General features: G+C 34.4%; 1 protein-coding gene across 1 annotated transcript; it reads right to left on the bottom strand.

The window, feature by feature from the left end:
* Window positions 1-3,829: 3,829 nt before the first annotated feature.
* On the bottom strand, window positions 3,830-19,437 carry LOC123529712 (hemagglutinin/amebocyte aggregation factor-like). The gene is made up of 5 exons (XM_045310213.2): window positions 19,245-19,437; window positions 15,929-16,163; window positions 15,491-15,622; window positions 9,278-9,401; window positions 3,830-5,556 (listed from the first exon to the last, which is right to left on the bottom strand). Exons 1-5 carry the CDS (start codon window positions 19,257-19,259, stop codon window positions 5,502-5,504), a joined length of 561 nt encoding a protein of 186 aa, XP_045166148.2. The 5' UTR covers window positions 19,260-19,437; the 3' UTR covers window positions 3,830-5,501.
* Between the last annotated feature and the right edge of the window lie 45,139 nt (window positions 19,438-64,576).

Here is a 64,576-nt window from a genome sequence, read left to right as displayed (position 1 = left end):
ATGTTTTCTATATGTTGCATTATGGATAAAATATTTGGTACCGGGTGATTACCTTGAGCTTTCACAAAACTTATCCTTATAGGGCTCAACGTAAATAATGACCTCACACTATAATAAAAGACTTAGTCATTCATGCCACTGCGACCTAAGATTGCGATCTACCATTTTAGGGGTTACATTGCCGATTTGGTGCATAGGTTAGGGCAGGGTGACGGTATCAATCCGGAGTAAATTTATATATTTACAGAGCAAATGTTTTCTATACGTTGCATATGGATAAAATATTTGGCACCGGGTGATTACTTTGAGCTTTCACAAAACTTATCCGTTTAGGGCTCAATATAAATGAGGACCTGACATGATATTAAAAGGCTTAGTCACTCATGCTACTGCGCCGTAAGATATATGTGACTAGTCTATTTTTTCAGCTTTCACAAAACGCATCCGTATACGACTCATCGCAGGAACGAAAATCGCATTAGAAGCCTGTTTTAATCTCGGGCTACAGTGACTTATTGTGATACGGCTGTTTGTTTGTAAGAAATAAAAAAAAATAAAAATACCTCGGTAACGGTATCGGCCCACATAAACGTCAATAATTCAAAAGCTCATTCTTTCTTGTAATAGCGTCAATGAATTTATAATGTCGTCTGACGTTTTTCCGCTTAAAACAACGTATAAATGTCCGAATTTTAGCATATTCTAGCATAAAACTGCTGTTATTGTCACATTTCGGGGGTGTTTTAACAGGAGAGAAAACGTGTGTTAACAGAGAGATTCTCGCGCTCACGTGCTGTTATAACACCTTTTTATATATGCGAGTTCCGTGGCAAAGCGTAAACGTCATTCGGCCCCAAAACGGATAATTCAAAACGAAATGACGTCAACGTAAAAAACAACTCAGACATTCCCGCGCATTTCATGGAAATTTAATGACGTTGAGGAAGCATGTATTCATTTATTAGTATTTTTTCCGCGTTTTATGCTAGAATAGCGTTAGCGCATGTTCATTTCATGTTATAACATCTGCAGAATCCCTCGGGATACGTTGGTACCCTCACCCTACGGGCTCGGGCACCAACCAGTCCCTCGGGATTCTGCAGACGTTATAACACGAAAAAACATGCGTTATCCCTACATTAAAGTTTATCAACAAAATTACGGCGCGGGCCGTATCGACGTTCCTTGGGTTTCTATAGTTACTATAACTTCGAAACTGTAGCAGTTTCGTTTTATATATTTTCTTCACATATTAACAATATAGAAACCTCGCTTTGTGTAAAATTTCAGTACAATCGGATGATGATGTCGAAATTTAGAGCGGTCATCCCACTGGCACCAGATCAGAAAGAAAATGCATCCGGACATGTTATATAATACCTACGGGTAGGGTATAACATGTACGGCGGCATTTTCTTTCTGATCTGGTGCAAGTGGGTCGTTCGGGAATTAAATGAACAACCCTCGTACATAGAGAAAATATTTAGAAGATGGCTAATTTGTGACCACAATCCACATACAAATAGTATAAGTATACAAGGCTAATCATATCTGAGGTACCGATTATAGTCTCAATTATTGAAGACTGCGATCAAACAATGGAAATAAGCAAACTTTGAGAGCAGAACGCACATATTATAATTTCTTTAACGTTAACATCCGTATTTTATACAAAACAACAAAACACGTCGTTTTTACGGCGCTTGGATTCACGAATCCGCGAATATTATTTTTCAGAAATGATGGAAACGCGACAATAAGTATAAGCGAATATGCCGAAGCTCGGAAAATTGCGAAAATTTGTCTTCGCGAATATATATTGGATTACAGTATTATATCTATAAAGGTGTTTGGCAGAGCGAAGTCCCGCTCTCAATATATTTCAAGAAAATTGAACTAGTTGAAACAAAATGATACTAAGATGTGGAGGGGTATCTTTATAACAAACGCAGCTGTATTTCGAGGAAAAACATCGATTTTAATACGTAAGCTACCTTCAATATGTCAATTTCAACATTCTGTTCTAAAAGCTTCTATTTTATAATGTTATATGGTTATTGATAATAAATGAAGAAAACTTTGCATGAACGAATATATATTTGCAATGCTTGGACAGATATTCCAACATGTTCACTACATACATGCACGCTTCACCTACACACCTAATAGTTATTTAAAAACTTGAGCTAGAGTCTTTCTTTATATTCAATGTTTCTATAATACATTTAAAACAGCCGTGTATCAAGCACTTCATGTTTAACAGTTTTGTTAAATAAATCTATTTTTATACTAATACATTGTAGATAATAATTGTATTATTTAACATTCTTTAAGAAGATTCCTCTAAACTCTAGATTCATGTTTATCATGGAAAATTTTAACATGTTCCAAAAGTCTTAATATTATATACGTCAACATGTTTTTTTTTTTTTTGTTTTTTTTTAAAATAATTTCCCTAAAATTGATCAGCTAGATCTATTATACGACTTGAAAAAAAAAAGGTTTATCTTTAAGAAGTATTTAGTTTCCAAGTACCACATTATTTTTTTTTGTAAATATTTAAGGTCGATTTTTCCAGATAAAATAACAATGTCATCAGTAAGCAATTTGAAAATTAGTGTTACAAATCAACAGTGGTGCATGTGTTATATGGAATAAAAAATCGTTACCGTTCATAAAATTGTCAAGCAAATCATACAGTACATTAGAGAAGATGTTGGTTCTCTGAAATATATCAAGCAATAAAATTTGCCTAGTTTATAATGAAATACACAGGACTTTGCAATGTTATCCATATTCTTAATGATATATTTAAATTTACCATTTGTGTTGCTATAGGCCATATAGTCAAGTTTTGTTAAAAAGCATCATTCTTTGAATCAACAGTAGCACAAAACAGTTTTACTATATTGCAATAAGAAAACTTCATGAATTTATCAGCAGTTGAAGAAGAAAATTTCATTGCTGTATTGATTTTTTTTCAGATTTTTGTCTCCATCATTGTAACTCCATGTTAAATACTAGTAGCAATCTTCTTTTCACATCCTCTCATTTGACTCTTTTTTTTTTTTTTTTTTTTTTTTATAATTTATTTTTTCTCTTTTATGACATACATCATACAAACACGTTACACTTGTTTTGTACAATTCTGCAGACCTACTAAATAATAATAAAACAGAAATAATATCTTTGAGATACATAAAACAATTGCAATTATTTCCCCTTCAGTTTTGTTTATAAAATCGTTTTGTATGTCAAAAAAGATAAATAAATGTATCCACTTTGCATGATAAGACGCTTAATTTGAGAAGAAAGTTAACACTGTATAAAATAAAAGTAAAGAAAAAAAAAGTATAGAGTATACCCATGTGCGCTCTTGATTACCTTTGAAATAGATTATTTCAAATATTTTTTTTTTTTTTTCATTTTTTTTTTCATGTGTCTCAGTGATGTACGTGGTAAGGATGCATATTAAAGATTCAAGAAAGACCATTTCTTTAAATGATAATCAATTTTGTTTTGCATTATTGCTATTTCTTTTTCTAGACAAATTCTGATATTTAAATAGGATAAAAGCTGATTGAATACGGGAACCTTTTGTCTATTTTTCATTTGAAAAATAAAATATTTCATCAAAAAAATCATGAAATTTATGGTATTGCTTTTTAACCCCGTTTGCACAGTGCCAAAACTTATACATTCTAGATTGAACAGGCACGATATTCCCTTTTCTGCAAGAAAGTTACTTAGTCTATTCCACAAAATTTGAACATGATTACATTCCCAAAATAGATGTTCTATACTTTCCACTTGCACGTTACAAAAATCACATAAGTTTGTTCTAGACAATTTCATTTTGTACAAGTATTTATTTGTTGGAACTATTCGCATTAAAAATTTATACTGGAAGTTTCTAATTTTTGTGTCTATCGTTGCTTTAAAAATTTGTCCATAAATTTTATTCCATTTTATGTTATTGTTTTCAACAGTAGATCCCCATTTCTTTTCTGATTTTATTTCTGGTTTAAGTTTTACATTTAATTGTTTGGTGTATAGTAATTTGTTTGGTGCTTTTGCTGCTTGAATTTTATTAAGCAGGTTGTCTGTAGTATTGTAAATAATGTTTTCTTTTTTAAGTGATTCTTTTAGATCCGGCTTAATGCTGGTGATAATTTGATAATATTTTAGGAATTCATTATCTTCTAGACTGTATAAATACTTGAATTGTTCAAAAGAGTAAAAATCTTTTTTCCTGTAATCAAATAAGTGTTCTAAATATTTTATTCCTTTTTCATACCATTCTTTGTAATACAATGTTTTATTCCCATTCCTTATGTCAGAGTTGTTCCAGATTATCTGTTTTCCACTTATGTCATTTAATTCAACCTTCTTAATGGTATGCCATGCAATAAGAACATCTTTGAGAAATGTGTTGTTTTTACATATGTTTTCAATGTCTTTATCATTTAAATTACATTCAAATACTAACTTTCCCCCTGCTGGTTTTAGAATTGTATTATAGAAAGTACCCCAAATTACACTTTCACTGTTACACATAAATCGTTTTATCCAACAGGCTTTTATCGAGTTCAAAAAACACTTAATATTTATCATTTTTAGTCCTCCTTTCTCGTAATCAAGTTGTAGTACATCTCTTTTGATTTTTTCTGGTTTATTGTTCCATATAAAATTATACATTATCTTTATTATTTCCTTTAATTTTTCTTCAGACGGACTTGGTAACACTGTAAAGGGATATATAAGCTTCGGTAACGCATTTGACTCTTATGCCTTTGTTGAACAGACTAGTTTGGGAATTATTTAGTTTAGTTAAATTATATAAATGCTACATGAAAACATTTTCTCATAAAGATATCATTTTTACACAATATAGCAATAAATCAACTCTATGACTGACAAAAGGACATGGCTAGTACAAAGATAGCAGTGGAAAACTATTCACTATCCTACATCTTAGCAATGTACTCTTGTAACCTAAAGAGAAACATTTTCTCTCTCCATTTTTCTTTCTTATTTTTATGTAAAACACTGGTCCTAAGGGCGCCCTAAATAAATTACAGTTTGTATCTTAATATGCACATCTTAAACAAACTTGAAAGGGTCACCTTCTATGTAAAGGAGACTTTATGTACTGAATTCTTGCACATTTGAACATTATGGTCGCTCAAAACTGTGTCCAAAATTTCATGACTTGGAAGGGATCCTAAGGTCTTGCATGAAACCCTTAAAATACGTCTGTGTTGTGCTCCTGTTGAGACCTGTCCTCCCTGTTTTACTCTTTGTAAAACACTGACACCTGTGCCTGTCCAAGATGAGGCACTGGGGATCGTGAAAATATTTGATAATAAGATAATAATCAGTTTTACAGAAGATAACATTTGAATCCAAAAGCAGCCAATGAGATGTTTGAATTTTAAGAATCTCCAGATCGAATATGGGGGATAAAAAGCCGGAAGTTGTTGTCTGGGTAATAGAATGAGTTAGTCAAATATTCCATCCCGCACGTTGCATGTTCGGTACTTCCATCGTCTGTCTCTGGAACAAGAAACAAGATATTTATATTCTGTTATTTGTATTTGTGCAATCATTTTGGAGACAAAGCACTTGGTATACTAATCGATTTACAGTCGCCAGGCGAAACCGCCGTTCAGATGGTGGTTAGATATTTGGCTTATACTTAAAAAAAGATACCTTAGTAGTTGCTGGATTTATGTTGATAAATTTTAAAGAAGAAAACAAATTCATTTTGAAGCATGCTTAACGCTTGCTAATCAAATAGCAAATCTTTCTTCGCAAAAGGATTTTTTCTAATGAAAAAAATACGTTTTCAAGAAATGCCATGTGGCAGAGCACGTGGTTCGTGTGTCTTAATGACCTTGTGTGTTACCATCTTCGGATACCCATGACTGACTTCTTACGCTACACTACATCCGCGATGAATGGAGAGTAACGGAATGGCTCGATCTTGGGTATCCGACGATGAATGGAGAGTAACGGAATGGCTCGATCTTGGGTATCCGACGATGAATGGAGAGTAATGGAATGGCTCGATCTTGGGTATCCGATGATGGTGTATTATTGAACATTTGTCTCTATGCGACTTAAAAGTTTTGAAACGAGTTTTCACGCACATCGTGTTTTTATTTTCATTTAAATATTACAGAGACATTATATGGAATCAAAATTAAACACATAATAACGCCTTTTGAGTATATATGATTATGTTTTAAAGACATACGTCATTACGTCATTCTAATGGTATCCACAGTTTTATTCTATTAATATTACACCCCTAAATTTTGCCAAATAAACAGCATACTTTGGTCGGATTCATTTTACTAAACAAGTGCAAATAACTTTGCTGTTTCCGCATATGTACAATGTTTATAGAAACTCTTTCTTTTTTAAAAAAAACAGGATTTTCTTTGAGGCTAGATTACAACAAATGTCATGTTAAATCGACGTCGTTATATAAAGTGTTTAAGACTGGCACAATAACAAATGTATGCTTTGACTTTACACATAATGCTCAACCGAACCTACTGTTATTATTCTGTTACAACTAAGCATATTACCCTGAACATAAATCTATATGCAGTTAGAACACGAAGACTGTTAAATAAACAGCTGCATTAGTCAAAAGTAATTAAAATTCTTTACACAAAAATGTCATATCTGTGTTTGCGTGTGTGGTGCGGGTGGGGGCGGGATGATGGAATACTAAGAGACAATAACAAAAAGCAGAAAGATAACAAATAATTTCATGGGGGATGGTTGGTTGGGTCGGAGGGGTGGGGTGGGGGGGGGGGAAAGGAGGAGGTAATGTTGCGCGAGACATGATAGGTTATTAAGACACAATATCTAGAAACTGAAAGTAAAACACAATGCTCGTATGTGATAGGGGTAGTAAAGTGTTGACGCCATATCAAGACACAATATCAAGAAATACAAGAAATTATACTATTGTAAGATAGAAAGAGACAATAGCAAAACATAAAAGCAATAGTCAGGGATAAAGGAGTAATGTGCCCAGGGATGACGGGAATCGCAAAAAGTAAAAGTAAAAACCAGTTCTTGCTTATAGTGTGGGTGGGGAATGTGAAGGTGGGGAGCAGACAGTTTGGCGGTCACACAGATGTATGAACACTATGTCTATCTTCCCCCTTTTTCTTTACAAAAAGGAATAAAACATATATTAAAGAATTTGCATAAAAATGTTACAGTACAAAAAGCGAGCTATTTTCATTAAAATGTCATAAGCTGTTACTGAATTGAGTTCATAATGGCAAATACATTTGTAAAGTAGCATTGAATTATGTAATGTAGTTAATGAGAAGCTTCATAAAAATGACAGCAATAGTTATGTAGCCAACGTCATCCATTTGGTAGTATCATAGCAAAGGAACGTGTGAAGTCTCATTCAGACGTGATGTACACTAACTCGCTGACAATCGAAAACAAAATCTTGTTTTAAAAAATGGCTAAGTACAAAATGTGTCATTATAACTTAACCACAGTGATAGCAAGAGCTATGGAACCTATGACACCCAGGTTTATCACGGAAAAGCCATGTGTGAAATTTTATTCAGTTTCTGGTGAGTAATAATTGAGATATCAGCTTGCTGAGAATCGTCAACAAAGTGTCTTGACATGACGCCGAAGCCGGGGTATAGACACAGCCCTTGTAACATTCGTGCTAAAAGGTAAGTAAAAATATAATAGGGTTATTATAATAGTAGCTCGATCTGGGATGCTGTATTCGGCTCGAATGGATTTTTGCCAGATCAGATCTCACGAGACGCGCAAGCGCCGACTGTAATCCGAGCTTGCAAAATCCACGAGAACCGAATACAAAACCCCAGACCTAGCTACTGTTATAATGACCCTTTTATTATATACCTCCTCCTTTTTGTTTGTTGTTTTGTTATAGAACGAAATTTTCGGTGTTTATCGATGCTAAAATGGAACTTAGTGAAGTTTTTATATGTGCTATTTATAGAACTGCGTCAGGACATGCATATTGATGAAAGTAGTCCGGCAACATACAATACAAAAGGTACAATACGGAATTATTTTCTGCCTGTCCATATTTACTTGTGAAATACAAGCCGAATTTTTACAGAATTTATATAGGTATATAATAATTATTAAAAAGTAGCCTTTTATCTCAACAGCAAAATTAATAGTGCTAACAGATCTATAAAAATACAATAAGTAATAAGTCTCGTGCTTGAAACGTGCACAAAGTTGAAAATAAGTACTTTAAATTGTATCAAAATTTGGGAACATATCCAATGGTCAATAATTCACATAGCAGTAACTCAAAATTACATATGAATGGTACTATTATTATTACACGTAACACATATAAACATCAAAAACGTATCTAAAAATTTTACATGTTAAAAATGAAACGAAATTGTCCAAAGTGTGTAATTTAATATGCAAAATTTAATATCAATAGAGCTGTAGACGCATTTATTTTAACAAAACAAGGGTAAGGAACTTATCAGTAATTAAGCCGGAAACACTGGATAATATGCTACGCGATAAAGTAAGGATAAGGATCATATTAAAGTATTAATGGAAACACTGGATAATATGCTACGCGATAAAATAAGGATAAGGAACGTTCAGTAATTTAGCCGAAAACATTGGATAATATGCTACGCGATAAAGTAAGGATAAGGATCATATTAAAGTATTAATGGAAACACTGGATAATATGCTACACGATAAAGTAAGGATAAGAAACGTTCAGTAATATACCGGTAGCCGGAAACACTGGAAAATATGCTACACGATAAAGTAAGGATAAGAAACGTTCAGTAATATAGCCGGAAACACTGCATAATATGCTACACGATAAAGTAAGGATAGGGATCATTTTAAAGTATTAATGGAAATATGCTACAAGTTAAAATAAGGATAAGGAATGTTCTAAAGTATTAATTTGTAATTTAGCAGGAAACACTGGAGATTTTGCTACACAAAGGAGTAAAGATAATGAGCATTGTTAAGTATTAATCACGAATTTAGTCAGAAACACTGCATAATATGCTACACAATGAAAACATATACGTTTGCTCGTAAATTAGTGAAAAAGAAAATGCCCAAATTCATGTTCATCTCAAAACTTTGATTTTAAACGTATTTTAGAAGAAAAGAAGGATCAATCTCAAAATAGATTTGATAGAGCCAGCATCTGACATCGACCGATGGTATTGTTTAATTCTGAAACTGGCCCATTTCTTACTCATAATAGTCCTTGTGATAGGAATAAGCGCCGCTAAGAACTTGACCAGTTGGTAAGGTAAAGCTTTGATACCCATCCCAGTCATTCGTCCACGAGGTTGTAGAGCAGTTGACAAGAAACATTCCTGTAACAAATAAGGGATATTTTAGATACCATTAAGGGATTCAACTAGCTAGATAGATAGATAGATATCTTTTATTCCCCCAATAATGGAGAGTACAACATAATTATATACAAGTATATGTACAATAATACAAAATGTCAGTAATTAATACAACACTTACAAATACAGTTACAAACTAGCATAACATTAAATGTAATTACTTAGCTCTAACAAAAACACACATATAGTTGGACTTATATTTAGATAACATATATCTCGAAATTATCGAAAGGCAATAACTTTCATTACATGTATAATAAATCGGTTTAAGCTCCCCAGAGGTATTTTGTCACTCACACTTCCAAGACGGTGCCCCACACATGTTCATTGGTTTGTTTGTTCGTCCCTGTTGTATATTTGTTTGTTTTTGGGTTTAACGCCGTTTCTCATCATTGTTTCAGTTATGTAAGGGTAACCGGTGTTCCCGGAATCTGTACCAGTACAAACCTGTTCTCCGCAAGCAGCTGTCAACTTCCCCACATGAATCAGAGGTGAAGGACGAATGATTTCAGACATAATCGCCACGGAGAACAGACCAGGTTTGTTTAAAACATTTTATTGGTAATGAAAAAAATGTACAGCTGAAGTCCTTCTACTTTTTATCACAATTCAGTTCTAGCGCCACAAGTTTCTAATAAAAAGTATATATATTTTATTCACTAAAGTGTGTTTTGGTGAAACAAAATCTTCAGAGATACGAATGGCGTCACTGTGAAAATGTTTTTTTTTTAATGAAAGCATTTACTATCTTTCGAAAAAATTAAAAAAAAAAAGTAACTTAAACCACTGTTTCTTGGTCCTGTACCGGTTCTTAATGTTCTCCGCTCCTTAACATGAACCGAAGTAGAAGAGCCCGTATGCATTTTCTAACTTTCGAAAAAATGAAATAGAGGATGGAGGCCTGTAATTTATTCAGTGTTTCTGGGTTCTGTACCGGTACATATAATGTTCTCCATTCCTAACATGAACTGAATTAGAGAAAGAGGTTAAACTTTATACGCATTGTTTCATGTCAAATCATCACGGAGAACGTAATCAAACTTCATAGCTTTGTGATACGGACACATTTATATTAGATATAGAGGAATCATTTTTTTTTTTTTTTTTTTTTTTTTTTGGGTTGGATTTAACGTCGCACCGACACATGATAGGTCATATGGCGACTTCCAGCTTTGATGGTGGAGGAAGACCCCAGGTGCCCCTCCGTGCATTATTTCATCACGAGCGGGCACCTGGGTAGAACCACCGACCTTCCGTAAGCCAGCTGGATGGCTTCCTCTCATGAAGAATTCAACGCCCCGAGTGAGGTTCGAACCCACATCGATGAGGGGCAAGTGATTTGAAGTCAGCGACCTTAACCACTCGGCCACGGAGGCCCCTGAATCATTTCGACATCGTAAGTTCACATATAACTATGTCCCATTTATTCTATTTATTTCTCAAATAGTTTTCATCTAATTGCAATGAGACTTGATTTTACATCATCAGCATGAAGTGGATATGTGCATATAATCGAGACTTCCATGCCCGGTTATTTATTCTGGAGTGAAGGCCAATGTGAGGGAAACTTTTAGTTTGTCCTTTTTTTTAAAGTGTGAATACGTGCTAGTTTTGTCAAACTTGGTGTTGTCCATTTTATGTTAAACTTTCTGTTTTCAGTTGACGGACTTGGATTTGTTTTTTATGTGATATATATATGTCTGTCTATCTTGTGGTTAAGCTCGCTGACTTCAAATCACTTGCCCTTCATCGATGTGGGTTCGAACCTCACTCGGGGCGTTGAATTCTTCATGTGGGGAAGCCATCCAGCTGGCTTACGGAAGGTCGGTGGTTCTACCCGGGTACCCGCTCGTGTGAATATGCACGAGGCACCTGAATCTTCCTCCACACAAAGCTGGAAAGTCCCATATGACCTATACGTGTCGTGCGACTTAAACCCAACAAAAAAAATCTTCTAGAACTGTTTAACCCCCCTTTCTGTTATTTTCTTCTTCAGAAAAATTGTGACGAATATGTTTTGACAGAACAAGATAACGAAATGGCACAAATCAGCCACCATAATTTACACAACTTAGTTATTCTTGCCTACCTGGGTGGGAATGTATCACGTACCGGGAAATGGCGTAGCCCAGGTACGTTTTCTGAATAAAATAGGTGTATTTTATACATTTATATTTAACCGGTTATCTGATTATGTTTATAGAACTAAGGATTCCCCAAGGACGGGTATAAAATAAATAACATAGACGGCCACGGAATTGGAGGTTATCCAAATCTAAAGATGTTGAGGAATACAAGAAACAACACAAAAAGCTACGAAAAACAAATGAAATTAAAACAACGTTAAATTATATTGAATCATCATATTAAATTGACATAATTACAAAATTTTATAAAAGACAATTAAACACACATTTCTGTCGGGATCTTACTCTACGTGATGGACCTTTTTATCTCGGACAAAGTAAGTGATACGCGAAAAAGGTCCTCAAATGTTGCTTAAATCAGCATGCGTATCTTTAACAGTCTGTAAATAAAAGATAGATTTTAAGAAGTTATTCAATTATATCATCCTGTGTATTTATATGTTCTGTCATTTTTAAAGAGATTTTTTCCCTTTTATTTGTTCACTATCTGTTTAACAGAATGAACAGTTATGAATATAAAGATGACTGCAACTTCCTGGTATTTCCTTTACTTTTTTGTTACATGCTCAAATCTAGAATCAGGCAGTACTAAGTAATCGAAAACAAACTTTGCATATTTTTCTTTATCTTATGAATAAATGAAAAGACAATTTTAAACACCAGATTCTTTGATCTTAAATGTGTACTTTAACTTCCCAGATACAAAAATGGAAACATCATCAAGTGAATGAAGCTTTGTGCAATAGCGCCTTCCCGATGTCTTTCAAGATATTTTGTGTTGACACTTTCAAGGATGCATACAGACTTGCAACCGTGTTGTTTGTAGGTTCCAAAACGTGTCCGCAGAGCTACGCAGCCATTGCTAGTTGACATTTTTATTACCTCCAATGAAAAGCGGGAAGGAGATATAGAAATCCAGCCCGTAAGGTAATGCTAACCACAAAAACCATAACTCCGTTTTAGAAACTTCATATTTTTGCTGTTTTGTCCGGACGATTAATTTGCAACAAATGTAGGGACTTCAAAGAAAGTACATGTAATGAGAGAAAGTACTGACGACGAGAACCAGAACTCTTTCTTAAATAATGTGTGAATGGTTTCCAATTTTGTACTTTATTTTCCGTTTAATAATTGCGACATCTGAAGGGTATTCAAAAAGTAAGTGAGGAAGTACATAGCGTAAGAACTAATCTGTAATTATTTTTGAATTATCTCCCTTATTGTACTCGAGTTTGGACTTTCTAGTAATTTTTCAACAACAGAAGGAAATGTGAAAAAAAATAATATAATGTAGGTCAGGACTCCCTGTGCTAAAACCATAACACTCTTGAATCATATCCCGTCGTGTACTTTTACATAATTTTTCATCTGTCGAATAAATAATAACAAGACTCCTTACACAAAGATAATTAGTGAAAAGAGGAATTTACAGAGTTCAAGAACTGCAACCCCAGCTTGAATAGTTTTCAAATTATTACTCCCTCCCACGCCCTTTGAAATCACTTAACTTTTATTTTAATATCATGTGACAACTTCTTTCTAGTGGTGGCAGAATACCGCACTGCAGGTGCCCCGCCAGGAAGGCAATATCTCGAGCACGGGCGGTCGCTTACCAACCGTAAGTAATCTGGACGGGTACCTCATATAACGATCCTAGCGGGTATCGAGCTCACAACGTTATTAAGAGGCAAGTGATTTATGTATAGAGAGAAATGTATGTAGACTATAAGATTATTTCACTGGTTGTAGGTGCAGATGGTAATATCCGGTCTCGAGGGTAACTGTTTAGGCGGTAACGAGGCTCCCTGCCGAGTTACCGCCTAAACAGTTACCCGAGAGCCGGATATTTCCATCTGCACCTATAACCAGTGATAGAATCTTTTTCTTGCATACCGATTTCAAGAAATAATAATAAAAACGAAATCAATCGAGCGGCTTTCTTTTTAGAACTATTTCTTATAGCAGTGTATTCAAACAAAGCGCGGGAAACCAACGTCCGTAAACAGGAAATACGTCATGACGTTTCAAAACAAATAACAATGTTTAGTTCCGGTTTTGTTTTATCAGTTGCAGTGTAACGTTATGAATTTTTGATAAAATAACGTGATTTGAATCGAGAAATATACTATCAGGAACCAATAGGAACTGTCAAGGTATTGAATTTTTATTCCATTTTTAAAAGAAAATATAAATTACTACATAAATCTTCTACATATATGTAGCTCGTAATACGTCATTTACAGCACGAGAGTCATCTTACACCCCGGGGTGTAAGATGGATTTTTCCAGCACCGGTAAAAATACCGGAAATCCCCGTCTGGTATGCAAGAAACAAGCATTCCCATTAAATGAGTAATATTCCATGTATAGCCCATTTATCATCAGTCAAGACCCATCATTTTCGAAAATCCACGGTTCGAGACAATACACTATACATGTACATTTTTAACGACGGTTTCCTTTTTAATATTAATCATAATTTATACACACTAAATTAATGTTTACGTATACCTTATAATGTGATCTAATAACAAAATCTTGGCTCTTTTTAGATGCGATAAACACGCACAAACCTTCAATTGTTCATAACCAGATGTTTCATCCTTATTTTCGCTTTCCATCATGTTTTAAAACTAAAAAGAAACCGGAAACAAACAAAAATATGTATCGACAGGTGAGTTCGAACTCGCGATTAATAGTTTGCGAGGTTGTGTATAAATGTTGAAATACAGACATATATAACATGATTAACAATTTAAAGGGCGGCTTTCAAGCACGCCAGTGAAAAAAAGTTGATCGATCTAATAACTTAGAGATGAACAGTATCTCATAATACTTATGCAATAAAATAACATGCGTACAGGCTTGATGATACACCGGACTTTTCTGACTTTATTACTGGACGCCTCGACAAACCAGACAGGTTTAGGTCCGGTTACCGGACACGTAGCCACGATATGCAGTTTATTTTTTCCGTGGTTTAGCGGAAGCTTCCGAGCACGAAGATAAACCCTGGCATCATAATGAGAGATATACATTTTATTCTAACACGATCCGATTCATTTTCCTATTAAACAAAGAAGGTTGGAAACAGTGAATTATTAAACAACAATTCACTGTTCTGACGTCACAACTATTACGTCATAGCGTCAAGCGGCGTAACGGCGCGCTGGAAAAGAACCCGATTGAAAACGGGCAAATATTTAATGCATGCCGACAAGGTGTACTTTAAAGTCCTTGATAACGTGTTAGAATCGAAATAATATATCTCATTTAGTGATTTGCTCTTGGATAAATCACTGTTTGTCGTTCAGATGCGTAGCATTATATCACTCGGGCTACGCCCTCGTGATATAATTCCTTCGCATCTGAACTCCAAACAGTGATTTATTCAGCGACAAATCACCGATGAGATATATTATTTCTTAAGTAACCTCATTATGCTTAGTACTATGCTGCATTCTGCTTAGTGACAAGGGAGAGTGTGTGTGCTCGCACGTCTTAAACCTGTCAATCGTTCATGCGAGTGATCACATTTACCCCGTCCAGGAACCACTTTTATTCATATAATCAGTAAATATACAACATTTTACCACAAGGCAATACAACGAATGTAGCATCTCGCATTGCAGCATGACTGAAAGCAAGATAAATCCTAGACTAATGAAGAAGGTCCGATGTAGCAATACAAGTACCAGTATGTACATTGTAGACAAATGAACAAGGAATGATGTAACCATATGAACATCATATAGCGACATGGGCATGTAAGAATGCAAAATGTATTTTCAGTTGTCAAAATGTTGATGTCAGTTTGTCCGATAGTGCCTTGCATTGTGACAAAGCAATATGCAATTTTTGCCTTAATACTGTTCCATATTTACTACAGAGTAATTCTTTTACCTGGTACTTCACAACACCTAACTTTCCATCTTCTGTCTTCATAGTGGTCGCTGTGATAACTTTGTACTCCATTAATGTATCCATTCCTTCCGCAGTTAAAATCAAGAACTTTGTCCATTTCATTCAGGTAACCTAGACAGATTTATATGAGGTTATGTGATTTTCTAATGACATCATTTTCTTTTGAGAGTTATACTGACACACACTCTCTAATATTGCTTTTAATTTTACTGATTTTCTACACTTTAAACCTGTTTTATTTGCCTTAATTTTAGCTCCCAAAGGATATTTTTTTATAAGGTAGTCAGTTTATATATAGATTAAAATGATGTGTTACAAACAAAAGGTTGTAAAGCATTTATTTAATCTGTTAATTATTGTCAGTCAAAACCGTTATTACATACATGTACAAATGATTTACAAAATAGCGTATTCTACCTGTGTTATAGCATTTTGTTGAGAAATATTGAACATTTCCTGGGAGAGTTCTGCAATTCATTCTGAATCTTCTATCTTCGTAACGGTTGACATGATAGCTTTGAATCTGCGATATGGACTGGTTTGCCATTGGACAATTAAAGTGTAACCGTCCGTCCATATCATTTATATAGTTTCCGTCTGTTCCCAATGTTTGAAACAGCACCACTGCCAACAAGAGTACCAAACGAATAGCCTAGACATAAAACAGAAGCACTAAGATGTAAAATGAAATCTACAACTTTAACGTTGTGATATAAAAACTACAGGTGGAAATTTGAAAATAATCACGACTGAATTTTTGAACAATAGTTTACATTAGCAAAGATTTACATTCGAATATATAGCCTGGCGCCCTGGCTGCATGGTTATTTTCTATAAAAATACTGCAAATATTTTATTAGTAAATTTTATGCCATTTTTATCTGATGGCTAAACCGATGTTCGGGGCCAGGGGGAATAAAAATGCCATCATAAAAACAACTATAGTCTGTTACACTGATCTGTCTTAGCGAATACAGATATATAAACGCGTGGAAGAGTCTAAGAAACAACCTGCTGGAGTTACTTCTACTGCTAATGAAGAACGCTTATTTATGAGAAATATGACAGAACAAACATAGGGACGGCAGCCAGTCCATCAAGTATAGTGTAACTATTTCTTTACAGGTATACTTCCTTCCACACAAGCATTTTACTCATGGAAGTAATAAACAGGTATAACTAATTACTAAAACGTATGTTGAAACGTTTGCGACGTCTTGCGCCGTCAGTATGTTGTGTGCAGTAACTCAGAATTGAACCCCAAATGACTATCGGAAAATTATATATTCTTCATCTGCGATTTCGGCATTCTTTTATTTTTATCGAAAATCATATGCGCGATAAGCTCAGTTTAATCACGAGAATGTATAATCACATGGACACTGCCGAGTGCCGTTACGGATCCGTGACCAGAGTAACAAAGCTGTTTCTGCAGAGAGTTGGGATACGCTGTGTAAAACTGAAACTGCAAGACTGTAAAGATATATAGGTTACAGACCAATAAATATGTCGGTTCGATAAAAATCAACTTCGTCTGGGGAACTTGTATTATACTAGTTGTTCAAACTTGACAGCAGAAATTATTGTATTTAATCATAAAGTATCAAACACTCCTGTTTTAAAAGAAAAAAACATGTTGAAGAAAGTTTGTCGTGTAGCTTCAGCCGTTACATGATGTAGTTTGATAAATATGCAACCCATTTATTTTATTTATAACTTTTGTCACTATTTGTTCAAAGTCAAAAGACACTAGTGTACATATGAGCCGTCCCATGGGAAAACCAACATAGTGGCTTTGCGACCAGCATGGATCCAGACCAGCCTGCGCATCCGCGCAGTCTGGTCAGGATCCATGCTGTTCGCTAACGGTTTCTCTAATTGCAGTAGGCTTTAAAAGCGAACAGCATGGAGCCTGACCAGACTGCGCGGATGCGCAGTCTGGTCTGGATCCATGCTGGTCGCAAACCCACTATGTTGGTTTTCTCATGGCGCGGCTCATATATTTAAATTATGCAGATGTTGATAACTTAACTGGTCCTTTTCATTAACTGTTAAGACATCAAGACATATCATGAGCATCTTTTTTTCTGCTAAAAATGTATCTTATTGAAACAGGGATATTACATTCATGTGTAATAAAAATAGATATGCCAACAAAATATACCAAACATTCAAACTATCTCAGTAACTATGCGTTTCAGTGCATCATTTTCTGTGAGATAAGAATGTGCAAGTCTTTAATTCTATGCGCTTTAGAAGACCACTGTCGAAATCTCTGTACACCATGAATGTTTATTACTAATAATAGGTATGAGCGCATTGAGAGTGCCGTAGTGACCATATGCTATTGATATAAATTAATATAAACGTTGTCTAATTTTGGGCAGTCTGGACAAAAATTGCATTGGGCTGACAATGGTGTTATTTAACACCAAAAATAAAAGGTAGAATCCGCCGGACTCAATATCAAAATGTTATGAATTTTTTGTGTAACTATGTTTGTTTTGCATAACGAAGTGCAATGTTACACTCTAGGTTTGTCAATTTTATCAAGGGAAATTTTGCCTGCTGACTAGACAAAATTATTGCATGGGTATAATTATTTTCTATTTCTTAAATGAATAAAATATCAGAGAATTAACCTTTAGCCTGCTGGCGGCAATTGATTCTGCCTTTGCGACCAGTGCAGACCAAGATCAGCCTGCACATCCCTGCAGTCTGATCATGGTCTGCACTGTTCGCTATTCAGTCAGTACATTTTCAGACAATACCCCTACAAGTAATAAATGGTATTGCCCAAATTGAATGATGGACCAGTCCATTTTAGAAATTTAGCAGGGTAAAGGTCAATAAAACCTGGTAAGAACGTTCGGCTTTGATAATTTGTTGAAATAATGGATATTTTAAAATGTTGCCCGTTGTGGAGAAATCTGCAGAAGAAGTCACACTAAACCACAAAAAAAGTTTCGGAAACCTATGGCCTAAATTTGTAAATGTTGATGACTTTATGTGTAACGAAGTCTGTTCTGCACAATAAAGTGCATTTCATAACTGTCTGACAGAGTGCAACCAAGCTGAATAATAGCAGACTCGATTTGAATGAGTCTGTTCATGAGAGGTAATGAAATGTGCAACACCTTTCACGACCCCTAGTACCGGCTTAAGCGGAGCTCTATTACACATGTATATGTTGAACGGGCTCCATGATCCCAAAGGACCAGAAAATATAACAACACTGAATCCAAGTACGGAGAGACTTTTTACAGCCGCCACACGGCACTTAAAGATAGCTGTTGTGATAGTTAATAAAATCTGTGAAAAGATCCTTTGGAAGTAAATCTATTATTATTCTAGAACTTTTGAGCAACGTGAAAAAGTTTTGGTTATAATGATATCATCTTAGAAGTCATGAAGAAAGCAATAAGTGATTATCGAGTAACGATTTTAGTTCAGTCTGTACTTAATATTAGCCAGTGCATCCGAAGCAGACATTTAATACCTGTACACAAACATTAGCCATTCACTGGATCCTTAAAAAAACGAAAAGCAAACAAACAAACAAAACAAAAAAAACAAAAAAAAAAAAAAAAAAATACAAACAGATAATGATATCTTCGTTTATGTTATGAGATTACTTTTCTGATTCAATTGAAATTTACATCTGTGAAATTTCTATAAAACAACAAAACAACATTGAAAATTTCACATATTAGAAATAATAAATGTCACGTACCTTGGTGTAAGCCATTTATCATGTCCAACAGCTTTTCAGGCAGTCTAAAAATGAGGAGTTTTGCAAGTTTATATATATATATATATATATATATAGGAGGCTATATACAACGCGGATTCTCCAGAAACACACTTAAATCCGGTTAATACACTGAACTTTACGGGGAAAAGTGTTAAATGTGCAAAACAGAATCAGCGTGAGATATTTAGATATTTTTAGCTCACACGCCCGATTTATACATTTGTACTTGGTCTAAAGATAAGTAGTTAATTTTCATGTAAGAATGAAATAGCTTTACCTGTTGGGTATGCTCGATTGGTATGTCGAAAAGCAGATGAAATTTATAAATATGAGCCGCGCCATGAGAAAACCAACATAATGCTTTTGCGACCAGCATGGATCCAGACCAGCCTGCGCATCCGCGCAGTCTGGACAGGATCCATGCTGTTCGCTAACGGTTTCTCTAATTGCAATAGGCTTTGAAAGCGAACAGCATGGATCCTGACCAGACTGCGCGGATGCGCAGGCGGGTCTCGATCCATGCTGGTCGCAAACGCACTATGTTGGTTTTCTCATGGTGCGGCTCATATTCCATGCGTTTCCTGACCTAGTAGATAGAAAATTACTGGATATAACTTGAACCTAAAAATGCTATTCTCCGACCAAACAACAAAACAAAGCAATTCAAATCCCTGTTGGGGGCCATCGCCGCATTTTGTGAGCTCGAAACAACCGCAAAAGATCGATACTACGATGTGGAGAAGCAAAATAACGAAACATCGATTGTGAAAAGTCGAAACTACAGTGATGAAATGTTAAAAGTTGAAACGAAACTACGATGTTGAAAAGTCGAAACAACGAAACCACGATGGTGAAGTGTAGATAGTACGACGATGAAATTACGAAATATTTTCGACTTTTCACCATCGTAGTATCGATCTTTTGCGGTTGTTTCGAGCTCGCAATATGCGGCGATGGCCCCCAACAGGACATTTATCAAACAATTATGCATTGTATACTAGTATCACGTGGCTACTAATCACATTAGGATAATGCGTCTGTTTAAAAGTTCATTAGTAACTTTCTGTATGAATGAAAAATTATGTTAACTATTTTTGCAGTGTTTAGACAGCCATTATTGTTTTCATTTCTAATTACGACTTGTTAGTATAATTTGCATTCGTATTATTACGAAAGGCAGCTTAAGGATGAATGCCACAATTTCTTATATATATAGGCAAAAAAAATCATGTTTAAAACGGAAATATGTATTAAAAACATAGGTACCCAAGCTTTATCTTGAATTATCTGTTTAAAGAAATTCTGTTCATAGCAAAACTTTTGCCGTATATACGTATAAGAAACTGTGGCATTCATCCTTCGTTTTATTACAAATGGTAAGTAATTTTCCGTGAGAGATGTTTAGTTCATTTTAAATGTTTCGTGATTATGAATGGTCAGTAATTTGACATACTAGATGAATAGTTAGTTAATTTGTACTGTCTAATGCATTATGAATTTCCTGTAATTGTACATGCTAAATTGTACGTTAGTTAGCTTTAAATACGTCTAGTGGTTATGAATGGTCTGTAATTGTTCACGCTAGATGAAAGGTTAGTTCATTTTAAAATTTTAAATGTCCGATGATTATGAAAAGTCAGTAATTTTTCATGAGCTAGAGTAAAGGTCAATTCATTTTAACTGTCTGGTGATTATGAATGGTCAGTGAGTTTTCATGTTAGATTAAAGTCAACTCATTTCAAACATCTGGTGATTGTGATTGGTCAGTGAGTTTTCATGCTAGATTAAAGTCAACTCATTTCAAACATCTGGTGTTTGTGATTGGTCAGTGAGTTTTCATGCTAGATCAATGATTATCTAATTTCAACTGTCACATGATTTATGAATGGTCAGTATTTTTTATGCTTGATCATCATACCAGGTGAATTATTTTCCTTTCCCTAGGATAACAATATTTTCGTTGTTGCTATTTTAATAACACTTTACTTTATTGTAGACTTTAGTTTTGTCTTGATCGAAAGAAAGCAGATGTTTTTAATGGGAAGACATTAGATCGATTTACAAAGAAATAAACTGTGGTTTCAGGATGTCTGGTAAAATCCGGTTACAGTGCAGAAACGTCAAACAGTATTCAGGATTTCTGATAAATGTTCTTCGGAAATCGGAGTTAAGCAGAAACATTTAATACATCCGAGATTTTTTTGCTTTCTATGAATGTATGTTCTTCGTAAGCAACATGTAACATGTAACCTATAAACTTGTACTTTTATCGGTTAAAGTATAAATCGCAGGTTACTAAATGTAATGTCCAAAATAGATATTTGTGTTTCAGTCCTCACCTCAAATGTTTCGTACTCTTTCTCATACTATTAAAAAAGTTTGTTTTAAATGATAATGAAATGATGGAATTTCTGCAAAAATAAACGATAAGACAGTAGCTTTTGTTCACCATTTTACGACATGAAAAGTATTTACTCAGTTCCCCAAGGCTTTAAATTTTATGTGAAAAAACAACAACAAAAAGCCCCCAGATGAAACAGTTGTACAAATAGACATAATGCTGAATTACATGGTTAGAAACGTGCTACTTTTAATACAGCACATTAACTTTAGGGAGAGAACGATTAATGGAAACATGATTTAACAAGATATATATATATATTTTATGTTCATAATAAAAAATGTGACAGCCTCATTTTACACAAAGGCAATTTGTGAGCCTTTAATCAATTACTTTTGTTAATAAATTAGGTACATGTTTATTATCTGAAATTTCTACATATTTAATATCATAATTTGTAAGCTTTATTAACAAGTACTCCAGCAATGCCAACGCAAAAGCTGAGCACAGAGCCAAACTATCTACTAAAAATCCTAACCGAACTAAATCATGCATCATTATATTACAATAAAATCAACGCATTGTGACATAAAGTACGAAAAAAAAAAATCAACAACACCCCCCCCCACTCCAAAAAAAAAAACAAGGAAAGAAAAACGAAAAACATTTTCAATAAAAGGCTACAACAATATTATATCAAAGTAAATCTTTATATGGAGACAATTTTTCGTATCTACACGCATAAAGGAGCGAGAACGAAACTTTTGGATGGAAGAGATATGAAAAAATGTGTGCAGGTGAGAAGTGCACCCTTTGCTTTATGATAAATCATGGTGTATACAAATGATCTTCTAAATAATAATTTGAGCCGTGCCATGGGAAAACCAACATAGTGGCTTTGCGACCAGCATGGATCCAGACCAGCCTGCGCATCCGCGCAGTCTGGACAAGATCCATGGCATGCTGTTCGCTTTCAAAGCCTATAGCATTCAGAGAAACTATTAGCGAATAGCATGGATCCTGACCAGACTTTGCGGATGCGCAGGCTGGTCTGGATCCATGCTGGTCGCAAACCCACTATGTTGGTTTTCCCATGGCACGGCTCGTATAATGTGCGCATAAAAATTGCCTTTTAACCAATTCTAACAGACGAAATATGAACCCTTGGATTATCATCTGAATTTTTTAGTTTTCATGTGTGAATAAATTTTCGTTTTGGAACTTTTTTATTCGAAACATCTACCTGCCCTCGGTAAAATATGCCTATCAGATAAGGTTGTTTATGTGTAAATGTTGAGTTATGATCAACCCGGGTCTATAGGGCGTGGGTGGAAGCTTGCTTTTCCGCTATACCGTCAGTCAAACCGAGCCTGCAACATATTCGTTTATGTCGTGTTTGGGCGACCTGTGGTTTTTCACTTTTTCTGTTTTGTTACTAAGCAAATACATGTTTAAAAATAACTCAACAATCTACCTTTAAAAAGTGATAGAATTGCCGTTCCAATTTAAAGCATTCTGTAAATATGTTTGAACTTGATATCATATATGTGCATTATGTTGAGTTGTTATTTTATACTAATACTGTAACGATATTTACATAGGAAGTGTTTCCTTAATATTCGTACACGAGCACTCCATGCAGATATAAGTTGTTATTTTTCAGCTTAGATAACTTAGATAAGAATGATGTCAACATTTTATGACGCATGTCCCTCAGAAAATGCTTAATAGAATAATATCATATCCGAAAAAGGAGCATAACTACAGCAAATATATTCACGCATGAAAATTTCTTATAAATGCGCATGTTCAGTCCATAGTAGTGAAGTATACCAAGTTTCATTTAGATTGGATGGGAACTGCCAGAGGAGTAGAATACAAAAGTTTCTGATAATGTTCTTATGTTTCAAAGTCCAAAAAGGGCCATTACTCCAGAAAAAAAAACAGTCGGCCATGAAAGTACTGATAATAAAGTCAAATTTTGGTTGAATTGAATGGGAAATATAGGAGAAATTGAATACGCAATGCTATGGTGTATTGGTAATATTAGGATAGCAACTCCAAACATAAACTAAGATGAAAGTCCCGACAGTATGCGGAAGTGACGAAGAGACTGATGGACCGAAACCAGGGCCATGAAAACATCAAGTTTCCTTTTACTAATACGAAAGCGTCCATCATCTATCTTGTATGAGTTTTTTTTATTGTGTTTTAAAAAGAATGTAAATGACACAGGCATTTCTAGTACCTTTTTTATTTTAATGTCTGCAGCATTTCAACATACTAACCAGTGATAAATTAAACATAATTTGCAAGGTACTAATTTCAATATTTTGCGAATATTGTGTCCTTAAATTGTTGTTTTCTTTTTATTTCAGATATGTCGATGTCTGATATCAGCTGACTGGTGTTCTAGCAAAGATTTTCTCAGATGCAAGTGTCCATTTTATGTACCATATCACTGTCAAAGACTTATTTCAACATGTCTCGATTGTTCTATCCGTTAAACAAAGAAGGATGCCAAGCGTTGTATATTCTGCGATAAGCAACAGTTGACGCGCAGACCGGTGAGAAAACATACCGGTATAGACTTTAATTATGACGTCAAATAGCCGCATGGCGTGCACTTCATTTCAATACGAATAGAATGAACTTTAGAGTAGTGTGTATCATCCTGTTTCATCTTGTTTAGACGAGCATTTTAGAATGAAAATGACCTTGATTAATATTTAGAACTTCATCACTACTTTGACAGAATTCTGTAGTCAAATATCTTTTCTGACAACTTCAGTTTGTGGTAGAACCTGTAACATCCGCTGTTATTCGTTCTAACTTACTTTCAACGGAAACTCTGCAGAAAATCGAGTGTACATGACTAATGCGTGATCGTCCACAGGACTGCTGCATTTCCAAAATGCTATTCATATGCTGTTTGCTGACTGCATATGTGAATTCCTGTAAGAATTTTCCTTCTTATTCATTTGCAGATGTGTTTTGTCTAAACAATTGCATTGTATGATAACATTTACCGTTGAATTCGTTCCAAGCATAGAAGATGTCGATCGAACTGACTTTGTCTATAATAAAGATTTTTTTTTCCACAATGTAGAATTTGATTAAGCTCTGATTTTTCAAAACTTCAGAATATACCTAGAAAACTCAGCAAATTAAAAGGATAGGGTCGTGTGCTTGATTTTTTGCCAGACTGATTTGAAAAATTTGGACCTCACACAATTTTTCATAATGGGAGTTCTTGTATTTATCTCATGTTTTTGTATGTATACAAACTGAGAATTTGTTGAATAAACTTGGAAATTTGGAAAATCATTACTTTCAAAACATTTTCGCGGATAGAATTTTTTCTAAAATGTAGATTTTGATTAAACTTCTCACTTGGCCTATAATGCGGTGAAATAAAATGTATAGGTCCGTGTGCTTCTTTTTGAGATATTTGACCATGATTAAAGTGAACAGAATATTTCACGCTAATTTTAAGACATCATTTTGAATTATTTTAAGGTGTCATAATTATGTTTTAATATGATATTTTGACTTTAGAATTTTAATAAATGTACTCACAAGTTGTCATTAATTCATAAAATGATTTTCATTTCCGTAGGCCGATTCCAGGCTTTACTCTACGAATAAATGACGTTACGCCATCACTTCCGGTTTATCAAACGTGCAGAACTACCTTAATAAATAAAACCAGTTTGCAAGGACGCAAATGTTAGGTTTTCTGCATGTTCTTCTTATGATGAAATTTGACATTGGATAAATACTGTTAATCAATTATTAAAGTCCAATGTCATGTAAGACCTATTGCTACAAAATGAACTAAAAACTTGCAAAGGTCTGTCCAAGTCAAGCATTAGCAGATATTTTAGCTGCCGGAACAAACCGGAGTATGATTATATGTGTATGAGTTGCGAGTGTAGTTAAACCTCCGAACCAATAGTTTTCTGTTCTCATCTGAGACAGAGTATGTACCAGCGTAATGTGTGATTTAGACTTATTTCACATCATTTATCTCACTTTATTTTCTTTTTTTTTAAATATTAAAACTGATATTTTCTCAGAAAACAATTTTCATTCAAGACTGGCCTCAACAGAGTCAGAGATAAAAGCTACTGTATTTTTTTTCCAGAAAGAGCTATTTAAGAGGGTGTTATGGTAGATTTGGACTCTTACAACTGACGTAAGTCCCAATGAACTAATTTTGCCATGAAAAAAAGGTAAGCTAAAATAATTCTACTCGTTAATTAGGTTTTGGATAAGTAAATTCCACCCTTTGTTTGAGACATTCCCCAAAAACTCAATAGAACCTCTAGTTTGGGGCAACGCTAAACTAGGATCCAATTTTCTTATCTATACCTCATGGGTGAAGCAGATTCACTTTATACTGCATATTTTATGTGTAATTTTTACAGGGTTCAGCACACACATGTACGTATTACATCGGGAAAATAGAGTAAACCTTTCTGTACCATTGTTAAAGGCATTACTTTATTTGAAGCAACTTGGTTTATACCAATGATATATTTGTTTCTAAAGCATCAGGTTGAACGTGTCTTGGTGATAAAAAATAATCACTTTTGCGTAATCTGGGCTTTATTGTTTAACCTTTAGCCTGCTGGCGGCAAGTGATTTTGCTTTTGCAACCAGTGCAGATTAAGATCAGCCTGCACGTCCATGAACATCCTGATTACGGTTTTGCACTGTTCGCTATTCACTAGACAGTCAGTAAATTTTCAGTGAACACCCCTTTAAATGATAAGTGGTATTGCCCAAATTTGATGATTGACTAGTCCATTTTAGAAATTTAGCAGGGTAAGGACTAATCACTCTCACCTGTAACACAGAATTTGGTAAAATGCATTTTTATTTCAAATTGGTAAAATCAAAATAGAAGTAATATATATAAAGATGTCCAAAGGCGGTGTTGGAAATTATAAAATCTGGAAAGAAGATCCCTCGGAAGCACCGAGAACAAGGCAAACAGTGAAAATTGCAGACTCGGTTTGATTGAGTCTGTTCATGAGCAGTAATGGAAAATGCAACACTGCCCACGCCCCCTAGCACCGGCTTAAGCAGTATTCAATCTTCATATCTAAATGAGTTGAAATCAATGATCCCGAAGGACTAGAAAATATAACAACACTGAGATGAAGTCGGGGCGACTTTTTACGGCTTTCAATTAATAAATAAATAAATAAAAAAAACAGAAACAACATTTTCTCTTTGTAGAATACTGGTTAATATTTCTTTTTTTTTAAAAAAATTTCACAAAGGATAAATAAATAAATAAATAAATAAATAAAAATAGAAAAAAAGCATTTTCTCTTTGTAGAATACTGGTTAATATTTCTTTTTTTTTAATTTCACAAAGGGTTTACACGGATATGTTGCTTTTATTGTAACTGAGATATCCTGAAAGATCAGCAAGTTTACAGATTTTAACGATTTTTTACAGGAAATTACCCTATACAATTGGTTTGTACGATACAATCCTAACAAAATCAATACGAGATATTATAAAAAAATGTAAAAAAGTTCCTATGACCACTCTTTGAGTCTTAAGAATGATATATAGTGGATATTTGTTTGTTTTAGTGTAAGATCGAAATATATTTCACCGAGTGAACACTATGATGCAATATTTTCACGAGTGGCGCAGCCACGAGTGAAAATTTAAATTATCGTGTTCACGAGTGAAATATATTTCGATCTTACACTGAAACAAACAAATTTTCTATTTATTTTATGCATTTTTAACGTTCATAACCAAATTATATTCATTTTGTCCGCGAAAAGTAACGTGTATCGCATCATAACGTGATAATGTCGTGACGTCAGGATGTCTTTGTAGAAAAAAATCTATAAATAGTTCTATAACGTTTCCTGATTTCTTTGACATTTCATCATGATAAAATGTAAATATTTATGGTGCTTTTATTACTTCTATACATCTTTACCTTTACTGAAGAATATTTTGCAAGGAAGTTCCTATCATTTGTAATTCATAAGTTTGCGAATTCAAATATAGTTCCGTACTAGTGAAAAATAAAAATGATATTTTCACTGTTTGAAACAGTGAAAATATCAATTTTATTTCACTGATAAATTTCAGTATTTCGCAGAAGAGCATAAAATAAAAAATTATACTGATAATAAAGAAAATCAATCAAAGATATTATTCAACAATAGGCACTACTTTTGCTTGCTTTTCAACAGTAGCTTCAAGTTTCTGCGCCTCAAAAGTAATATTATATTTTTTATATTTATGCAAGCTTCATTTAGTAGTTTTAGTAATATATGTTTTAATACATAAACTAGAGCATGCACTAGCATAAGAAACATTAACTCCACTAATCATATAATAGAATGACATTAATATTTATTCCCCTTTACTCGTAATCTAAACCTGAACTCTTTTTCTAATATCTACCACTAGAAAGGAGAACAATGGTAAATTTAGCGTTTCTGCTCTGTTTGAAATCAATCTTCATTAATCTGGCTAAATAATTATATATATCACAGAAAAGAAAATTAGCAACATAATTTCAAAATACGTAAGTCAAAGGCTCGCTCAAATTTCGTTTGTACAGCTAAATGAGTACTTCCGACTGCTATCGTTGTAATGTTTTATTGTAATAAAATAATCATTTGATAATGTTTGCAAATTTTGTTCAAATCTGTCAAAAGGAGAAGGTTCACTTTTGCCCAAAAATGGCATACAAACTGAAAGTCTCAAAATGTAGCGAAGAACAAGTTTTCCTTCATCAAAAAGTATTGTTGTATCAAACTGCATGAAGTATTTTACAATGTCTGACGTAATTGAAAATACTTTTAACATTATGGGTATGGGAAACTGCCATGAGAAAACCAATATAGTGCGTTTGCGACCGGAGCCAGACCAGCCTGTGCATCCGCGCAGTCTGATCAGGATCTATGCTGTTCGCTTTCAAAGCCTATTGCAATCGGAGAAGCGGTCAGCGAACAGCATGGATCCTGACCAGACTGAGCGGATGTGCAGGCTGGTCTGGATCCATGCTGGTCGCAAAACCACTATGTTGGTTTTCTCATGGCGCGGCTCATTTTGCAGTTAAAAACAGGACTGATCCCTGCATTTTATTTATGGTTACCGTATTTACTTACACCTGCAACTCTTCCAAATGATACCAAAAAATCATTGGGTCCACAGGCATTGAAATGTTACCTATTTGTGAATCGGATACCTTAAAATGTGTCAGATTTTATTTATGCTTGATGATGAAAATAAAACACGAACATGCTATATAATGAAAAGAAAGCACAAACAATGTGGTAAGCGTCATTAAGTAATAGGTTTTTGTAAGTAAAATTTAGTATGCGGAAGTCATTTTTAAAACAAAAGACCGTGACTACCTTTAGCCACCACGATCTTACTAAGGTTGCATTTAAGGAGAAGTTTTTATCAAATTGTAATTTTGCTTGCTTCAGGTTTTTTACATGTAAAAAGTGTCATACTTTAGGTTTTCATGCTTGATATTTAAACTAGATGCCCACGGGCAACATGTCGAGCCCGCCAGCTGTCAAAAGGTCTGGGAGTTGCACATGACACTCCCTGTCTCATTGAGGCAAACATAAAAAGAGGTTGCAAAAAGTTACAATATAAGTTATTTAAAGTAATAACTAAGGGACGTACATCTTAAAAAAAAAAAAAATCTAAGTCCACACAAAAATCCTCACCAGTAGAAATAGGTCAAAATTCACCTGAAAATTGTATGTAACATGCACGTTGTACTACAGAAAAGTGGTCTTGATTTTTCCCTACGACCAGTAATAAACGAATATAAGCTATTTATAGTAACAACAAAAGGAAGTTATTCTAGGATCTTGCGCATGACACTCCGTCTCATGGTGATGAACATTTGTGCCAAGTTACGTCAAAATCCCTCCATGCATGAAGAAGAAATGCTCCGGACAAAGTTGTCATTCTTATATCATTTGACCTCTAAGTGTGACCTTGACCTTAGACCTAGGGACCTGGTTCTTGCACTTGATACTCCGTCTCATGATGGTGAACAATTGTGCCAAGTTACATCAAAATCCCTCCATGCATGAAGAAGAAATGCTCCGGACAAAGTCATTTTTGAATTTGACCTTTGACCTGTAAGTGTGACCTTGACCTTTGAGATAGGAACCTGGGGTATGCACATGACACTCCGTCTCACTGAGGTTAACATTCATGCCAAATATAAACAAGATTGTTCCATGCATGTCACAGTTATGGTCCGGACAAACAAATCCGGACGGACGCACGGACGGACGCACGCACATACACCGAACAGCCATTTGGACAACTATGTCTTCGCATCCGCATGCGGGCTCGACAAAAATCAAACGTTACGACAAGCTTCCTTTAGTAATACAAGTTTTTGAAAAGCTAATTAAATACACAACCTATAGAGAATGTTATATGGAGTCTATATGAAACATAACTCCATTAGTCATAAACAAGAATAACATCCGCGTCACGTGTATATTTATTTCCCTTTACTCGTTCATTATTTGTACAGACTAAAACTGATTCTATTTCTAACATCTGCTACTACATTGATAAAAACTTCTACTCCGTTTAAATTGTTCTAACAAATCGGCATTAATCTAACTAATTCGATATATTACAGGAAAGGGAATTAACAACATGGCGCAGCTGAGTATATTCCATGGAAGCATTCAGCTTACCCGACATATTCAAAGCACATACTACACACGAGGGTATATCAAACCAAGTGCATAATGCACCAATCAACATATAGATTAGAAAAATGCCCAGAATAGTAATAATAATAATAATAATAATAATAATAATCATCATCATCATCATCATCAATATAATGAAGATGATAATGATGATGATGATAATAATAATAATCATGATGGTGACAACAACAACAATAATAATGATAATAATATCGTAAAAATTTTTTATCACTAAGGCAATTTGTATTGTATGGGAATTGCACGTGTCTTAAAAAAATTATTGCACCCTTTCCCGCGGGACTCTTGTCGCAGAGCTTTCATTCTAATATGCTTATCTCTGTTAAAACACTCTTACGCTAGAATTTTTTTGTTGCGACCAAGAAAGAGCGCTTCTATATTTTATCTAGTGTTTGAGATTAAGGGCATATTAGAATCGAAATAATTATTAGCACAAGCGTGCTTTAACACTATTTATACACTCGGGTGGTAATACGTCGTTCAAATAATTTCACTCGGGCTGCGCCCTCGTGAAATTATTGCGCCCGACGTATAACCACCCATCGTGCATAAATAGTGTTAAAGCACTCTTTTGCTATAAATTATTTCTTAAATAAGGTATGAGTAGCTGGTTTACAAATTGAAATACATTAAAATTATGGTTTTATAAATTGGTCCATCTGTTTAACGAATTCTAGCTTCAGAATCAGTTCAATGCTGTATTACTAATAGATCACATCTAGATATTATTTAGTTGCCAGTTGTTTACAGATAGTTTTCATTTGAATTAAGAATGATGTACACCTGTTTCTATTGTTCAGCGGTGTCTGAGGATTGTATGTATTCTGATTAACCTTTAGCCAGCTAAATTCCTAAAATGGACTGGTCCATCATTCAGTTTGGGCAGTATAATTTATTATTTGAAGGGGTGTTCACTGAAAATTTACTGACTGAATAACGAATAGTGCAGACCATGATTCGCGCAGGCTAATCTTGGTCTGCACTGGTCGCAAAGGCAGAAAAACTCGCCGCCAGCAGGCTAAAAGTTTAAACATAATGGTCGGCAAATGACTTAAGTATAAGGGGACAGAACGAAAATTTTAGAGAATGCTATTCCAGAATTGAAGTGGTGATAATGTTTTATCCCTAAATAGCTATTGATAATACGTTTTACATACAAAAGTATGCATAATCATCTGGGTTAATGGATGACAATAAAATACAATTCTTGGATGCTGTATTCGGCTCGGGTGGATTTTTGCATCGGGCGTCGGGATAGCCAGTTATCCAATGTGAATACCTTAGCATTCTGAAGTCATTGATTTTGATAATGTATTCAGAGAATTTCGAAAGTTAAGAGATTCAAAGAAAAAGATTTCTAAGAACATATTTTGTGAAATTTCGGAAAAAAATGTTGTTTTCTTTTTATTGGTGGGAATGGGGTTTGGGGTGGTTGGATGTGAGGTTGGGTGTGGGAGATTTGGGATGAAGATGTCTGCAAAATTCAATACCATCCTACTACCACTATTACATGCGACCAATCTATGTTAACTTACAGGTTGGCAAAACACTACTACGCATTGGTTCACAAAAGCAATAAAATCTTATCTTAAGTTAACGCTCTTAAAGGCAAAGAAAATCTCCGATATAAGTGACCCCCCCCCCCCCCCCTCACAAATACCAGACTTTTTAATCCCCAGTGTACAAGATCCTGTCTGGTCCAGTCTGATAAGGGTCCATAAAACCCCTGTAGACTTGACATGTAGCCTAATTATTGTCAGGGAATCATAAATTTTATTGCCTACAGGTAAATTGGTTATTTCCTGTGTTTTGCATTTTATTAATAGAAATGCTGTTGTTGTTTTTTTAGTCTTTCTTCAGCATGTACACAAAATTATTTTAATTGATAAGATGCTAATTTTGATTGCTCAGTCATGTTGAGTAATGTCCTGGCCAATTAAATTATAACTCTTATAGCAAAGCATTTCTCACTATAAAATAATCATTCAAAACTTAATAAGAGAAATTACAAGTTTGTTTATTCAATGATTATGATCTTTTTATCAAAAGTAACAAAATAAAAACGAAAAAAAAAAGATAATTGCTTGATTTTATTAGAAATTAAAGAAGCGTTCAGTTGCATTTTAATAGATAAAGAAGGTATGCCTGAATGCATTTTTTATATTTTTGATAAAAAAAACCCCAGCAATAATGAGATGTAATTGTTAAAAAACTTACTTTATTAAAAATATGACAAAACACTGTTGTATCTTATCACTTTGTTTATTTAGCCCTAATTCAATCAAACTTTCTAAACTCGTTATAAAGGTGAGAACTGATTTGCTATAAAGGTGAGAAATATCACCTGCAATTTATTTACTGCACAGTAGCTATACAGTAGTTTATTATGATAAACAGAAGCTAGTCTACCAATGGTCCTGACTTGTGTATTGGCCCTTATCGCCAATAAGCAGACCTTATCATCTCCATAGGCCACATACCAGGCATACCAGAATCAGTGTCTTTAAAAGCAGCTGCATTTCCTCTGTTCATCAGTGTATGGTTAAGAAGTACATCATTACATAGTTTTACAGTTGACTGAAGAGTGATAATGTTACGAAGAACACAAGGGATAATTGAGCCGTGCTATGAGAAAACCAACATAGTGGGTTTGCGACCAGCATGGATCCAGACCAGCCTGCGCATCCGCGCAGTCTGGTCAGGATCCATGCTGTTCGCTAACAGTTTCTCCAATTTCAAAAGGCTTTAAAAGCGACCAGCATGGATCCTGGTCTGGATCCATGCTGGTCGCAAACCCACTATGTTGGTTTTCTCATGGCACGGCTCAATTATTGATTTTACCTCAAAGCCACAAGATAGCTCATTATGTTCTAGCGTTTTATATATGCCCTTGCCACTTCAAAATCTTTTACGGAAAAGGTTAAGGTTGAGTTCCTTGCTTTTTAATGGCTTCTGAAGGTATTCATGCTAGCACCATTTTAACCCTAACCCTGCAAAAATTCTATAACGAACTTATCCATCTTTCAATATGGGCAGTACCATTGACTGTTTAAAGGGGTGCTTACCAAACAAATACTGACTGAATAGCGAACAGTGCAGATCTATGCAGAAAACCAACACAGTGCATGTGCGACCAGAGCCTGCGCATCAGCGCAGTCTGGTCAGGATTCACACTGTTCGCTAACGGTTTCTCTAATTGCAATAGGGTTTTAAAGCGAACAGTATGGATCCTGACCAGACTGCGCGGATGCGCAGGCTTGTCTGGATCCATGCTGGTCGCAAATGCTCTATGCTGGTTTTCTCATGGTGCGGCTCAATTGTATATTGAAATATCATAGTTTAATAACATTTGTGATAACAACCTCATGTTATTATAATTGTATAATGACCATTTACGTTTTGTATTTCTGTATATTTTATCTTTTTATTAAGAACGTAATCGTGAATAGAATAAAATCTAAAATCTAAAATGTATAAGTCTTCATTTTATTTAATTTCTGTTTGTGAATATGTATACATAGAATTACATTAATTTTTATTTTATCTTTTCAAATCTATTTGTTAACAGGCAATTTGTAATTGTTTTAATCAACCACTGCGTAAATATTCGATATTATCTAATTTCAAATAAAATTTAAATCAGAATATTATATCGTTGTATATAAAATAAATTATGAGATTTATTTGCTGAAAGCCAAAAAACTTTATTATTGATATAATTGAAAACTTTGATTTCTGTTATGATAAAAATCTTTCTTTGAACAACAATGAAATATTTATTGTTAACACATACTAAAGATATACATGCCTAAAACAAACTGAAATTCGTGGATATGGCTATTTAAGTAGGCTGTATTTGATTGTCAGTTTACATACTATATAGTATACTTAATTATTATCGTACTATATTTAAATACCGCCATTTTCATAATAAACAAGTTCAAAGGTGCTTTAATACATACATTTTTTGTACTTATTTACTGACAAAGACGGTCGCTAAAGGGTGCTAAATCATCCGTTACCCGTGCAGATATAGGGCGATCTGACCAGAGGTACAGATACAGAGACAAAGAAATTCTAGATACAGGCTTATCTGGCTAACCTTGTCTAGCTCTTAAAGAATAGACCAGTCTGGTACTTTAAATTGTTCGGTGAAGAGCACGGATTTACGCGGGTCTCTCTTTCCTGAGAAAATCCAGTCCTGGCCTTTTAATTTGTTGAGAGAGACTCAGAAACAACTAAGCAATTTCAATTGCCTGGAACCTCGGGCATCTAAATTAAAAGTCGAGCCTTTTACAAGTACAGATAATATGATTTGGTGATATGAGTCTTGTAAGGTCTTATGAAATGTTTGTGATTCTACTTATACGCAATCCTATCCGGTAGATTTGTAAATGTTTGTATTTTTTCCACGAAGCTGTCCGGTTAATTTGTGAAAAGTAGGCGACCATACGTACATGCACACTTTCACCTTATGTTTAAATAATTAGTAGTTCTAATTAGTAATACCCCACAGCTTTTCTGTTGTTTTTATGAAAGGTCGGTTGTTCTAGTTTCCAACCTTCTGGCTGGTTTTTATTGAAACTCGGTACCTCTACCCGTCTACCTGCCAACCTTCCGGCTGGTTTTTATTGAAACTCGGTACCTCTACCCGTCTACCTGTCAACCTTCCTGCTGGTTTTTATTGAAACTCGGTATCTCTACCCGTCTACCTGCCAACCTTCCGGCTGGTTTTTATTGAAACTCGGTACCTCTACCCGTCTACCTGCCAACCTTCTGGCTGGTTTTTATTGAAACACGGTACCTCTACCCGTCTACCTGCCAACCTTCCGGCAGGTTTTGTTGAAACTTGGTACCTCTACCCGTCTACCCGCCAAACTTCCGGCAGGTTTTGTTGAAAGTTGGTACCTCTACCCGTCTACCCGCCAAAACTTCCGGCAGGTTTTGTTGAAACTTGGTACATCTACCCGTCTACCCGCCAAACTTCCGGCAGGTTTTGTTGAAACATGGTACCTCTACCCGTCTACCCGCCAACCTTTCGGCAGGTTTTGTGAGAGGCTGCTTCCCGTCGTTCTTCTTCCGCTTAAATTTTCTGGTTATAGGAAGATTTTAGTTCTACTTTCACGCCAACCATTGCAGGGAATTTTCCTGACTGGTTATGGTGGTTTTAAACATTAAAATAGATAGGCAGCTGGGGACATCTTTCAATGTAAAGTTAACTGAGCCACGCCATGAGAAAACCAACATAGTGCGTTTGCGACCAGCATGGATCCAGACGAGCCTGCGTATCCGCGTAGTCTGGTCAGGATCCATGCTGTTCGCTTTCAGGGCCTATTGCAATTAGAGAAACAATTAGCGAACAGCGTGGATCCTGACCAGACTGCGCGGATGCGCAGGCTTGTCTGGATCCATGCTGGTCGCAAACGCACTATGTTGGTTTTCTCATGGTGCGGCTCCTCAATTGATTTAGGGAATGGCACAGTCTTGTGATCAAAAGTTGTTTTTCAAATACGCGTAATTTATTAATTTAAACTTATTTGATGCTATCTACAAGAAACTGTTATACTAACGTGATATAATATATGAATTAAAATTTTGCTAGGTTATGAATTTTGTCCCGATGATAATATAGGCTTGCTCATATTATTTTATCAATATTTCAAATTAAGATTTCTTATCTATTGAAAATCGAAATGGCCTGAGACAATTTCATACGGCAAATAAACGATAAGTAACAAATTGATTAAAACTTTTCCTTTTCTAAATTACATTTTGTTCATCCCCGCATACTTTTCTTATCTTCTTTTATCACTTATTAAAACGGCTTGAAATTTCAGTACAATGTAATATTCAGAAATGATATTGTTATGATATTTCAAAAGGCTCCCTCTAATTTCATTTGTTCAAATGACCTGACTCCGTGCAATTGATAGTATTCCTAGCAACATGTATTTGATTTCATGACTTTGTAACGAATGCGACTTCTTCAGCAGTCTATTCACATCTTCTCGTACAACTCCGGTACCTATAATTGCCGAGGGGAACCGATTGTCTGTAATCAGTGAAACAGTCTTCCGTATTTTTATGAGTTTTTTACTTAACGAAGAGTGGTACAAGCATTACTAATAAAGCGATACGATTCAACATTTGAATTGTAGAGACTGGCGTCCGAGGCCGCTGGCATTGAATCAATGGCGAGGCGCTGCCTGTGGTTCGAGCACTCTACTTGTAATAAATATATTTAACTTGATGGTGGAAGGCCGACGGTTCAATTAAGATACAATGTAGTTTTTCCTGGTCAGATTTTCAGTTTTACTCCAACATCAAACCAAAAATATCGCGACATTACGATGTGACGTAAAAGCCATCAAATCGAAACATGCATACCTGGTTTTAGTTCCATTTTCAAAATTAAGCTTATGAACCAAGATCAGCATGGTCTGCACTGTTCGCTTTTCAGTCAGTACATTTTCATTGAAAACCTCCTTATACAATAAGTAGTGCTGACCAAATTGAATGATGGGAACTAATACATTCGTTCATTTTTCAATTGCTATTAATGTTACGCACTTGAGAAGGGCTGACTTCTAATGTTGAAATAACTTGTAGCCCAACCCATTTGCTTTTGTTACTTATTATGTATATGTGCTATGTATTATGTGTTCAGAAGCAATAAAATATGATTAAATCAAATGATGGGAACAAATTTAGCAGGGTAAGGGCTGACAAACAAGCTGACAGTTTAACAGGTCCGTTCTGCAGACCGAATCGGAATTCAAAGTGACCTTCCCGTGTATGACTGTATACTGCTTTTGAATAAATATCTAATATATGGTAAGTGTACCCAAATTTCCCTGTCAATAATCTGTTAAGACATGTACAAAGTTAAGGTTTTGCTAAATCAGTAATTGAAGCCTGTTTATGAACGTGTTTTTGAGTTTTCGCTGTAGACGTAATTACCGCAATGTAACAAATATTCCAGGGGGCATAAAAATTATGAAAAAATATTATATATTAAAATTTTAATTAAAAATCATCGGAAAAATACCGTCAATCTATCTTGTAGCATTCGTTGGTTTCTTTGGTTTGCAGGCACGTTGAAAACATCCAGTGAAAACTTGACACGACCGGCTGATAAGATCTAAACTGAACCTTACTTGAACGTTTAAAATTTTAAAAAGCTTATATAATTCTCTTTACTTTATTTCAACTTTTCAAACATTATGCAATATAATATTGATACATGTAGTACGCGAGCCGCGTTTGTGTTCGTGTGAATTTTTGCTTAGGCGAAGATGATTCACTTTTTCGTAGATAATTCAAAATGTTAGCGTAGACCAACGCTCTTACCTATTGAGCTAAGCGGACGGGCTTCAGTAAAGTCTTTTTCCGCATATTTTGCAACCATTGTCAAATACATTACCAAAATATGCATAATCGACGATTCTTCTTTTTTTGCTTTTCTCCGAGTTTGAAAAAGGTTCATGAAGTGGCTATTGAAATGAACATCAGAACTTCTAGTAACTTAAAAGATACGCACTTTTCAATGAAAATATTTTGGAATAATGCATGTTATGAAATGTGTAATATTTTTACGATAGATTGAATATTTAAATTTATGTCTCATAACTGCTTGTTTATTAGGTTTCAGGTAGAATTATTACAAGCCATTTAAAATAAACACATGTTACGTTACATAACGATTAATGTCTTTTAACGACGCTGCAGTAGTCAAGTTCAAACGGTTTTACTACAAAAACGCTTCGGTGAACTTTTTTTTTTATTTTGGCATAGATATTAACAAATAATGAATTTTCACATACAAAAATTTGGCAAAAATTCCACGGGCCAATGTTTTGCAAAATGGATCAGAAGCGATTTTCTTCCTGAATTTTCTTAAACAACCAAATGTCTGTTTTCGAACATCCTTCGAAAATTCAGATAGAAAATACCTGTTCATGTTAATAATCACTAAGAAATTGCTTTATTCTGTCGTTTGATATATAATCTAATGCATTGACGCCAACAATACGCTTGTAGTATCGAGTTTTATACCATTTTAGTGCTACCATTACGGACGTTTTTAAAAAGCGCGAAAAACGGGTCATGTTTTGCGACGTCATGGTAACGTCATACGCATTGTTTATTGCTCTAAAAGATGATGATATCAATTGGAAATATCTTCAAGATTATTTTGGTATATAAGACAATCAGCAAATCTTAAATTTTGACAAAGTACCATTCCCCCTTAAAGTAATAACTAAGGGACGTACATCTTAAAAAAAAAAAAAACCTAAGTCCACACAAAAATCCTCACCAGTAGAAATAGGTCAAAATTCACCTGAAAATTGTATGTAACATGCACGTTGTACTACAGAAAAGTGGTCTTGATTTTTCCCTACGACCAGTAATAAACGAATATAAGCTATTTATAGTAACAACAAAAGGAAGTTATTCTAGGATCTTGCGCATGACACTCCGTCTCATGGTGATGAACATTTGTGCCAAGTTACGTCAAAATCCCTCCATGCATGAAGAAGAAATGCTCCGGACAAAGTTGTCATTCTTGTATCATTTGACCTCTAAGTGTGACCTTGACCTTAGACCTAGGGACCTGGTTCTTGCACATGATACTCCGTCTCATGGTGGTGAACAATTGTGCCAAGTTACATCAAAATCCCTCCATGCATGAAGAAGAAATGCTCCGGACAAAGTCATTTTTGAATTTGACCTTTGACCTGTAAGTGTGACCTTGACCTTTGAGATAGGAACCTGGGGTATGCACATGACACTCCGTCTCACTGAGGTTAACATTCATGCCAAATATAAACAAGATTGCTCCATGCATGTCACAGTTATGGTCCGGACAAACAAATCCGGACGGACGCACGCACATACACCGAACAGCCATTTGGACAACTATGTCTTCGCATCCGCATGCGGCTCGCAAAAATCAAACGTTACGACAAGCTTCCTTTAGTAATACAAGTTTTTGAAAAGTAATTAATACACAACCTATAGAGAATTTTTATATGGGGGACTATATGAAGCATAACTCCACTAGTCATAAACGTGTATATTTATTCCCCTTTACTCGTTCATTATTTGTACAGACTAAAACTGATTCTATTTCTAACATCTACTACTACATTGATAAAAACTTATACTCCGTTTAAATTGTTCTAACAAATCGGCATTAATCTGACTAATTCGATATATTACAGGAAAGGGAATTAACAACATGGCGCAGCTGAGTATATTCCATGGAAGCATTCAGCTTACCCGACTTACTCAAAGCACATACTACACACGAGGGTATATCAAACCAAGTGCATAATGCACCAATCAACATATAGATTAGAAAAATGCCCAGAATAGTAATAATAATAATAATAATAATAATAATCATCATCATCATCATCAATATAATGAAGATGATAATGATAATGATGATGATGATGATGATGATAATAATAATAATCATGATGGTGACAACAACAACAATAATAATGATAATAATATCGTAAACATTTTTTATCACTAAGGCAATTTGTATTGTATGGGAATTGCACGTGTCTTAAAAAAATTATTGCACCCTTTCCCGCGGGACTCTTGTCGCAGAGCTTTCATTCTAATATGCTTATCTCTGTTAAAACACTCTTACGCTAGAATTTTTTTGTTGCGACCAAGAAAGAGCGCTTCTATATTTTATCTAGTGTTTGAGATTAAGGGCATATTAGAATCGAAATAATTTATAGCACAAGCGTGCTTTAACACTATTTATACACTTGGGTGGTAATACGTCGTTCAAATAATTTCACTCGGGCTGCGCCCTCGTGAAATTATTGCGCCCGACGTATAACCACCCATCGTGCATAAATAGTGTTAAAGCACTCTTTTGCTATAAATTATTTCTTAAATAAGGTATGAGTAGCTGGTTTACAAATTGAAATACATTAAAATTATGGTTTTTAAATTGGTCCATCTGTTTAACGAATTCTAGCTTCAAAATCAGTTCAATGCTGTATTACTAATAGATTCACATCTAGATATTATTTAGTTGCCAGTTGTTTACAGATAGTTTTCATTTGAATTAAGAATGATGTACACCTGTTTCTATTGTTCAGCCGGTTGTCTGAGGATTGTATGTATTCTGATTAACCTTTAGCCAGCTAAATTCCTAAAATGGACTGGTCCATCATTCAGTTTGGGCAGTATAATTTATTATTTGAAGGGGTGTTCACTGAAAATTTACTGACTGAATAACGAATAGTGCAGACCATGATTCGCGCAGGCTAATCTTGGTCTGCACTGGTCGCAAAGGCAGAAAAACTCGCCGCCAGCAGGCTAAAAGTTTAAACATAATGGTCGGCAAATGACTTAAGTATAAGGGGACAGAACGAAAATTTTAGAGAATGCTATTCCAGAATTGAAGTGGTGATAATGTTTTATCCCTAAATAGCTATGAATAATACGTTTTACATACAAAAGTATGCATAATCATCGGGGTTAATAGATGACAATAAAATACAATTCTGGATGCTGTATTCGGCTCGGGTGGATTTTTGCATCGGGCGTCGGGATAGCCAGTTATCCAATGTGAATACCTTAGCATTCTGAAGTCATTGATTTTGATAATGTATTCAGAGAATTTCGAAAGTTAAGAGATTCAAAGAAAAAGATTTCTAAGAACATATTTTGTGAAATTTCGGAAAAAAAATGTTGTTTTCTTTTTATTGGTGGGAATGGGGTTTGGGGTGGTTGGATGTGAGGTTGGGTGTGGGAGATTTGGGATGAAGATGTCTGCAAAATTCAGTACCATCCTACTACCACTATTACATGCGACCAATCTATGTTAACTTACAGGTTGGCAAAACACTACTACGCATTGGTTCACAAAAGCAATAAAATCTTATCTTAAGTTAACGCTCTTAAAGGCAAAGAAAATCTCCGATATAAGTGAACCCCCCCCCCCCCCCTCACAAATACCAGAATTTTTAATCCCCAGTATACAAGATCCTGTCTGGTCCAGTCTGATAAGGGTCCATAAAACCCCTGTAGACTTGACATGTAGCCTAATTATTGTCAGAGAATCATAAATTTTATTGCCTACAGGTAAATTGGTTATTTCCTGTGTTTTGCATTTTATTAATAGAAATGCTGTTGTTTTTTTTTAGTCTTTTTTCAGCATGTACACAAAATTATTTTAATTGATAAGATACTAATTTTGATTGCTCAGTCATGTTGAGTAATGTCCTGGCCAATTAAATTATAACTCTTATAGCAAAGCATTTCCACTATAAAATAATCATTCAAAACTTAATAAGAGAAATTACAAGTTTGTTTATTCAATGATTATGATCTTTTTATCAAAAGTAACAAAATAAAAACGAAAAACAAAGAAGATAATTGCTGGATTTTATTAGAAATTAAAGAAGCGTTCAGTTGCATTTTAATAGATAAAGAAGGTATATAGACAGAAGGATGTTATATATTAAAAATGCTTAATTCCTCCTGTGTTGTCTAAATAATGTTAACTTTCTTTTATGTATAATAAAATCCAGCAATAAAGATATATCATTGTTCAAAATACACAATAATTTATTACTTCTAAAAGCTATGTGCCTGAATGCATTTTTTATATTTTTGATAAAAAAAACCCAGCAATAATGAGATGTAATTGTTAAAAAACTTACTTTATTAAAAATATGACAAAACACTGTTGTATCTTATCACTTTGTTTATTTAGCCCTAATTCAATCAAACTTTCTAAACTCGTTATAAAGGTGAGAACTGATTTGCTATAAAGGTGAGAAATATCACCTGCAATTTATTTACTGCACAGTAGCTATACAGTAGTTTATTATGATAAACAGAAGCAAGTCTACCAATGGTCCTGACTTGTGCATTGGCCCTTATCGCCAATAGGCAGACCTTATCATCTCCATAGGCCACATACCAGGCATACCAGAATCAGTGTCTTTACGAGCAACCGCATTTCCTCTGTTCATCAGTGTATGGTTAAGAAGTACATCATTACATAGTTTTACAGTTGACTGAAGAGTGATAATGTTACGAAGAACACAAGGGATAATTGAGCCGTGCTATGAGAAAACCAACATAGTGGGTTTGCGACCAGCATGGATCCAGACCAGCCTGCGCATCCGCGCAGTCTGGTCAGGATCCATGCTGTTCGCTAACAGTTTCTCCAATTTCAAAAGGCTTTAAAAGCGAATAGCATGGATCCTGGTCTGGATCCATGCTGGTCGCAAACCCACTATGTTGGTTTTCTCATGGCACGGCTCAATTATTGATTTTACCTCAAAGCCACAAGATAGCTCATTATGTTCTAGCGTTTTATTTTTATGTCTCTGCCACTTCAAAATATTTTACGGAAAAGGTTAAGGTTGAGTTTCTTGCTTTTTAATGGCTTCTGAAGGTATTCATGCTAGCACCATTTTAACCCTAACCCTGCAAAAATTCTATAATGAACTTATCCATTTTTCAATATGGGCAGTACCATTGACTGTTTAAAGGGGTGCTTACCAAACAAATACTGACTGAATAGCGAACAGTGCGGATCATGATCAGACCGCACGGATGTGCAGGATGATCATGATCCACACTAGTCGCAAAGGCAGAATCAATCTTGTCCATCGTGGTAAGGGTTAATATATATTTATACATAACATAAGGAATGCTTAGCCAGAACATTATATGGCATTATATTAGACTAGTATTAAATGCATAACTCATGTAGTCATATAGAAGAGTACATTCGCGTCACGCGTATAATTATTTCCCTTTAATCGTTCATTTTACATATATAGGCTAAATTAAAATCTACTTACATCTACTATAAAACACACACGAAATTATGCTATTCTGCAATGCTCTAACTTATCGGCATTTATATGGCTTAATCTATGTGGCATGAAAACAAAATTAAGAAAATGTTTTCAAAATGAAAATGTCAAAGGTACCCTCAACTTTACTTATGAGTATTTCTATGGAAGCTTCCAACTTTAGAAGCTGACTGTTTTATGAATTTTAAATATGATGGTACTGGTGATCAAAGCTGCAAACTTATTTAATTAAACTGAAGATTAGCATTAGCAAGCGAACAGCATGGATCCTGACCAGGCTGCGCAGATGCGCAGGCTGGTCTGGATCCATGCTGGTCGCAAACGCACTATGTTGGTTTTCTCATGGTGCGGCTCATTAATAACACAGACGTCTTACTAAATTCTGACTTGTAACTGACAATTCCAAATTTGCCATACGTTTTTCTGTCTTTAATCAAACAATAGATCGAGACAAATAATCGAGAGAAAATAACAATACACCAAACTAAATGTCTAATATCTAAATGAGATTATGCTATAGTTCAACAAACTGAAGTTCGGTTGGTATTGTTCGAGAAACAAGCTTACATTCAAAAGCCTTATCATATTATTTTTGAAACCCCATTTTCTGATACTAAAAAGATTTTTGTATTTTCATTTGGATATCAAAACAACAGTCCCTAAATGTCCTGTGGCAGCCGTGAAAAGTTATACCGTACTTGGACACGGTGTTACATTCTTTCTAATCCCGTGGGATCGTTTAATCCATTTAATTTTTAACTATGCTACCTAATGCTACAGGTCCTGATATGTGCTATGTTTGTTTGGTCACTTTCCATATTTCCAATGCCTATGGCCCCAAGACATCGCATTATATACCGGTTCGGGTATTGGAAATTTTGGATATACCACTTCTCAGAGGTCTGTACTTGTTCGTCCCCGGAAAGAGGCTTTGCGTGTGTCGGTGCTATACACATATAACATGAATTCTACATAAAAAACAAACTGTCTATTCGCAAAGAGCCAGGCTAAATTAGTCGGACAGGCCTGTATGTAAAAGGATCTCTCTCTCTCTCTTTTAGTTTTAGGGGCATTGTTACACTCTGTCCCTTTGGTCAAATCACTCTATGTCTGTACTAGCAGAGGATGAAACTGGCGCCCTCAGAACGTGTTTATCATGAATATATATGAGCCATGCCATGTGAAAGCCAACATAGTGGCTTTGCGACCAGCATGGATCCAGACCAGCCTGCGCATCCGCGCAGTCTGGTCAGGATCCATGCTGTTCGCTTTTAAAGCCTATTGGAATTTGAGAAACTGTTAGCAAACAGCATGGATCCTGACCAGACTGCGCGGATGCGCAGGCTGGTCTGGATCCATGCTGGTCGCAAACCCACTATGTTGGTTTTCTCATGGCACGGCTCATATATGTATTCCGACGATTTTTGTATATTTAATGTGTAGGTGATGCTGAACGGGACATGGCGTAATGATGGCGTAGGTATGAGGGTAATGTTTGATATAAGATCATAAGGTCCAGTGATTAAAACAATGAATAAGCATGAAACACACCCATGGCTTATCTGTAATATAAAATTTAAGCCGCACTATGAGAAAACCAACACAGTGCATGTGCGATCAGAGCCTGCGCATCAGGGTAGTTTGGTCAGGATTCATACTGTTCGCTAACGGTTTCTCTAATTGAAATAGGGTTTTAAAGCGAACAGTATGGATCCTGACCAGACTGCGCGGATGCGCAGGCTTGTCTGGATCCATGTTGGTCGCAAATGCTCTATGCTGGTTTTCTCATGGTGCGGCTCAATTGTATATTGAAATATCATAGTTTAATAACATTTGTGATAACAGCCTCATGTTATTATAATTGTATAATGACCATTTACGTTTTGTATTTCTGTATATTTTATCTTTTTATTAAGAACGTAATCGTGAATAGAATAAAATCTAAAATCTAAAATGTAATAGGTCTTCATTTAATTTAATTTCTGTTTGTGAATATGTATACATAGAATTACATTAATTTTTATTTTATCTTTTCAAATCTATTTGTTAACAGGCAATTTGTAATTGTTTTAATCAACCACTGCGTAAATATTCGATATTATCTAATTTCAAATAAAATTTAAATCAGAATATTATATCGTTGTATATAAAATAAATTATGAGATTTATTTGCCGAAAGCCAAAAAACTTTATTATTGATATAATTGAAAACTTTGATTTCTGTTATGATAAAAATCTTTCTTTGAACAACATTGAAATATTTATTGTTAACACATACGAAAGATATACATGCCTAAAACAAACTGAAATTCGTGCATATGGCTATTTAAGTAGGCTGTATTTGATTGTCAGTTTACATACTATATAGTATACTTAATTATTATCGTACTATATTTAAATACCGCCCTTTTCATAATTAACAAGTTCAAAGGTGCTTTAAAACATACATTTTTTGTACTTATTTACTGACAAAGACGGTCGCTAAAGGGTGCTAAATCATCCGTTACCCGTGCAGATATAGGGCGATCTGACCAGAGGTACAGATACAGAGACAAAGAAATTCTAGATAACGTTGTTCAAACCTACAGTCCTTAATCCCATGCACGGGGCTGTTTATTTCTAGTTTCAGTCTTCAAATAACATACGAGTATTAACACATTGTACTTGTAATTTCATTATCTATAGAACAATTTAACTTTCATAAGTAAGTGACTTACATTTGTGATGTCAGTCATTCTGAAATCGCTTTCCAAACTATTGCACACTTTGTAATAAAGCAAATATATAGGTGGTGCAAAGCGCCAAAGGCAAAGCGCCAAAGAATTCATATATTGGTTAAGTAATTCAAATAAAAGAAATATTAACGATGAAAACAAATTATCAATTGTTTATAAATGAACATGATTTTTAAACTTTAAATTTATTTGATTGTTTGGTTTGGGTTTAACGCCGTTTTTCAACAGTATTTCAGTCATGTAACGGCGGGCAGTTAACCCAACCAGTGTTCCTGGATTCTGTACCAGTACAAACCTGTTCTCCGCAAGCAACTGCCAACTTCCCCACATAAATTAGAGGTGAAGGACTAATGATAAATTTTAAATGAAACGATGAATATCTTTTAAATGGAACGATATGCATTCAATAACGTCTGTCCAAAGCTATGTCTTACGAGAAAATGTATTAGGCGTGCGCAATACAATGAAAATGCAATGACCTATGCTGTCGTGCATTTTACGCCATTTTGTTGGCTACATAATTATATTTATGAATTTTCTGTGATAATCCGTTAACTTTCTTTTTAATCAAAAATGGAATAGCAATGTACTTTAAATGTATGTATTGCTATTCACACGTTACATGTTACATACGTGCTGTACAATAATAAGACGTGAATAAGGAATGAATATATACATTTGGTAGTTATATTCAATAAGTAAATATTTATCAATACAATTATTAAAATTTGTTACAGTGTTTAAAATCTGTGTATATTTCAAACATAGACAAACAATTACAATTGTAACATTTCTCTGGTACAGTGGAAAAGAACAAATATACCTGCCTCGCGGATGTGTCTTCGACCAGAAGTAAGCAGTGACGAGCTGTATTGGATATTTAAAGCGGTATCACTGAAGCCGCAGCAATACCCTGAAAAGCTATCATCGTTCTACACTGTAAAGATAACAATTCAAATATAACACGGACATGTCAAACATATATTTTTACTGTTGTAATTTCTTTAATACAGATTTACTATGTTATTTAAACAGAAGTTATGATTGCTTTAATATCTTTGAAACTATTTTTTCATTGTTTCAAAAGGAAAAATAATTTTACTGACTCTTATATTTCTAAATCGACCCTTTTGTTCATGACTACTTAGTAACAACACACCAATCCGTCTCAATTTTTTTCTTTTTTCAGGCAAAAAGGAGAGAAGGAGTACATGTGGGTATGAGCTGTAAACTACGGATTTTGTTTTGTATTTGGTACTTGTTTTTCTGTTTCTTTGTTTTGCTATAGAGAGAACATGCTTTCATATAATGTTTTAACTAAATTTACCCATTTTATTGTTTTATACCTGTGAAAAATATATCTGATATTTTCACAGCGACAGTATCAGATATATTACACTCTTACATCGCAATAATTCACTGAAAAGCATGTACTAAGTTTGTAAATCATGAATAGAAAAACTGATATCGCTCCTTTCAACGATTTAAGTTTTTTAACTTTGATTAAAATATTTTTTGACTTGCTGATTTTCCGACTAGCCTATTTTTTTTAACGAAATCCAATAGATGAAGGTATGGTAAGGTAATATTTATCAATCGACGGTGTCAAATGTTAAAAAATAAAGTATTTTTCTATAAATTGCCTTAAAGACTACGAACAAGTATTTTAAACATAATTTGAACGCCTGCACAAATAATTGATTCTTTGAAAGTATAAAATCCTTACATTAATAATTATCAAAGTTGCCTTTGAGATATTTTTTTTGCAGAATGTGTGATGTAACAGGCATTTAAAAGGTCACAATAGATCTTGTCATAAGAAACAAGACTTTGTCATGTTTGTCAGGAAGCAGATTCGATGTTGGTTCAAATACATGTAATCCAAATAATCCAAATGCAGTAAGAAAATATAGAACTTTGCTATAAAATAGTCACTGTCCTTACAAAGTCGCCTGCATATTTGTAACTGTATAGGTGTTTTTTTTTCTTTTATTTCTTTTTTAATGTTTTATGATTTATAGTCCAAACTATATTTAAGACAAAGGTCGTTGTTGAGCATTGAAACGTCTCTGTGTTTTATTTTCAGTCTTGTTAATATTTGACGTTTTAATTACATTCTCCTTTGTTTTGCATATCACTGTTTCTAATGAAGTTTTTGCAGAAAAAAATTAGAAAGATTCTATTAAGAATTGTTTTCTTTGAGCAAACAAACTAAATTGCTATATAAATGTTTCCAGACTATGACTTAAGCAGAAGGAGGGTAAAGATAAGAAACACCATTAGGATTCAATGAAACAAGACAAAAATATATGTCATGGCATCCTAATGAGGCACTTGATCATTTACCGGTACATCCCTTCCACTACCGTCTAGGCATCTTTCTGATAATTTCCAACTATTTCATGTAATAAGTATTTCCTGACATAATCAGTTCTTTTGCGATAACTATAGCGAATTCATTTTCGAACAATCATTTTAAATAGTATATTTTTACAATGCTCACGTTATCGTAGGCAGGATCTAGCTTTATCCCGAGCATTGCGAGAATATGACGTTAAGCTATCACTTCTAGTTATACATTCATGCATGAATACCTTAACCAATAATTCAGATTTATAATTGAATTTAAATTCTTTCTATTCAGTAATCTTATTTGCACAATGCCATATTGCAAGCATTTTTTTTTTATTTACCAGTCTTATGATACCAAAATTGGTTGCGTACTGACAACCGGTAAAATCAGTTCGATGGAGCATTCTCCATATGCAATTTCAGTTGTCAACGTCCCAGAGAGTCTTAGTTTCGCTCGGACAATGCAGAAATAGTATAGGAAACCACGACATAGCATGGAAATTACCGTTACATCTACCTTAAAATTTCATGTCTTTTTTTATTTTAAAGGTAACCACAACGTCGTCTAGAGAATGAATGAATCTTACCGAGGAATAAATCAAGAAAACAAGTTTCATAAAGATCAAAACTTGAGGAACATTCTGACACATTTTAGGCGCATTTACTATGGAAACACTCGAAAACAATGGGGGTTAAAACTTTAGATAAAATTTAAAAATTATGAGGAGAGGGTACGAGACATTCCACTGTTGACATTTCTGTTCATACTCTGTTTTACTGGGATTGTTGGAAATGTTTTGGTGCTTTATATATTCATAAAAACGTATGCACTTTCTACATTTCGTATGTTTGTAATATTTCTTTCTGCAGTAGATCTAATCTCATGTACTGTTGCTATTCCACTGGAGATAGTAACACTGTTGCTTGACTACAAGAACGATATTGTTTGGCTTTGCAAATTGTATCCCTTTTTACTATCATGGCCTACGATCACATCCATATTTTTGTTGCTTGCAATTGCTAGTGACAGATACCGGAAAGTATGTACTCCATTTTCTTGGCAAGTTTCATGTAGAGCAGCGAGAAATATTTTTGTTGTCGCTGTGTCTTTGGGCAGCTTATGTTCCGCCATGCGTCCTGTTATGTTTGGTGTTCGAACAACTACACATTTATTTTATAATTTAACAATATATGAATGTGAGGTAACAGAACCTATGGCTAAAACTCCATTACCATTGCTAAGCAATCTCATCTTTTCGCTTATATTCATTGGAGCATTAATTGGAATTATTACTTTGTATTGCTGTATAGCAGTTCGTGTCCGACAGCAGATTAAACGGAAGCATCAAATGCGTAGCAGCATAGCAAACAACAAAGTCAGTGTATCTAACAAACTTGAGGAAACACAAAAGACCAACAAAAGAAGACTGGATAGTGAAACGCCGGTGTTGGAATGTGGTTCCAGTGACAAAGGCGGAGGGAAGAAGCACGAAATATTAGAAAAAGATGAAAAGCTCAAGGACACGAAACTGACAACAAAATTTAATGTGTTAAAAAAGAAGCCGCAAACAAGTAGTAACAGAGCAACGTTGGTAATGGTTCTAGTGTCCTCAGTGTTTTTTATCTCGTTTTTACCATCTGTTTCCTTGCTTCTTGCCCGAGCTCTTGACAAAGGTTTCTCGGGGACATTAACTAATTTCGACAGATCGGTATACAAATTTGTTTTTAGAGCATATCTGCTTAATTGCGTGACCAATCCTGTTATATATGGCATTTTTGATCCTCATTTTAGGAAGTCGTGTAAAATGATTTGCTCTTGTCGGCTCATGTGACATACATGTATCCACGTTTCAGAAATTCGTGTTTCAATAGCATTCAAAGAAAGATTGATGAAAGAGATAGTTGTTGAAGTCAAAGTGTTTTGGCTTTTCATTATGGACTTTCGTCTCTATTGTTTCTGCTATTTATGAAGAAATTGATAGAACATTTGTTATTTTGCAAAACGTTTCAGTCAATTTGGAAATTTTGGGTGGACTTGTTGAAAATATTTTTATATGTGATAAATCAAGTGGATGGACTAGTTTATGTCCATTGCGATATTGTGTAAAGTACTTTACTTCTAGCCACGAAGTAGGTATTTCATATAAAATATTAACGTATTTTGTATTTTATAGACACCTAGTAATATTGTTTTAAATACTTTTGGTAATGCATGTTTTCTTTTTTTTCCCCTTTATGCGGCAGACATAATACCATGGGACAATACATTACAGTCTGTCGTTGCATGCACGTCATTTTCACAACTTATGTGAATGAAAAATATACTACATCCACGTCTTTGGTAACGATAACTTCATATTCAAGTGACGGTAGTAGTTAAACATGTTCTTTTCCTTCTAAGATTACTGTAAATACATAATACTGGCAAACTAAACGTTTCTTGTTATTTTTAAGCAGCAAAGATTTTTTTTTCAATAATAGGTTGACTAGTTAGCCGCATAATATCATATTACCATCAGTCATTTACAGACCTGTCCTAGGAATGTTATTAATTTTTGTCTTCATGTATCTCTTCGTTCTGACAGTGTGAAAATTTTCTTTCATTCATATAGTATGACGATCACCTAGAAAAAATCATGCTGATTTATAACAAAACTGTACATATAACAACTTCTTTTAGTTTTATGGTACGGTACAAAAATGTGTATATATTCCACTTTTTATGATTATTGTCATTACTACTACTACTACTACTATTATTATTATTATTATTATTATTATTACTACTACTACTACTACTATTGTTGTTGTTGTTGATGATGATAATGATGATGATGTTATTCAGCAATATTGTCAACGCACATGTCATCTCTGGTCACAATTTACGTTATGTGTTGACTTTTCTAATTTTTGATGATGAAGGATGACCCCAGGTGCCACTACCGGCATTAATTCTGGCATGTGTGGACTAAAATATTTGTAAGACAAAAATGGATCAAAGAATTAAATAGTTTTTTCCTTTGTATGTATAAATTGCAAAATCCAGTGCTAGTGTTAAAGACATGTTGCTATAAACAAAACTTATACCATAAGTGCATAAGGTGTAATATTATACACTTTAATCATAGAATATCTCAGAATTTTACGAGCCCCAACACCTTTCTTAAACTATCTAGTCAACTAAAACATGTTTTCTGTCCTATGTGGTATTAAACCATAAGTTATTTTTTATCACTTTAGTATGGAAAATTTTAAGTTATTCTCTGTCATTTTTCATATTAGAACTATAAGTTATAACTTACCGCCTATCATTTTTCGTATTAATAAAATTTGATGTTGTCTGTTATTCTTCGCATTAAGCTTGTAAATTATTTGCATAAAATTTGGTTATTATAATAATAGCTCGATCTGGGATACTGTATTTGGCTCAAGTGGATCTTGCCAGATTGGATCTCACAAGGCGCGCAAGCCCCGAATGTGATCCATCTTTGCAAAATCCACGAGAGCCGAATTTAAAGTCCCAGATATAGGTACTTTTATAATGACCCTTTTATAATATACTTGTTGTTTTGTTCTCTAATGAAATCTCAAATGTCTGTCACAATAAAAATAGAAATGAGTAAAGATTTTATCTGCGCTATATAGAATTTTGTCAGGTCATGCATATTAAATGAAAGTAGTCCGGCAACATACAATACAAAGGTACAATACGGCTTTTTCTGCCTGTTTATATCTGCTGGTGAAATACAAGCCTTTTTTTTAGACAAAACAAAACTTACATAGGTATATGATAAATTTTCATATAAATAAGTTATTGTCTGCCATTTTTCGTATTTAAAGCGGCATGCCTCCAGATCGTTGGGCAACAATAAAAAATATTTTTTTCGGTATCTTGAAATAAATGCTATATTTCTTAAGAAGGCTTTAAAACTTAATTACTGACAAACTTTATGTTACGGAAACACATGAGAATTTTCTGTTTTTACTACTTTCACGTTGAAAATCGAAAAGCGTTTGTCACGCTTTTACTGCAGGTAAACTGTCTCGATTATAAATATCTATATTTTGAAGTCATTATTCACTACTTCAGCTATAGCGTTATTGGTTACGACGACGGGAAAATGTATTTATTGCTGCGGCGGTCCGGGGTTCGATTCCCGACGCGGTCGTCTGTTTTTCTTGATTTGGAATTTTTAAAATATTTTATAAACAAAAATTCATATTCTAATGAACATAATATGACCAAAACTTCAATTTGAAAGAAAGATTTTTTTAGCCAAATCTGGAGGCATGCTGCTTTAAAACTATATGCCATGCGATATAACAACAACAATTCCGTGCTCCTGCTTTACACCAGATTATGATAATGATAAATTATATCTTTTGCTTATTTCAAACAAACTTTTCAGCGATTTTTATTGAAATAAATGAAACAGTTCTTATAGTCTTGCCAAGTTATCTGTTTTAGTATTTTTATTAATTTTCCCTTCTTTTTTACCACATTTAAAATGTATGCAAAATAAAGAATTGAAATGATATACCTTATTTTGTTAAAGTATATAATATCTAACTTTAAACCTACAAATTTTAGCTTAACTCTGTATTTCCACTAGAATCCCGTGTAAGAATGGCAACATTTGTTACGGAAACAGTCCAAGCTGGTATTAGGGTCTGTACAATCTGATTTAACAAACTAATTCAATGCTAGAATAGAGCATAGTTATAGAAAAATTCCCTCTCATTTCGCTTAGGCCTACCTAAAAATGTTTGTTTCCGGTAACATGCTCGAAACATTAGGGTAGGTAAGTCGATATTTTTTTTTCGGGGGTGGGGGGAATAATTTTTATTTACTGGGAATTTTTTTCGGCATATTTTTTGTGTCAAAAATGAATACAAATGAAGGGGGTTATGCCTTTAAAGCATCAGTAAGTTGATTTCTAACATCATGACCATGTTTAAAGCATAAAAGTGTAGCTTTACATTTTTTTTTTTTTTTTGCAATTTAGGGTCGGACCAAAAGTTTAGGGAAGGTCGAAATACTGGAATGGAAACAAACAATTTCTACGCCTTAAAAGGTTGTAATGTTCGACGTCTTGTAATGTCTAAATTTCTTATGTACTAGTAGCACAAACATTTTGTCTGTCATTTAGAAATCCTGTTCAAACACCAGCTGTCTGTCAGAACACGGTAATTACAGTTGTTTTGGCACAAGAATGTACGTTATATATTATTTTCAATGGCAATTTTAGACAATAAATTAAAGCATATCAATAACTGTATTGTATACGAATACTTATCTGACTAGCCCGTGGTCCTTTTGTTTCTGTGATGAATAAATAAGCTCTAGTGTTACTTAGAGAGTAAATACTCGAGTGCCAGTGTAATGCTAGTCTGTGTTCAGACCCACTGTTTTGTTCACAGGAGACAACTCTTGAGGATTTTCAAATTTTGTATAATTATGTTAATTATGTCCCTTGTCTTCTCATAACACAATGGATGGATCCGTAAACCGATCAATAAACTCCGCCCCTTAGTTACTGTTGCTGTTTCCCACAAGCTTCTTTCAAAATGGCGGATTAATGTACATTAGCGAATGACTCGCTAGAATGTATTTCAGATGATATCTGAGTGAAATACTTACCAAAATGTGAACCAAAATGCACAAAGATAGCTGTCAAAGAGAGAGGCTTAGTTGTTTTACTAAAGATTATGTACATGACATTAAGCTTAACTCAGAAGAAACCACGGTAAAAGTTAGCGCCAAAATGCTTGCGTTATCAAAGAAAAAACACTTTCCGTCTTTGCTAGATATTCCTGACAGGAAAAATATTGAGTCCTTATGCAAATACATGGTATAATTGTAATCTTAATTATCTTTTAAGCAACATGTGAAAAGAAGTTACGTCTTAGATTATTATATAAATTATTTGATCAAAATAGTACGTCCACTTCTGCCGTATAGAGACTGTATTTCCACACTAGGCTTATATGATAAAAATATCCAACACCATGTGCAGTCACATATGGTGTCAGTGATTTCTTACATCAAGATAACATTTTCAACAGATAAAGAAATCTATTAATTGGTTCAATAGCTTTATATTAACGTTGCGTAATACTCTACTGTTCTTATTTTACAAGTATGTTTTGCGATCGGGCTGCTGTTGCAACTGATTGTGGAATTGTCGATCACCGCTGTGATATCAATTAAGTTAATTATTCCTATTATATTATAATATACAGTAAAAAATTTTGTAAAATACCACGCAGTTGTCATAAAAATAAAGATATGTCCATGCTTGGTGTATATTTCAGAACTAATTTTTGCGTGAAAACTTACAAAATTTTGAACATTTGGTAGTCACATTAATTTTATTTTCAGTGCGGTCGGACATTGCTCGCATATCATAGGGCTGATTAAATCTCCTCCACAATTAAATTAAACAATTTCCAGACCAGCAAAGTTAAACAAGTCTATCACAGCAATGGCACAAACCAAAAGGGACAAACATCTTGCCGAAACCTATTAACCATGTTTTTGTTAGACCGGTGGAAACAAGGAAACGAAAACCTGTGATCTGTTAACTTGACAGTTCATAAAACTAAATACGTCTTCATGCTGCGAGCAAAACAAAAAATAAAAATGAAAAAAGTGAGAGCAAACAGATAAAATGAACCCATTTGCATTTATTTTATCATAGTATTAATGGTAGTTATATATAGTTTACGATAGTCGTAAGGTAAAATAAACATATCAAACAAAAAATCAGCGACATTCTAAACCGCATCGACATGTGCGTATATTTATTGTTTTCAAATCACATTTAAAAGGAAAATAATTTAAACTTATCAATTGTCAGACTTCGTTGAATAAAACAGAATGGTGTCGAAACAGGGGATACTGTTATACTTGCTGTCTACAAATATGAAAGACATAACATAATAAATAATGAGAAAACATTATAATTCACTCCCGAATATTTATCTTTATGCTCCTGGTTTAATGTCTGATTAATAAAAGCTTACGTTTTGTCCTTGAAATAAAGTTAATGTGCCTTGCACTGTCCAAATCTTATGTATATGTCTGAATAATGATATTGGTATTCTATGTAAAATTAATTTAAATGTATATGCTTTGACTTTATTAATGACTCGTTCAATGTGCGCTCTATGTTTAATATTTTTCTGTGTAAGAAGATTTGTCGCTTAATTCAACATTTTTATGTAGTATAGTTAACATACAGTCAAATGCGAAAATATAGATCATACTTTCAATTGCGGGAATATATTGCTGAAGAAGTTTAGCTGTTACTTTTATATGAAATAAGATATACATTTATGACTTATATATTTAATATTTTGAACTGAATAATTCTGCGATCGGCCTAAATTAAAATAAAGTGAGCAAATTCATATTAAAATTCCGATCACAGACAAATGAGTAAAGAGAGAGAGAGAGAGAGACGATTCGTGGTGTATTACGTATGCTATCATATTATACCATGCACATTAGTGACACACACGGCAGTTTCAATATAAAGTTTAGTACCGCTCGTCGGCATTACATATTCCTAACGCACACCTCAGCACCACTTCCTTCGAAAAAAAATGTATCAAACTTAAAAGAATAAGTCAGTAACGGGTTCTAAGTGAAAGCTTGTGGGAAGCAATAGCTGGTTAGCAACAAGGTAAGTGCACTGAATAATCCGCGTTATCTTATTGGTCAGTATCATAGATAACAATTAGTTTAATTGACAGCACGGATCATCCAAAAGAGCCATGACTGATAAGTCAACATATATATAACGGAATTACTTTTTTTTTCTAAAAAGGAAGATTATCTAGCCGGTAGCCTGGCTAGTGTAATGCCAATACCTCGATATTGAATCAACAAAAATATATAATCGTACATGTACCCCATTTTTCTTCAAATGCTATTTCAGAACTTAATTAACTCTTTATTTAATTTATAATACCCTGAAACACATTTAAAATCTTAATCTAAAATACAAATGTATTTCACCACCACTCACTTATTCATTTTGACACTGTTTATACTCTAATTTCAAGTACACAGGTAAAAAGAGGCGACAAACGGGGCGATCCGATATACGAAATTACGAAATATTTGCAAATTTAATTTTTGCGGCTGGAAGAGACCCGCAAAATATCGCAAAAATTACCTACCCTTAGAAATAACCAGTTATACGGTAATGTGTAGTCACAACATAAATCTATTGACATTTTCATTTTGTAAAAAGAAGAAAAACATAAACAAGAAATAAATAAATTAAATAGAAAAACGAACTGTACCTAAATCAACCAACACAGTTTTGTTCTTAAAAGCAGTAATAAAATGGGAAACTTGTCTAGTATTGACTTCCTGTTTAATGTTATTCACCAGTCTACATTTTCTCCTCCTTTTCATAAGTATATGATAACCAAAATATTACTTACCACACATTCCCTAAAGTACCTTTAATATCTACATTGCAGTTTATTACATACAAATTAACTGTCGTCACCATCACACTGGATATCCGGCTATCCTTACGCCCGCTGGACAGAAAACCCGCTGGCAAAAGAACTCCATTGTTAATGGGTGGGTAGAGTTCTTGAAACGAAGCTAATCCCTGCAATTCAGCTTGGCAGTTTTATCAAAGAATGGACATTCCTTACGTTTGCAGCTTCTAGTCTGAAAACGATCGTTCTATTTTTAGAAGTTCCTTAACAATAGATCTAACAAAGTCCCAGAGTATAACGCAAATGTCTTTGTTTATGAACAATCGACGTTCGGCGGGTCCACGTTTGGCAGGGAGAAATTAGTCGGGATGACCTTCGTCTGGGGCAACGTTCGGCGCGGTGACGTTTGGCAGACCGCAACAACAATTTTCAGCGCGGCGACGTTTAAAACGCCAGGACGACTTTAGACGGGGTACCATAACGACTTTTGTCGTTTTGTTGAAATGACGGATTGGTACAAATCAGCCACGTACTATACAGCTCTTTGGGCAGATACAACATGAATGTTGTTTGTTACATGAAATTAATGTTAAATGTGCGTGACGTTTGCACCTAACAGCGTGCAGTTGGCAGCCTAGCAGCCTAGCAGCCTAGACACTATTTCCACAATCATATTTACAAACACGAGCATTACATCTAAGTTAACAAAGTTTGTTAAAAAACAAAACATACATCAATGAAAATAGTACAAACAAACAAGGAAAATGTTAATCCAACTAATTCGAAAACAAGCTGCTTAAAGCTTACATGAATTCCGCTCCATATTATTAGGCTTGTATAGTACATTTCTTATCACAATATTGTCTAAAAAGTCATTCATGTAGTTCATTACATCTTTAACTGTTGCTCTAGACAGCAGTTCTGAGAGTTTCAAAAATAACAAAAAGACTCCGGAACCTCCACGAGTTATCATATGACACCCGCCATGAGAAAACCAACATAGTGCGTTTGTGACCAGCATGGATCCTGACCAGCCTGCACATCCGGACAGTCTGGTCAGGATCCATGCCGTTCGCTTTTAAAGACTATTGCAATTAGACAAACAGGATGCGCAGGCTGGTCTGTATACATGCAGGTCACAAAGCAACTATGTTGGTTTTCTCATGACGCGGCTCATATGCAGATCTACTATACATTGAAGAAAAGTAATGCCGACGAAATCTATTTTGTTGCATTTTGATGGTTATGCCAGTCACGAAAAAATAATCTGGAATGTCTCTACGATAAGAAACATTGAAAAATAGTCAATGGTTTACGATGGAAGCTAAATTACTAATTGTTGTTCATAGTATCCATATGCCAAAAAGTGCGTTGTAGGTGTGATTGAAATAGATTGGTCATGGCCATGGTCCTCACAGTATACCTTTGGATAGGATTAAACATGTACAATGTCATTTCTTTCTCTCTGGTGCCAGTACAATATACAAAGTAAACTCTAATTAATGCTAGTAAAGCTTTTATCTTAGCAATAAACAGTCGACATTATGTATCAAACAAACATGTTTACCCACTTATGTCCTATCCGATATAATTATAATGAACACTTACATGAAATTATTCCAATGGCGGATTAATTTACAAGAAAGTAAGCTTAGTTTTTGAAAAAAAGTAAATAAATGGTAACTTTCTAATGTAAAACCTGCATGTCCTTTTTAATCATTTTAAATTCATGCAATTTTTTATTTTATTTATTTATTTATTTATTTTGATAATTATTACCACAAATGCCAAACGTGGTAATTAAGAGATATTGTTTCTGGGCATGAACAATCGTACATTGCTTTATTTTTGTAACGTAAGGGCAGATAAGTATGAGTATTAATATCATGAAACCTTGTGTTTTGTCCCTTTTGGGTTTTTTTTTATTGCCATTTTTACACGTTACTATATTCGTCAGGTTTCATATAAAAAAAGTATGTCCAAAACTGGATCCAAAACCTTGTGCTGTTGATTTTCAAGAATTGTTTATGGCTGCGCATAACCTCTTTAATATCTCCGCAGAATGCTGATTTGTTACTCTTTCCAAGTGGCATAACTTACAGCTTTACAATACACAAGCAGCTAAAACGGAAATAAGGTCTAATTCAATGCTTCGATTATGCTCTTGGACCCTTTATACTGTTTGTTTTGACCCGAGTACTTGATCTGGACACGGTGAACTTCTATATTATGTGCAGTTGCACTCTTACGATATATAAGAAATAAACATCAGCGGAGACCATTCCGGTCAGTATAACACTGTCAATAGTTGCATTTATCATCTTTGTAACAACGTTACAAATGGAATCATCGTGTGTTTGTTGCAAGCCTGATGAAACTCGATCCTGATGCACTTGGAATCTAGTTAACATTCCAGAAATCAACACTGCAGTTATTATTTTGTTGCTAGTGCTGTTAAGGTTTAACTGATTGCTACTTAAAACTGTTGCCATTGTTACTGCTGTTAGTTTGTTACTGCTAGTAACTGCTAGTATTGTTGGTAATGGTTATTGTTTTAAGACTGCTGTTCCTACTGTAACTATTTGTTACTGCTGTTTTTTCTTCTGCTTGTTACTGACGTAATTGTTGTTACTAGCGTGACCATTGCTATTGCTTTTACAGATTTGTATTGCTGTCACCGTTCTTACTGTTTGTTTAAGCTGTAACAGTTGATACTGCTGTCCCCGCAGTTTCTGTTGTTTCTGTGTGTTACTGTTTTTGATGTTGTAAGTCGTGTGACTGTTACTTTTACTTTTGTAACTGTTTGTTACTTTTGTAACTATTAATTACTAGTGTAGCCGCTGTTACAGTTTACTAATGCTGTTACAATTTGTACTGTTGTTAGTGTTTGTTACTCTCGTTCTGCTGTTATAGTTTACTAATGATGTAATGTTGTTTCTGTTTGCGTCTGCCGTCAATGCTTTTACTGTTTGTTACAGCAGCAAATGTTAATTACTGCAGCTGCAACTGTGTGTTACTGCTATCACTTTTGTTACTGTTATAGCTAGGGATAGCAACGAATATTCGAATATTCGTTGATAACACGAATCTTCGAATACTGTTTCGCTATTCGAATATTCGGGAAAATATTATGAGGTCATAAAAAATAAATAAAAACCAAATGAAAGAACAAAAATGTTAGTTTATCTAATATGCCTAAATCCACTTTTATTATAAATCGTGCGAAAATGGCTTCTGTCGTGTGTCATTTTGTATATTACCGTGCCGAGATGGTACATTACTATGGTGATGACAGTTTACCCAGTAGTTAATACCGCTAATTATTTACATTTAGAAAATTCTAATGGTCACAAATTGAGGTAAATCCGTTACAACATGTACAGCTTGCCTTGTTTTCGGTAGGTGCGAAGCGCGTGTAATAGAAAATCAGTAGACGAAACTTGAACCACGGGGGAGGAACTGTTACACAAGACTCGGTTGTGGAGGATATCATGTTACAGATTTAGGATGCTTCTGTTACAGTATTCCTGGATAACGTTACAGCATTCGGAGGATAATAATAGCTGTCGGTATTTTGTTTGCCAAAGATGTGGTAAAGATTTATCTCTTTTTTCCAAAAATAAAAATTGTGTTTCTAGATCAGTGATATGCACGTCTGTTGAGACATGGCTTAACCTGCGAAACGCAGTATATTGATGTCAATCAAGCGTTTTATGAAAAAAAATGAAATTTTGATAGAAAAATATCTAAAAGAAATTGATTAAAAGATATTCCAACCGTATTTCATGCTAATTTGCATTGATTAAAACCCTCTTCAGGCATGGACTTATAAAACTAGGTAGAAAAATTACTGTTGATCTAATATTTCGTGGTTTTATAGAATGTTGCAGTTTAGCAGGATATGTTACAGTTGTGGGTTGCTGCTTTTGAATGTGTTACAGATTTTGGATGATACTTTTTCCTTCTTCAGGATTCTGTTGTTATATGTAAATACTGCTAAACAACATTTATTTTGTCATTTGAGGCAGTCAGATATGTATTAGAGTGGCGTTGCTGTAACGACGTTTAAAAACACAGGAAAGTCCACCTAACGGGAGAAGATGTCGGTTGTGGTATGTCAAGAATCACATATGATGAACAGTTGATGATACAAGTTATGCAGAGCAAATCTCCCATCCCTTTTCCATGCAAATTGACCGATCGTTTGAACAATCTCTAAATACATCGGTTGTTAAATGTTTTTCCGTAACCTCTAAATAAATCACCAAAGATATCGCGGAGCGAAATCGAAAAATGTTTTAAGTGTGTATTTATTTATATTCACATAGATTAATTACTTTCGTTCAAATCTAAAAAGAGAGTGAGTTACTATGTTTATAAGGTAACTCCTAATTTTTGAACAACCCGAATTTAATGTGCTCGTGCTCGCGTTTACGCAATGCCTACAGTCCTGAGACCTGCCTTCTAATGGCGCACAGTCCTGAAAAGCCCTTGCCACCGTCATACACACAAAGGCAAAGACGCATATACCTTTAGATGAAAATCCTGAAACAATATCCATTTTAGCTATGAATTGCGTATAAAATCCTCTGTTAAATGATTTAGGCTCCTAACTGTGACCAAACAGATTCAATGCTTCAGATTAGCCTATTTGATTGTGCATGCTTGCCAAATCTTCATTGCGCAGATGCATATCTGCTTGTAGGCAGCTACGCGCCTGCAAGCAGACTATGATTCGATGGTTGTTCCAACAGTAAACACGTATACATGTTTAACAAAAAAGAATCTTTTGTTATTTGAAATGAAGTTTTATTGCACATGTGCGAGTTGTCGTGAGAAAAGCCAATTAATTTCTTAAGTTCACTATTACCGATTCCGAGAGGATATTTTCTTTCAATCTTATTAGTAATTGAAATCGTTGATAAAGACACGCATTGCCAAACTCTTCTGAAGCTAGGACACATCGTTTGCTAGCTTAATACATGTAGCATAAACAGGTACTATTTATGAAAGATTATTAAAGTGCAAACGACGATTCAATGCGAACTGGTGATTATGGTATCATATACATTAGATATAGAACACTAGCTTTCCATTGAAAATGTTTATATATCATTTTATTATATATAGCTGTTGAATCAGATTTAGAATTTCGAAATTAGAAAAAATGCACTTGGTATAATATATTTGTTACATCTTACAAAAAATCCCGCATAATTCATGATATATAAATTTTATTTGCTATCCTGGTATTGTATATTGTCAAAATGTATTCCAAAAAGTATCATCCTAAATCTGTAACACATCCAGAAGAAGCACCCCACAACTGTAACATTCTATAAAACCACGGAAAATTAGACCCACGTTGATTTTTCTACCTCGTATTATAACTGCATGCCTAAAGAGGGTCTTTATCGATGCAAATGAGCATAAAATATGGTTGAAACATATTTTAATCAACTTCTTTTAGATAATTTTCTATCAAAATTCCGGATTTTGTCATTAAATGCTTGATAGACATCAATATACTGTGTTTCACGTGTTAAACCATGTCTCAGCAGACGTACATACCATTGATCTAGAGAAACAATTTTTACTTTTGCAAAAAAGAGATAAATATTTACTATTTTTTGGCAAACAAAAAACACCGACAGTGATTTTTATCCTCCGAATGCTGTAACGTTATCCAGGAATACTGTAACAGTAGCATCCTAAATCTGTAACATGATATCCTCCACAACCGAGTCTCGTGTAACAGTTCCTCCCCCGTGTGAACTAATGACTCTGATTTCAATCAAAGTCGATACTAGATGCATTTGAGTAAAGAAAAATACCGAAAAGTGTAGAAAACAAGTCAAATATGATGCATATTTTTTACGCAAATCGGATGTTCCAGTTGATTTGACGAATTAGTATATTTCGTATAATTAACTTAAAAAAAAATATTACTCAGTATTCAGACAAAGAGTAAAGTTAAGCAAAATATTTCTTATATCGCCCTTATTAGACTCCCTCCAACCTTCGCAGTCTAAAACAATTTTTTGATTGAAAATATTGTTGATGCTATTACGTTAATGTATTGCCGTTTTGAAGTATTTAACGCGATCACCCGACAGGAAGTCGGCTACGTGTAATATGTCTGGAGAGAACCCTACTTACAAGAGTGCTATATCCCTACAAGAAATAAATAAAACCTATACTGTATGTTAATGAAGGCAGTTAACGAATATTTTTATGTTCCAAATGATGAACAAGCGATGAGAACAATGATTCAATATTAATTCGTCAATGGCTGAATTACCTCCGATGTAATCGAAAGTAGAATTAATGTTGGTCGCTGATTAGGGTATGACAAAGACATAAGATTTTGAGTTGATTTGTTGATCAGTTGATGACGAATAATCGAATATTCGTTTGGAAAGGTGACCGAATATTCGAATACCAAAAATGCTATTCATTGCTATCCCTAGCTGTATCTGTTTGTTACTGATGTTGTTGCTGATACAGTTTACTGTTTTACTGTTTCTGGTACAAATTGTACTGTTGTTACTGTTTCTTACTTCTGATTCTGTTTGATAAGGTTACTTCTGTTGTTACTGCTGTAACTGTTTACGTCTGCCATGATTAATGATGTTACTTTTGTTACTGCATCAACTGTTTGTCACTGCTATCACTTTTGTTACTACTGTAACTGTTTACATATGCCGTTAATGACATTACTTCTAAATCTGTTTCCGCAGCAACTGTGTTTATTACGGCTGTAACTGTTTGTTATCGTACTGCTGTAACATTTGTTACTGCAAAAACTTCTGTTATTGCTCTAACAGTTTGTTACTGCTATAACTTTTGTTATAACTGTAACTGCTTGCTACTGATGTTGCTGCCATTAAAGTTTACTATTTCTGTTACAATTTGTAATTTTATTACTGTTTGTTACTGCTGTTTCTGTTTGATACTTCTTTTTCTGTTGTTACTGCTGTAACAGTTTGTGTCAACCATTAATTTTGTTACTGTTGTTACTGCAGCAACTGTCTGTTACTGCTATAACTGTTTGTTACTGATGTTGCTGCTGTTACAGTTTTATAATGCTGTTACAAGTTGTATCGTGTTACTGTCTGTTACTGCTATAACTGTTTGTTACTGATGTTGCTGCTGTTACAGTTTTCTAATGCTGTTACAAGTTGTATCGTGTTACTGTCTGTTACTGCTATAACTGATTGTTACTGATGTTGCTGCTGTTACAGTTTTCTAATGCTGTTACAAGTTGTATCGTGTGACTGTTTTGTTACTGCTATAACTGTATAATACTATGTTGCTGCTGTTACAGTTTTCTAATGCTGTTACAAGTTGTATCGTGTTACTGTCTGTTACTGCTATAACTGTATAATACTGATGTTGCTGCTGTTACAGTTTTCTAATGTTGTTACAAGTTGTATCGTGTTACTGTCTGTTACTGCTATAACTGTATAATACTGATGTTGCTGCTGTTACAGTTTTTCCTAATGCTGTTTCAAGTTGTATCGTGTTACTGTTTGTTACTGCTATAACTGTATAATACTGATGTTGCTGCTGTTACAGTTTTTCCTAATGCTGTTTCAAGTTGTATCGTGTTACTGTTTGTTACTGCTATAACTGTATAATACTGATGTTGCTGCTGTTACAGTTTTTCCTAATGCTGTTTCAAGTTGTATCGTGTTACTGTTTGTTACTGCTATAACTGTATAATAATGATGTTGCTGCTGTTTTAGTGTTCTAATGCTGTTACAAGTTGTATCGTGTTACTGTTTG

Source organism: Mercenaria mercenaria, chromosome 13 (assembly GCF_021730395.1).
Source record: "Mercenaria mercenaria strain notata chromosome 13, MADL_Memer_1, whole genome shotgun sequence".
Taxonomy (NCBI): domain Eukaryota; kingdom Metazoa; phylum Mollusca; class Bivalvia; order Venerida; family Veneridae; genus Mercenaria; species Mercenaria mercenaria.
Note: the sequence above shows the minus strand (reverse complement) of the source record. Positions and strands in the feature narration are given on the sequence as shown.

Coding starts and splice junctions, on each gene's coding strand:
- LOC123529712 (XM_045310213.2), bottom strand. Junction 9,402..15,490: donor TAGGTGTTGTGAAGTACCAG/GTAAAAGAATTA, acceptor TATTTGTTACAG/GAATGTTTCTTGTCAACTGC. Junction 5,557..9,277: donor TATCACAAGGACTATTATGA/GTAAGAAATGGG, acceptor TTCTTGTTCCAG/AGACAGACGATGGAAGTACC.